The sequence below is a fragment of the Papaver somniferum genome, chromosome 1 (assembly GCF_003573695.1).
Source record: "Papaver somniferum cultivar HN1 chromosome 1, ASM357369v1, whole genome shotgun sequence".
Classification (NCBI taxonomy): Eukaryota; Viridiplantae; Streptophyta; class Magnoliopsida; order Ranunculales; family Papaveraceae; genus Papaver; species Papaver somniferum.
In genome coordinates, this window is record NC_039358.1 from 71,230,416 (window position 1) to 71,291,363 (window position 60,948).

Consider the following 60,948-nt stretch of genomic DNA (forward strand, 5'->3'; position numbering starts at 1 on the left):
GTCCACATCAATAATGGTTTTCGCCGTTTTCATGAAGGGACGCCCAAGTAGCAATGGAAGAGACGAGTCCGGTGACCCTTCATTCATCCTAACACGCAAAAGTCAGCTGAAAATACAAGTTGATTAACCTGCACAAGAACATCCTCAACAATCCCATTGGGTAAACATTAGAGCGATCGGCTAATTGCAATACAATTCCAGCCTTTTTAAGAGGACCTAACTCAAGTGAATTATACATAGATGCAGGCATAACATTAACGGATGCACCTAAATCCAACATAGCTTTGTTAAATGTGGTGTTACCAATTGTGACTGGAATTTCAAAGCTACCGGGATCCTTACATTTCAGTGGGAGTTTGTGTTGTCAGATTGCCGAAGCATTCTCCCCAACACTTAGCACTTCATTACCTTTGAGCCTTTGCTTATTGGCACACAAGTCCTTCAATACCTTCGCATACTTGGAAACTTGCTTGATAGCATCAATGAGTGGTATGTTCACATGGATCTTCTTTAGAACGTCTAAAATATCCTTTTCTAGTTCCGCTTTCTTGGAGTTTGCAAATCTGCGAGGAAAAGGTAAAGGAGGAACATAAGTAAAAACTGGAGTTTTAGAGTTAAGAATAGATACCTCAGAAGTTTGGGGAGAATCATCACTTTTCTCCTCCAAAACAGGTTCCTTTGGTGTTTCCACCTTGCCCGAATCAGTAACCTCGGGTTGCACAAGTTGTGTACCACTTCTCAACGTAATAGCATTGACACCCTCTTTTGGGTTAATGGGTTGAGAATGGAGTTTCCCACTATTTTGTGCCTTTAATTTGTTTATGTCCATCGCCATGGATCCCATTTGTGTCTGCAACTCCTTGATAGCACTCTTAGTTTCTTGCTGACTTTCTTTAAACATGGTAGAAATGCCTTGCATAAACGTTTGAAGCTTTGCATCGATATCAGAACCTTGATTTTGAGTTGTTTGTTGTGTTTGTGGTTGCTGAAATTGTTGTTGTTGCGGCTGGAATTGTTGTTGTGGTGGTTGAAATCTACCCGAACGGTTGAAAGTAGGTTGTTGAACTGCACCTTGCTTGTTGGCATAGCTAAAATTTGGATGATCTCTCCATCCCGGATTGTAAGTGTTGGAGTAGGGATCATACCGTCTTTGCTGATTTGGAAAGACCGCGCTAGCTTGCTCCAACTCTTCACCATATGAAGGTAAAATAACTGCAGCCATCTTTTTCATCATTTGTTCCATGTTATCCATCCTTTGATCACGGTGTGATGATGAATGCGTAACTTCATGCACTCGCCTAACCATTGGTTCACCTCTTGTGTAGAATTGTTGCGAGTTTGCAGCCATGCTTTCAATCAACTCGGTAGCTTGGGCCACCGTCTTGTTCATTAGAGCTCCACCACCCGCAGCATCAAGAAGATATCGGTCACTTGGTTGGAGACCTTCGTATAAGTATTGTATTATCATCACGTCACTAAATTGGTGGTGAGGGAAGCTTGCCACCAATCTCTTATACCGTTCCCAACATTCATACAATGACTCCCGTCTTTTTGTTGTATTCCACAAATCTCCTTACGAATTTGAGTAGCTTTGGATGCAGGAAAATATCTCTCTAGGAAAAGTTTCTTCAACCCGTTCCATATAGTGACACTCCCGGACGGTAGATAATATAACCATTCCTTAGCATTGTCCGCCAAAGAGAATGGAAATGCTTTCAACATTGCACCATCGACATTAGTCTCCGGTGGTAGCATGGCCGTGACTATGGTATGGAAATCCATGAGATGCTTGTTTGGATCTTCATTCACCATGTCATGAAACTTCGACAACTCTCTTATCAACCCCGGTTTGATCTCGAAGGTTGAATTTGTCTCAATACACCACCGTTGTGCATCAAGCCTATGAGAAGCCAAGTCCTTGAGTGTATGATTTGCATCACCCACTGCTTCTTCTTCTTCTTCAACTAGGGTTTCTTCTACGAATGGAACCTCTTGTTCTTATTCTAGTCGTAACTCTTATTCTGCTTCTAATTCTTGTTATTCTATCGTGTCTTGACTTGGTTAGAGTATTGTGCCTATTCGAGTACCTATCCCGCACCTTGGATAGTTCCAATCTTTAGAAGTCATGGATTAGGTACCTGAAAACAATTCTCGCAAACAAGTGAGAAACAAGACAAGAAACAAAAAGCAAATATGAAAGCAGACATGATGATAAGAAACTAAAAACTTAATAACCAGCCGTATGCCTCCCCAGCAGCGGCGCCAAAATTTGATCGCTGTCGTATGCGTCAAAAATAATTTCACTTTCTTACTCAACTAAATTTAAATGAATCATGTGGTAAGAAGGAGTTTGTTCCCACAGAGAGGCTTTTGTTGTTATAAAATTTCAGTTTCTTAGTAACCAAGGGGGGATTTTTGATTTATCTAAGCAATAAAATAAATCAAAGCAAATAAAATAATTTGAATAATCAATAAAGAGAAGATACTGGTCACGGGATAATATCATTCACAAACATGTATTTTCATCAATGACTAGAATTGGAATTTTAATCTCTCATTTACTAAAAGTCCTAGGATATCTTGATCGCAAGTCTATCCCGTTAATTCCCTGATTTCATCACAACCACATTAAAAGATGCATATGTGAATTCTTCCTAGAAAGCAACCTAAAGTGTAAAAGCACAATTAAGTTTAACTCCCTAAAAGCTTTAAGTTTTATGGAATAAGACTAATCAAGGCAATCAAACGTGTAAAAGCACTAATTCGATTTAACCAAGGTTATGATTCATTTGCGACTAGTAGGATATATCACTACAAGCACTACCCACAATTATGCTACTTAGAATCAGGGATAAACAACTTTTTCGTATTGAAAACCCTAATATAGCTTTATAAATGAATGCAAATCGGATTGATTCCGGACTCAACCAAACAAACAATCAAATCATATAACAATATAAACCATGAATCATAAACAATAAAGTTGAGACAAAACTAATCCATTGATTTAAATATCATGCTTGAGAAATAAACTTTTATCCCATAACCAATAACTGTGTTTAGTTACTCATAGTAATGGAGTTCATCATAATCATTTTCATAAAATAAAGAAATGAAAAATATACGAAAGCAAACCCTAGTAGAATCGCCGCTCTCCTCCAAAACTCCAAGTAAAAAAATACGTGATCCAAGAAGTAAAAACTTTCTCTTTTTGTAGCTTTTCCTATTTCCAAAACTAGGTCAATCCTCCAAAAGTCCATTACCAAAAAGTCCACCAAGCCCATAAAACAATGTGTAGAAATAACCCAATAAAATTCTTGCCAAAAAGTATTCGTCGGAAAACTGTATTCACCGCCGGAAGTTTGCCGGAAACAAGCCGGGAAAATATCTCAGGTGACCGGCAAAGTCCACCCGGTTACCGGTCATAATTAGTCAACTCGGTCAAGGCTCAGCCGAGTCAGGATGAGTCATCGAGTTAACTCAGTGATGTCATCTAGGTTTAGTCAGAAGCTAATTCAGCTGATTGGACTGAGTGGTCTTGACACAAGCCAGCGCACAATCTAACTCAATGTAGCGCCAAGATGGCCTATTACAGCTTCCATTCCACTTACACCATTGCAACGCACAGCTAGCCAACTCTCCACCCTGCAATACCCCCAGATGCAACACCATCCAGATTCCACACCAGCTTGCACCTGCCATACTCAGCTCAGATATACTTCAAAAACTCCATTGAAACCACCCAGGCTAAACCAACAACACAGCATCACCAATTTCCTGTCACAATCAAGACCACCACCTGAAGTTCATATACAACATCACCACAACCTGCAAATCAAGTTCAATACCAAGCCCAACTGCATCCATCCATAGCTTGTACAACTGCAATGCTCAATCATACAACACCGCGTTAATCTCAGCTGCAATAATCTAATCTTTCCTGCAATTACACTGCATCCTCTTGGCCTTGGCACAGAAACTGCATCATTACATCTCTTCAAGTTCAGTTCAATCTTCTGCATCAACACAAGCATTATCTTCAGCTGTAAAACATCCAAAAAATTGTCACAACCATCGCCAATTCTTCGCTCATCTCAGCTTCATTATCTCAGCACCATTATCCTGTTATATGCCTTCAACTCAGCTGCAACCAAACAATTACATTGCAGCTTCAGACTCCCTCTTTGTAACTCATGTACCATCAACCTCCAATACCTGCAATATTTCAGACCACTCACTGCATTCATTTCAGTTTCCATAAGCTAATTCATTTCATCTCAGGCAATCATCTCAGCAACATCAACCCATTCTCTGGCTCAGTCTTGTATTCAAACTGCAAGCAACACCAACAGCACAACTTCCTCCATTCTGCAAATTCATATCATAACAAGCCATTGCTTCAACTCCATCCATCTCCATCATCCTCCAAAACAAGAAATGCTTCAGCACAACCACCATCACCTTGTAACTCTATATCAAGTTCATGACTGCCTCATAACCTTCAGCAATAGAACTTCACTTCCTTCACAGCACAACCAACTCTGGCTCAAGACCATTACAACTACCTCCAACTGCACTTCACCTGCAATTTCTCAGTCACAGCAAAAGCAGCTACAACCTCAACTGAAACACTTCACACACAATTTCAGTCCTTAACCTGCAACAGCTGTTTCTAACTCAAGTTAATCAATCCCTGCATCACAGCTCAAGTGCATCAATTCAGTCACCACCAGATAAAATCCAGCAGCACCATTTCAGTTCAGCTCCACATGCTTATCACTTAATTGCAGCCAACTTCAATGTCATTCCCTGTAATTTCATCCCACTAATCTTCATAACAACACATAAATTCAGCCATTCCTACATAACCTAAGCATACATCTAAAACTGAAGTTTAACTCCTCCATTCTTGCTTAACCCTTTAGCTCATAGCAACAGACAACACTGGAACTCCCATGTAGAACTCAATACCCCATTTTTTTCTTCTCTGCACTTCAAATCTGCTCTAACTGACCACCAGAACCAGTAACCCATCACCTGCATCTTCGTCTCAATTGGATCCGATTAAATGGCAGTTCCTCATCTGGTACTCGATTCATAACACAATCATCAAAACCCAAATCCGATACTAACCCTTAGCAGATAAACCCACTTCTCATTCATTTGAGAAGTCGAACTTCTTCTTTCATGTTCTTCAAACCCTAACTGAATTCAACCTCAATTTTGATTCCTCTTCTTCCATTTCTCAATTCATCTGGCAGCAAATTCTTCCTCCAACATCAATCGAATACCTGGCCTAACAGTTATTCTCGATTCAACCCATTTCTTGACTGAATTCTCGCATTACTCTCCTCTATTTTCTCTCACACAGCCGCAACTCTTTTCTGGGTTTCAGAAACAAATGATTTGAGAGGAATAACTTCCCTCAATTTTAGGGTTCTGTGTAGGAATGGGACTGGCTATACCCACTCAGGTGAAGTAGATATGGGGTTCTCATCATGATTTTAGTTACCCATACATAGGATAGGGGCCAACCAAATGACAGCCCTTGTGTTAACATGGCCGACTCCCACGCCATTCGCCTGCCGAATGATGATTCTATCTTTTATGCTCAAATCGGATGATTTCTCCTTCTTTTGCTCCCAATGACTCCATTGCACCTAATAAACTCAAACTCACACATAAGATACATAATTCACAAGAAAAATAACAAAGCAAGCATAAATTATAGATATAAATGAAGGTATTTATGACACCTATCAAAGAGCTAGTGGAGATGTGTGGTGCTTTAACAGCATTACAAGAAGCTAAAACGGGTAATATCTCTTATATTTCTTTACCCGTAACTAATGAGGTTTATTTACCTTCTATTGTGCAGGCACCTAAACTAGAATTGAAGCCTCTTCCCGATCACTTAAAGTATGCTTACTTGGGTGATAAAGAGGAGCTTCCAATGATTATTGCAAAGAACCTCACTGCCATACAAGAAAAACGTCTACTTCGGGTTCTGAAAGAGCACAAAACGACCATTGGTTGGACTATTGCTGACATCAAAGGCATTAGTCCATCAATGTGCATGCATAGAATCCTTATGGAAGATGATAGCAAGCCGGCATGTGATGCTCAGCATAGGCTTAACCCCCCAATGATGGAGGTCGTGAAGAAAGAGATCTTCAAATTACTAAGTGTGGGGGTAATTTACCCAATTTCTGACAGCAAATGGGTTAGTCCAGTACAAGTGGTGCCTAAGAAATCGGGTGTCACTATTGTTAGAAATCAAGATGACGAACTTGTTCCTACAAGAGTTCAAACAGGATGGAGAGTATGCATAGATTACAGAAATCTTAATGCCGCAACTAGAAAGGATCACTTTCCTTTGCCTTTCATTGATCAAATGCTAGAGAGGTTAGCGGGACATTCACATTATTGCTTTCTGGATGGTTATTCGGGTACAATCAGATTTTTATTGCACCGGAGGATCAAGAGAAGACTACTTTTACTTGTCCTTTTGGTACGTTTGCCTATAGAAGGATGTCGTTTGGTCTTTGCAATGCGCCTGCCACTTTTCAGGATGTATGGTCAGTATATTTTCTGACTACATGGAACGCATCATTGAGGTATTTATGGATGATTTTAGTGTTTATGACAATTCATTTGATATTTTTTTTACAGAATCTTGAACTTGTGCTAAAAAGATGCATAGACACTAATCTTGTTTTGAATTGGGAGAAATGCCATTTTATGGTAAACCATGGTATAGTGCTAGGTCACATCGTGTCGTCTAGAGGGCTTGAAGTCGACAAAGCAAAGATAGACTGAATAAGGAACTTACAATACCCCACTTCGGTGAGGGAGATTCGCTCGTTTCTTGGTCATGCAGGTTTTTACAGGCGGTTTATCAAAGATTTCTCCAAAATATCAATGCCGATGTGCAAATTATTGCAAAAGGAGGTTGCCTTTAACTTCAACCAGGAGTGTAAGGATGCCTTTAACAAATTGAAAGAATTGTTGACAACTGCGCCGATTATCAAGTCACCAGATTGGAGTTTGCCATTTGAATTGATGTGTGATGCAAGTGACTACGCGGTTTGAGCTGTTTTGGGTCAAAGAGTGGACAAGCTGTCCCATGTGATTTATTATGCATCTAGAACCCTAAACGATGCTCAAATTAACTATTCTACCACCGAGAAAGAGTTGTTGGCTATAGTGTTTGCACTAGAAAAATTTAGATCATATTTGGTGGGTGCAAAAGTGGTTGTATATTTCGATCATGCATCACTTAGGTATCTACTTAAGAAGAAAGAAGCTAAACCGAGACTTATACGGTGGATTTTTTTATTGCAAGAATTTGATTATGAAATTAAGGATAAGAGAGGTATTGAGAATACTGTTTCGGATCATCTCAGTAGACTTGTTGTTTCCGAAGAAGAACTTCCTTTACAAGATCGTTTTCCAAACGAACAACTTTTCTCAATTGAAGATTCAACACCTTGGTACGCGGATATAATGAACTACTTGGTTACAAGGCAAGTACCTAATACAATGTATAATTTTCAAAAGCTTAAGCTTAAGAAGATAGACAAGCAGTATGTGTGGGATGAGCCCTACTTGTGGAAATATGGTTCCGATCAAATTATCCGCAGGTGCGTACCTAACTCTGAATTTTAATCCATCCTTACTTTTTGCCATACTTATGCATGTGGTTCTCATTTTGGTTATAAACGTACCGCTCTCAAAGTCCTTGAGAGTGGATTTTATTGGCCCACCTTATTTGAGGATGCATATATCTTTTATAAATCTTGTGATAGATGTCAACGAACGAGCAATCTAGGTGCTCGAAATCAAATGCCAGTCACACCAATTCTTGCTGTAGAGATTTTCGATGTGTGGGGAATTGATTTTATGGGCCCTTTTGTCAATTCGAATGGAAAATTGTATATACTTCTTGTTGTGGATTATGTTTCAAAATGGGTGGAAGCTAAAGCCACCCCTACTAATGATTCTCAAGTTTTTTGTGAGTTTGTGAAGGAATATATTTTCTCTAGACATGATATACCAAGAGTGGTTATCAGTGATGGAGGCTCGCACTTCAAGAAATCCTTTCATGTTCTTCTCAAGAAGTACAACATAACTCACAAGGTCGGTACGCCGTATCACCCACAAACTAGTAGACACGCTGAAATTTCCAATCGTAAGATCAAATCCATCTTGGAGAAAACCGTTAACACTACACGGAAAGATTGGAGCTATAGGCTTAATGATGCATTACAGGCGTATAGAACGGCGTACAAACACCGATTGGTATGTCTCCATATCGGTTGGTTTATGGAAAAGCTTGTCATCTTCCGGTTGAACTTGAGCATAAGGCTTATTGGGCGATAAAGGTGTGCAACATGGATTATGACAATGCGAGGAAGCAAAGGAAGTTACAACTAAATGAGCTAGAGGAAATACGTAATGATGCTTACGAGAGTTCCCGGATTTACAAGGAGAAAACTAAGCTATTTCATGACAAAATGATTTCTCGAAAGAATTTTGTTGTGGGGCACAAAGTTCTTTTATTTTATTCTCGTCTTAAACTATTTCCTGGTAAGGTAAGGTCCAGATGGATTGGACCATATGTTGTTACTAATGTTTATCCTCATGGTGCAGTTGATATAACTAGTCTCCGAGATGGGACAACTTCAAAGGTCAATGGCCATAGATTGAAACCATACTACGAAAGCATTGCATATGTGGATATGGATGTGCTAGAATTTCGTGATTTACTCCCTCTTGAGGAGTAGTTTGGATAATGCTAAGTCGGGCTGAGGACATTAAACTAAGCGCTAAGTGGGAGGAAACCCATTGATTTTGTATTTCTATCTTTATCTTATTTTTTATTTATTTGTTTTTCGTTTTTCATATCATACTTTAATTTCCCACCTTGATTTTATTTAGGATGAGTCAATTACATAGAGGACAATGTAAAGTTTAAGTGTGGGGGAGTATTTTGCATATAGAGTTTTTTCAAAAGTGTTGTAAAAATTTGCATAAAAACCTCCAACTTGTAGAGATTTTAGAATCACTAGCATACTTCTAGGTATGTTTACATAGAGATTCTGACCGACATAACTGAACTTGGAAGTGATAGGGAACTATGTTGGGTTTCTTGTTTGTTCGAGTGTTAAATAATGGATTTAATCATGCCGGTGATGCAAATGAGGAGCAGGGAGAAATGCATTATTAGAGTTGTTGATCAATCATTAATGGAGACTACCTATTTTCAAATCAACAGAGGCACCAGACCAAATTTCTTTGTAGTTGACTAAAGAGCTTTCTTTTGAGTGTGTGTCACCGTACGTTAATTCCGGGTAGAACGGTGAGCTACCCAACCTACCACCAATAGAAGCATCACTCTTTGATCTCTTGAGTGCTAATTTTGTCAATCATGAGGTTGACGTCTATAGATGAAAACCACCTTCTTGTAGTTTGATTTGCAGTTAGCACCATTCTCTCTCTCGCCAACAACAGATCCATACAAACACCATCATCATCAACAAGTGGAGTGACATCAAAATCTACAAGGAAAGTTGAAGACGTTTGAGGTTTACAAGCAACAATACGAGTAAGAGCGAAATTTCATATCCAAGTAAAGCAACATACAATGAGCAGATTTTTAAATACATGTTGAAGACTAACAATACAAGGAGCGGAATTCTATATCAAATTGGAAGACTAAGTACAAGAGCGAATAAAATCAAAAGATGAGAGTTATTGAAGTTTATGATAAAAAGACAATACAAGTTGTGAAGATCAAAGTGGTAAAGTACTTCTTTCATGGTCATGTTAATTTTATTTCATATTTATTGTTTTAGTTGCAATCTTTTAATAAAAAACAAAAAAACAAAAAACAAAAAACAAAAAAAAGAATAATACAAAAAAAAAGAATTTAGAGCTGTGCTTTGCTATCGTTTGAGTATTCCTCTGTTTGTTGAGAATAGTTTGTGTCCAAGTTGTAACAAGTCTATGGATATTTTTGGAGATCACGCGCTTCATTGTGCTAAAGATATTGGATATAAATTTCTCCATGATGTTGTTCGTGATGTTGTCGTGGACATTTGTTACAAGGCTAATGTGCCTGCACGCAAGGAGGTTTCTCTAGGTCTTCAGTCGGATGATGACAAAGATCTAAAACCTACTGATATCCTTGTCCCCAACTGGGAAAATGGGCAAGATGTTTGTATGGATGTTACAGGTGTCTCTCCTTTAACTGGTGATGGTGTCCGCTCCTTCGCTCCTGGTAAGGCTATTTCTGGTGCGGTTTCACGAAAACGTGCCAAATACTTGGACAAGTGCGTTGCACATGGCTATGGTTTGGGTGTGCTAGCCTTCTCTACCTTAGGGGAGATCTGTGAGGACACTCTGATTTTTTTTAAGCGTCTAAGGAACTGTTTGGTTAGTAATGACGCTAGTAGTGGCTTTGGTAGTTTCATTTTTTATCGTTTAGGCGTTACGATTCAAAAAGGAGTTGGGGCCCAGCTTGTTGCTAGGTTTCCAACCAAAAGCTCTGTGTAAAACAATTGTAATTTTATTATTTAAATATTATAAGAAATTATGTATTTAAATATTACCTAAACCCAATACAAAAAAAATACAAAAAAACAAACAAAAAAAAAGAAGAAGAGAAAATACAAAAAGATTTGCATTTAGGTTGTTATTTGTTCAATAAGGCCATAGGGAAGAAAAATCTATAAAGAAGTTTCAAGAAACAAGGATATTGAGGAAAAGAGTTACAAATTGTTGAAGTTCTACGAAGTTCAAGAGTTTATCATCAACAGTTGAAGCCGAAGACGAAGACCGAGAAGATGAAGAAGACGATCTGAAGACTACGTTTCTATTGGATGCTGTGAGAGTGGTGTTATCATCATTGCAATCAGATGTGAAGGTGGTAAGTACTCTCATCCTCTATTTTTAATAATAATGGTTGATTTGCTTTCTTAGAGATCATCATAAAATATCTTTATTTCCCATGATCTTGTGGGGTCTCCAGAAAAAAATTCGGAAGGTTTCCTTCCCACCATTCAATGTCTGTAGGATTTATCTCTTCATTCCTACCTGCACACATGTGAGACCCATAAAAAAGCCGTTTTATTGAGTGCAATTATCATAAAATTCTTTTAAGTAAGGAAGAAGTCGAGGCGAAATGCTTATTGATCGCTCTCAAACACGCGTTCTCTCATTATGGTGTGGTTATTTCTCACTCAACATTTAAGAATGAGAATATGTTCTTTGGTATTTCTAACTTCTTATTACTAGCATACAGAAACTCTATGTCCTCATAGATCTTTGGATGCTTAGGAAGCTGAAACGCTTTGAAGTTGGAGTAGGTTTTGTGGGTATACCTCTCGTAAGCCCTCACGAGACTATAACTCGTCCACTAGGGACACCTAGGGGTTTAAAGGCTTGTTGCACATGCTGAGTGCAACTGTATCCTCAGCGAAATGGAGTTGTTGTATTTTGCTTTAAGTTAGGTAGTTTGCTCGAGGACTAGCAAAAGCCAAGTGTGGGGGAATTTGATAAGTGCATATTTTACATTTATTTAGTGTCAATTCCATGCTAGTAATTGCTTATATTCTTGCAAATTATTGTATATTACGCTTGTTTTCTTTTAGGTGAATCATCCAAAAGAAGTGAATTGACACTTAATTGTGCGATAAAAGAAGCTAGCTACAAATGGAGAAGGTACAAAGACCAAATGAAACTTTTCAAGTACAAGATTTATACTTTTCATCTTGAAGAGGACGAAAATATGAAGCCAGCGGCGAAAGGATGAAGTAATTCCGAGTTCGCATGAAGAACATATGAGCAAAACAAGAACTCAGAAGACAAAAGGGCAAAATGGTCAATTTCCGGGAAACTACTATTGACACCTCATCAAGTGTTAAGGGGTATCCGATCTGTTAAGGGGAAGTCAGCTCTCAAAGGAACTGCTTAACACAGTCACGTATTTTACAAGGGGTAATCTTATTCAAAACAAAAAATCTCGCGTACAGTTTTCTGCATGGACACGAGCTGCTCATTTGCAGTGATGAGAAGGAGATTGATTGAACATGATAAAGTAAGAATAACGAGAAGGATGTGATGCTGCTGCCTGTTGTTAATCTAAAAGATGTTGACGATCATGACAGTCGAGCTGTGCATTGACAGCGATGGATAGAAGAGTTTGAGCAAAACAGGGATGAAAAAGGTTGGCATGGGTCGTTGCTGTTATGATTAATGGTGATGAACTCAGCTAAAGGTTAAACACGAGGGTTGCTGCTGTTAAATGCAGTATGTTGATGTTCTCGGTGATGGCAGTGAATGTTGCTGCCATTGTTGATGGAGAAGTACGATGATGTTTGTAACAACGAGTTCGAGTTTAGGTTGAGCCGGTGTTGGGCTCGATATCCAGTGAAGCAAGATGGTTTCTGCAATCGGTTTGGTGGTTAGTTAATGGATAGAATTGCAAGCCTTTAGAGTCATAGTTTGATTAGAATAGTGAGTTACAATCGGATAGAGTTTTGAAACAATAAAACAGGGAGTTTGTGGAGGTGCAGATGCTCGAAACTTGAGAAAGAAATCAGCTTCGAAACTAATGTTACTGCCATTGATGGAATGGATTGGATGGAGATGATTAAGCGGTGTGTTGGAGTTCGGATAAACAAGGAATCATTTTTACGCGGTTGTGGAGGTTGGGTTGGTGTCGAAATGGATAACTTGAGCGACAATTCAGTTAGAGAATGGTTTTGGATTGATACTGCAGCTGTAAAACAACCACCGAGTGATGCTTTTACCGCTGAATTTCAAGATGAAGGGTGAGGATTCAAGACAATTTTAGAGTTTGTGTCGGTCTGGAATTGCTAGAGAGTTATCAGATTCGAAATTGGAGCAAGAATACTCTATAAATAGATGGTCGAATAACCCTCATAACTCATCTCCTCACCCTCACTTTCACGTCCAGAAACTGTTCGACAGAAGTACCCCAAAGATAACAGAAGCATAAAGAGTTCATATATGCATTAGTACCTAAAGTTTTCTTGCAACAAGGCGACAGTGGATGATCTCCTGCAACAGAAGCAGCAGTAGCTAGAGTTCTTCTACAACTACAGTTTGCTTTCTGTAAACTCCATTATGTCTAGCTGATTTACTTATTTGATTGAGGATGAATTTTGAGTTCTAGACAAGATTTGAGTTATTATATTAATCTATTTTGAAGTTCTTATCATATGATTATCGTTTGTTCATACCAAAAAGAATGTTTATGATTGATTGATTGATCGCTTAGGTGGCCAACTTAATTGATTAGTTGATTTAATCTAATGATAGTATTGAGTTAGGAGATAAGTAATCGTCGAATAATTACTACACAAGTAGAAAACACGAGACCTTGCAGAGGGATTTTGTGGAGCAATTTTGTGTATAAACAACACTAAAAAGTGGACCTTGATCTAAGAGTCTAACTAGTAGGATCAACATATAAATTCATAGAGCTTTAATCATTTGATTGGGTTACACCTTGAGTGATATACTACTTGGTGGCTCAGTTGAATAGAATCTGGTAGTCGAGAACTTCCGTATCCAGTGACTTAAGGGATTTAGGGGATAACACTGATCTAGCTGCTTTTCTACGGTTGGTGATAATCTGTGCTAAGGATAAATTAATTGATATAATAACTTGATGAAGGTTTAGTAACGAAGAAGTATTCCTCGATCAACTCTCTCTCTATTGCTTACAACTTAATCTTTCAATTGCTTTGTTTATTTACTTTGAAATCTAAAAACCAAACCCCCCCATTTGTGACCTTTTTGACAACTAAACTCCCTGCTTTTCATGGAAACGATCCTTGCTTCCATTAGCTATGTGTACTTAGAATAATGGTTATCCCAGACCCTAGTTATCCTTATATTATCGTTGGAAATAGCTATGTGTACTCGTTAGAAATAGCTATGTGTACTCAAAATCTTCGTCACTTCCTAAACCGGACTCTGACTTGATGATCACTTGATTTGATAGTTTTTTTTGGTCCAATATGTTTCAACAATGATTGGTATATGTCAACCATGGGAACACTATAAATAAATTTAATTATGCGGACATACACAAAATTTATATAGCAGAAGGCCAACCAAGTTTTTGTCCTCCTAGACAAATTTTGAACTGACATCTCTAGGTCTCAAATTGAAAATGTGCCTCGGTGTAGTCAGTGTTGACTTGACATATTCTAAACTAAATATGTCAAACCAAATACTTTATGTTTTTTAACAAAGAGAGAAAAGTATAGTTATGTTTTATTTTTCTTTCATAGTTCAAAACCATACTTATATTAAGACTCCATACCAACACTCATCTAATCATCTCCAGGAAATTAATCGAAACTTTAGTTTGGCTATTTGGTCTCCATAACCAAAATTACCAATACCCTAGAATTTCGATAATTTCTTATCACCGTGAATACCTTTAATGGGTTATTTCAATCATCCCCCGATGGACACAAATTATAACTAGAATCAGTACTAGAATATAAATAAGTTTGCAGTCCATGGAGGAATCTGGTTTCTCATCATCCATCATTCTTTCGAATGTATCTAACTCGTTTTCATAATTCTGTAAGTTAAGTTTTCTTATTAGATCTAGCAAGCAACAACTTCACTATTTTGAGTATAATGAGAATATTGATGATGAGACACCAAATCATAAATCATAGTATTACAAGGTTCTATTTCACCCCTCAATTTATATGTTTTGATAAGATTATTGGTTCGTTTAATGGTTTGGCTTGTCTTTATGGATGGTGAGGTTATGCTCATTGTATTCGTGACCCCATGACCAGAGAATATGTTATGCTTCCAAATATTAAGAGAGATTGTGCTGATCGTTGTTTTCATACCTCGAGCGGATTTGGTCACCTTCCTCCAACTAATGAGTATAACGTTGTTTAATTGTATAAGTTGAAGCGAGAACCTAATTTTATAGCAGTCATTGTGTACACTCTTGGCAGTGGCAAAGGGTGGAGAATGTCGGCAGGTTGGATTTTAAATTACATCGTGCAAATAGTGTGTTTCTGAATGGAGCCCTGCATTGGATGGATGAAGAAATAGAAAGGCCAGGTGTTTTCCTTCGATTTGACTGAGGAGAATTTTGTCACCCTATTACACTACCTCTTTTCCCACCAGACGATAAGTGGTATAGTATACTTTAGGGGAGTTGGGTAGGGTTTTGTATTACTTTTGAGAGACTGAAGAGTTATATTCTGACACATGGTTATTGAAATAGGAGAATAATAATCTTGACAAGATAGAGCAGGTGGAACACGATCCATTTGGTTGGAGGAAAGGGTTTAGTTTTCCCGAAAAAATACCATTAGCCTTTACCAAGAGTGGTGGTGTTTTATGTTCTGATTGTTTCTCTATATATATTCGTAACCCAACAACTTCAACCTCGAAAAAACTAATAAATTCAGTTGCATTTGATCAGATAATCCCTTCGAATGTTAATATCTTTTCGGGATTAATAAACCATTAACCTTAACGACGTGTTTGGTTGACGGGAAGGGAATGTGATACCTGGAAATATGATTCCAGGAATATAGTTCCCTTGGAATATGATTCCTTTAATCTTGTTTGATTAAGTCAGGACTAGGATCAAAAAGTAAGGGAATAGTTACCAAAATAAAAAAATATTAAAAGAAAATCGATTCCCAACCGACGGGAATCCTAAAACCACCTTCTAGGTGAGTTTTCTATTCCCACATATTTGGGAAACCTAAAAGTAAAGGAATTGAATTTCTGCGGCTATTACACATCCCAAACAAGGTTATGGATTCATATTCCCGGGAATACGATTCTATACCCATGAAATAAACACGCTATAATAGTTGATTTGTCATGGTGGCTGAAAATTACTAACTACAGCAACCAACTAATGGGCCGGTATAAGTGTATACCAACGTGATTGACTTGGTGGCTACGTATAGTGGCTTGAAGTATTTACCTTCTACCTTACTCTGCCGTTGTCAAACTCTCGTGGCTAAAATCTATTAACAACGACATGGTTTAGGTGTCTAACAACAAACTGTGTTTGTGGGCTCGATGAATGACAATAAATGTATACATGCTGGGGTACATTTTGGTTACTAAATCATGGTGCTTGGAGACTAATAACAACAAATATGATACTGTGGTTGTTAAATCGTTGTTGTTAAAGAGCTCCACCTATTGTCGTTGTTGGAAAACTAGTGGTTAGAGGTTTCTGCCAATCGAAGATGTTTTTAGTTAGAAAAAATTGTTGTTGAAGAGTTCCACTAACTGTAGTTGGTAAGAAAATAGTTGTTAAAGCCAAGTTTTCTTGTAGTGATCCTTTCATCAACAAGTCTGCAAAGGACTTTGTTGAATGCTCATTCGAGCATTTGGATTCTACATGTTCGGTCCATCACCTCATATAGTCGGGTCCTTCTCTCATCCATTGGTTCATTTTCAGTTAATCATCCATTGATCATCCATCGATAAAAAATTAGGGTTTTGAACCTAGTGCTCTGCAAAGCATAATTATGAACAGGTTCAAACACCAATAATTTTTATGTTGATCCAGCAATCAACATTTTGATTAGTTATATAATATTCGGTCCAACTACCAGTATTTTTAATTAATATTTTATCTAATCTTGCTGCCAATAATTCATTCATTGATCAAGTGGTATTAATATTTTGTTTGTCTAGCAGTATTTGCTTTCTCCATTTATTAATACCCTAATTGCTTCAACTAGCAGTGGGTTGGAACGACCAACAAGGCTCAAAGCTATTTCTGCCACTTTTGGCAATATTGATTCAACTATAAACATTTAATTTCCCCAGAGAGCAATATTCCTCATATTGATTCAACTATCAATATTAGAGTAGCAATATTTCTCATGTTGATTCAGCTATCAACATTCATATTGATACAACCATCAGTTTTTTATTGGTCCAGCAACCAATATTTGGTTCGTATGTCGACTATTATTTTAATATCATTCGAATGACTCATAACATATGGATCGAGATGAACCTTCTATGATCATTCAACAATGATTATTTTCAAATGCTCAACGCATCAACGTAACGGATTATGATAGATCCAACAATCTCATTGAACCTTTGTCAATCAATCGTTCGACTATCATTGATGCTTCAACTAGCATAATGATATTCAACCATGACCTAATTCAACTTCCATGTTCCGCAAAGCATGTTGGTACTCCAGCAAGCACTTCATGCTTCCTCCGTCACAATTATGAACTTCGACTGTTCAGTTTATCAGTTAAGACTCATCGTCTAACTAGGTCAAAGATTGACCATTCACACGTCTGCAAGGGAGACTTTCACATGAGACATCAATTTATGTCACATGGAGGGGATATCACTAGGTTTTTGGTCTGGCGGCCTACAACACGTACGATGTGCAATAGTATGATGAATATAGTCTTAGTTAATTTCATCTTGTTGAAACCATACTAAAGAAATTTAATCACGATGAGGCTAAACCTGATTCTACTCCTTGTGAACCCACTTGTAACTTGATAAAGAACAAGGGTGGCGGTGATTCTAAACTTTTGAGTATTCTTACGTAATTAGCAGTCTTATGTAATTGATTAATTGTATAAGACTTGGTATTGCTTACCCTATGAGTAGTTTGAGAAGGTAAACTCGCAACCCTGGGAAGGATCACTGGAATCTCTCAACAAAGTTTTGCGCTACTTGAGAGGCACTTCAAACTTTTACTTAAGTTATAGAAGATTCCTGTTGTGATAGAAGGGTAATGTGATGCCAACTGGATACAGGACTCAAAGGAGTCAAAAATCCACAAATGGGTACATCTTGATTCCTGAAAATGGGTCTGCGTCATGGAAGTTTTCTAAACAGACAAGTATAACTCGATCCACTATGGAGTCAAGAGTTTGTAGCCTTGGAAAAAGCTAGAGAAAATGAAGTTGAATGGCTAAGAGCTTCTTTGGAAGGTATTCCTCTCTGGCCCAAGCTCGTGCCACTGATCGCGATCCACTGTAACAGTCAAGCTGCTATTGGCTGCGAAAAAAATAGTGCATAGAACGAAAAGTCTATACATTTACGAAGAAGGCACGAGACGGTGAAACAATTTCTCTCTACCGGTATTATCTTGACTTTGTAAGGTCTAAAAGTAATATTGCAGATCCTTTGACGAAAGGTTTATCTAGAGAGGTAGTTAGATCCACATCGAGGGGGATGGGACTTAAGCTCTTAAAATAAATCACCATGAAGGATACTCAACCTTGTGAATGGACCTCCAAGATCAAGGTTCAATGACACAACTAATTTATAGTGATATCGAGACAACACTACCTTTGTCTCTCCCTATGGTGTAACTGTGTGATAGTGGCACCTGCATGAGATATGATGATATGTTGAGATCTTAATGGGTTTCATGGCTTTATTTAAAGTGGGGTGAGGAAGGACACTCTTGATGGACTCACCTATGTGGATGTTGGAAGTGGGGCAGCTTCCTATGAGAATTTGAGCTAATTCTCTACAGAAATTTGTTAAAGCACTGCTCGGTCGAACTCGCATGTGTTGCTATCTCAAGCATTTTTTTCAATGTTAGTGATCAAAACTATAAGTCTTGATTTCTAGCCTATTTATAGATGTCTCGGACTAGGACATAGATTGTGAAGTTGAGCTTAGTTTTCACGACGTTCATCATTTGAAGACGAAGAACTACTAAGGGGAGCTTGTGGAACTTCGACAAAAGGTATGTGGAGACTTAAATTCATCTATCACTTGGAAAGTGTATTTCTACTCTATCTCCTATATTGAGACATAAGTCGTATTACAATATAGTTTTCTATATACACATTTGAGATTTCGAGCTGAGTTTAACTCGCTTACATATTTATCGAAATATGTGTTGGAAAGCTTTCGCTTCGACCAAGTTCATCTTATATCATGTGAAAATTGTCGAGTAAAAACTTACATGGTTTGTGTGATACAATCATTTGGTGTTGTCTTGGAATGTTTCGTAATGATTATTTCAATAACTTGAAAATTACTTTGATACTAATAGTGTGTGAGAACGACTATTGTCATCCTCTAAGAAAGTTTCAATGATTGAAATAAGAGTTTAGAACACTTAACCGGTATTGGATATGTCATGTTGTGCACTCTTGCACATATGTAATCCATGTCCGGGAACCATAGTATGCGCACCCGTTTGCGTACCTGTTCGTTTGAGAAATCCGGGAACCTAAGTATGCGTACCCATTTGCTTACTGGCGTATAGGTTCATGTCCGAGAATTTCTGCTGGGATTTGAAGTTTGCGTACCCGTTTGCGTACTGGCATAACTCAATATTAGTTTGGGTATTTCAAGTATGCGTACCCATAATAAGGAATGCAATCTTTGCAAACCGTAGCTATAATGTTCATGATTGATTCAAGTGAATCAAACCGATTTTGCTTCAATTGTGTTCTTGTATAATTCTATGAGAATATAACAATTGAGTAACTCTTTAACTAGTTCCATTTAAGTCATTTGAACTAGTTATGGTTAAGATGAATAAGGTTGATATTAGAGTAATCATATAGATAACCTCGATAACTATTTGTGAACCAACATGGTGTACACGTTTAGATACGGTTACATAAACCTAAATAATGGTACATTTCATTTGTGCGTAACAAGCTAAGTTCGATCTAACGGTGAAACATATTAGCTTGGTTGAATCAGGTTTTTCATCTAACAGTGAATATTGAATGATTTGTTACCAAGGTAACTTGGATTGCAAACCCTAATTTGAAAACTATATAAAGGAGAACTCGAGTAACTGGGATACCTAATCCCCACACATCCTGTGTGTTACTACTTGCATAAACTAGAGTCGATTCTCCTTTAACCTTAGGTTTCTATCGAGACGTTGTAGGTTAACGACTTCAAAGACTTCATTGGGATTGTGAATCCAGACCCAACTATAATCTTTATAGTTGCGCGTTCTGATGTTGCCCGATTCTGTCGTATTGAGTACAATTGAAATAATTGACTCAAGATTAATTTCTCCGATAAACAAGATAAAAGTAATCACAAACATCTTCGTCTCATCGTTTGTGATTCCACAATATCTTGTTTCGCTAGTCGATTAAGATTATTGTGAGTTGATTGATAATACTAGGTTGTTCTTCGGGAATATAAGTCCGGTTTATCAATTGGTTCTTGTTCACCTTGATTTATCAAAGACGGAACAAAAACTCTTGGGTATTTCTGTGGGAGACAAATTTATTCAATCTATAGACTTTTCTGTGTGAGACAGATTTGTTTATCAAGTCTTCGACTTTGGGTCGTACCAACTCTTAGTTGTGGGTGAGATCATCTAAGGGAATCAAGTGCGTAGTATCATGCTGGGATCAGAGACGTAAGGAACGCAACTGTACCTTGAATTAGTATGAGATTGATTAGGGTTCAACTACAGTCCAGTTCGAAGTTAATTGGTAGTAGGCTAGAGTCTGTAGCGGCTTAATACAGTGTGGTGTTCAACCCGGACTAGGTCCCGGGTTTTTTCTGCATTTGCGGTTTCCCCGTTACCAAAATTCTGGTGTCTGTGTTATTTGTTTTCCGCATTATATTTTGTTATATAACTGAAATATCACAGGTTGTGCGTTAAGATCAATCAATTATAATATCCAACCTTTGGTTGTTGATTTACATTGATTGACACTTGAATATTGGTCTTTGGTACCGTTGAAGTAACTCCTCTTATATCCAATTGAACTCGCAGATTTCTATTTTCTGATTGCGGATTGAATTAAAAGTTAGACATATTAAACTATTTGATATACTTTACTCTTGATTGGGTCTGATTGTCTAGTTGATTCTCTAGAAAGTGTATTGGAGTAAGTCCTCTTAGATTTCCAAATAAATTGTTGGGTGTGGTTCTTAGACCCCCACATTTTCAATTAGTATCAGAGCAGGCAAACACATTAAAGACCTCATAAGTCTGTGTTTGTAGCGATCTGAGGATGGACGATACTGTCTATGATAAACACATCGACAGAAATAAAATCTTTGTTTCTATAAAGTCTATTAAAGATAAAGATTTGTCAATATCAAATATAGAAGAACCTTGTATTCCAAGGAAACAAATGTGCATTTACAAGTGTTTGTTTGACTACCTTACTGACGAGTCTGATTCTGAAATTGAAAGAAATGCAGCCAAAGAGAGTGCAGTAATTTTTAAAACTTGCTAGAATCCAGGCTGATGGTGTCAATCGGTTGAAGCACAAAGTCAATGTTCTTATTGGTATGGTAAATGAATGTGAATCTCTTCTAAAATTCCTTCGTGAGGAAAACGCCTCTGCATGTCTTTCACAGACCTTGCATGAGGGAAAACTCAAAAAGGAACTTTGGAAACTGAACTTATTTTGAGTAAACTCTCTATTCAAGAATGTTCCAAAGAGTCCACTATACCAACCGCTTCTGTCTTAACTGAAAAAATTTCCGTTTCAGAAGCAAAATCGAAATCCCTTCCTGTTGAAAAAGATGTGCCCGTGTCTTCCTCTAACTAAGGAATATCCAAATCAGATGGAAGGAAGTCTCCCTACGATGGTATTAAGACTGTTCTGTCTAATCACTCATGTGATCAGAAAGTGTGTCTCTTTTGTAACTCAAAAGGGCTTGGGTGAACAAAAGAGGAATTAGAGGTTGAATGACAATTCTATTATTCGTCTCCAACACACATTAGATTTAATTCTATAAGGAGTAACTGACATTTGTATGTCTAAACCTATCGGTTTTAGTACTCACCCTGTGTACCCCACCAGGAAAGTCAGTTCGATGTGTTCCTCAAATGTTCAAGTGAGAACAGTCTTTCTAAACCATTCTGTTCAAGAAGAACTCATGGTTTTTCTTCTATTAAAAAGGGAGATTATGTTGTCAATGATGTGAAAAAAGTACCAGAAGAAGGATGCAATGGAGAAATGGAAATCAACCTAAAAAGGATAACTGAAGGATGTAAAGAAATTATCTCCAGGCTGTCAATTTCCTCTGGCCAAAATTCTTCAGGTAAGAATCAACACTATGCGTCATATTTTGATGATAGTAAATTTTATGATAACTTTTCACATCATAATGGTTTTCCTCCAAAGATCAGGAAAAAGAGGGTTAACCGGAAACAACGTTCATTTAATGAGCTCAAGGCTCATGGTTGTGCCAATTAATCACAAGGTTGAAACCTCACTCTCAACAAAAATCCTGACAGAGTGAGACGTATTCAGGTATACTTATGTCAAAATGTTTTCTGATTCTCTATGCTAATTTCTTATCGTTCTTAGCTGGATTATCGTTCATAAACAGTCATGAATAAGTATTTGTTTGTTCTAATAGGAATCAGGTTTATATTAATTTCTTCTTGAAACCTTGTTGTGTCCAAAATCGCTACTTTTATTTTCTCTGTATTGTTCTCTTGTGAGAATATAATTTTTAGTGAGCCTGTGAATTTATTAACGTAGCAAAAAATCTTGATAAAGAAACAAAGTTCTTGGTTGTCTGATCCCTCCTTGGGTCTTTTACGTTTTTATGGGTCAAGGTTGTGTTCTTACGGGTATCCAGTTTATTGGTCACGGACCAACTTAGGAAACCCTAAATTATGTTTCTTGTGAAACCTTATAAATTCCAAAGTTTCTTTTGAGTACGTAAACTCTCTCTTACTGGTTTTAAAGAATGGGGTCTCCTTCAAACCCTTGGAAGTTACCAACTGATTCAATTGATGATTCAATTTACTTGGAATTTGTTTTAAAGAAGAAAAGAACCACGGTTAAAGTTGACGAACTCGAATCATGTGCCTCATGCTATTATGCGTTTTCTCATCAAGATCGAGAAAATGCTGAGATGGTCTCTGCTGAAGTAATTCATGGTTTTCTCACTGACCTTGGGAAGACCCAACTGAAGCTTGAGAACTCAGTAAAAGATCTTAACATGCTACGAACTGAGTTGAAAAAGGTTAACTCTGACCTTGTTCTCATGAAGTCACATGTTAAGGATCTTCTCAATGAGGATATCTTCTCTGAAGATGCAGTTGATACAGTCTGTCACAAGCTTGAAGATTTTGGAACCAGTAAAGCTTTCGTACCTGAACTCTGATTAGTGCTTGTGATCATGATTGGTCTTTAGAGTTCGTTTTGTCTTGATTTATTTTGTCTAGTGATTCTTCTTATGAGAATTTATTTCTTGTGTTTTTAGAAGAATAACTAGGGTTTGGAATAGCCATTATTGTGAGTAGACATAGCTATGTCCAACGTTTTCATCTTCATGTTTTTAGATTTATTTATTTAAATTCTAAGTTTTTGGAAGATGATTTTTGCAATTTTAATCTTCATGATTTTTTATATTGCAAATTGTTATGGGATATGTTGTTTACGTCCGTGAACCTGTGACTGTCCCATACTTGTTCAAAAATTATCTCTATTATGTCGGTATGAAAGTATTGATAAAAGATAGAATGAACTTTTGACTTACAAAAGTTAAACCATTTTATGTCATTATTTGATGGAAGAAAGGATAAAACTTTTGTTTACAAGGATTAAGTCTATTATATGTAGTTGTGCAAATAGTGATGAAAAATATAATGTATCCTTGTTTATTCCGCAGTGTTGGTCTTCTACGATCCACATTATTGTGTATATACTGTGTTGCTCCTTAAGTTCTCTTACGTTGAGCATGGCCAATTGAATTGATCACTTTCTTGTGGTTAATTTAGTTGTATATTCCAAATTGAACTAACCATGGGTTCTCTTGTGGTTATTTCAATTGAACTTTTTGGATACAAATTCATGTTTTCATGTGATTTGGTTATATCCAAAGAAATCCTTCTTTTCTTGTAAAAGCAAGGTCGCCTTTGTTGTTCTTTCGGGAATGACATTTTATGGGGGAGAGTTCTTTTTGAACTTGTGCTTAATTGCCAAATCTTTGTGGGGAGTGCGGCTGTCAAATATTATAGGGGTTATCTTGTATCTTTATAAACTCCTTGATGAATGCATTTAGCTTCGGCTTTATGATGACATCTAAATAAGTTGATATGGTATTCTCTTTTGGTCATGAAGTATCTCTATGAAAATTTCACGAGGATCCCACTAGTTTTCGTAACTTTGCCAATTTATATTGACAAAGGGGGATAATTAATGTGTAGTTTCATACTACAAATACATATGGTTTACGGATCATTATGTAAGGGGGAGTGGTTTTCATGTTGAGATGAAGTATTGACTAAGTGGGAGTGATACATATCACCATAGTATTGTTGTCAAAGTTGTGATACAATTGAACTTTGATGTTGTGTAATAATACTATGACACTGTATAACAATGATTGAGAGCATTTGTTTTCTCATTGTTATCGCTAGGGATCTTCAACAACTATGATGCTGAGTTGAACACGTTTAGAATCATGGAGTACTTGGAAGTGGCGAAGTTTTCGAGTCGTGTTGAAGATGCCAAGGAGATCAAGCATTTGGATGAGAAGCTACAAATTTTTATTTATTTTGTAATCAATATGTATTGAGAGTTTTGTCACTAAAATTGACAAAGGGGAAGATTGTTAGAGCGCTGCTCGGTCGAACTCGCATGTGTTGCTATCTCAAGCATGTTTGTCAATGTTAGTGATCAAAACTATAAGTCTTGATTTCTAGCATATTTGTAGATGTCTCGGACTAGGACATAGATTGTGTAGTTGAGCTTAGTTTTCACGGCGTTCATCATTTGAAGATGAAGAACTACTAAGGGGAGCTTGTGGGACTTCATCGGCAAAAGGTATGGGGAGACTTAAACTCATCTATCACTTGGAAAGTGTATTTTTACTCTATCTCCTATATTGAGACATGAGTCGTATTACGATATAGTTTTCTATATACGCATTTGAGATTTCGAGCTGAGTTTAACTCGCCTACATATTTCTCGAAATATGTGTTGGCAAGCTTTCGCTTCGACCAAGTTCATCTTATATCATGTGAAAATTGTCGAGTAACAACTTACATGGTTTGTGTGATACAATCATTTGGTGTTGTCTTGGAATGTTTCGTAATGATTATTTGAATAACTTGATAATTGCTTTGATGCTAATAGTGTGTGAAAATGGCTATTGTCATCCTCTAAGAAAGTTTCAATGATTGAAATAAGAGTTTAGAACACTTAACCATTATTGGATATGTCATGTTGTGTACTCTTGCACATATGTAATCCATGTCCGGGAACCATACTATGCGCTCCCGTTTGCGTACCTGTTGGTTTTAGAAATCCAGGAACCTAAGTATGCGTACTGGCGTACAGGTTCATGTCCGAGTATTTGTGCTGGGATTTGAAGTTTGCGTACTGGCGTAACTCAATCTTAGTCATATTGTGCAAGTTAAGAAGATGATTTATTTTTATTTTGTTTAGCAGGATTATTTCTCACATGAAATTCCAGATTTTCATTTTACCAATACTTTTATAATCCCCACCTATCAGGACAAACAGGAAAGTTGTAGCACTACCTACTGTTATCGTATCTAAAATTTAGGAAGCCGCAAAACAAGCAACAAAGAACTGGGCTTATTGAAAGTCATCTGTTATCTTTCATTTACTAATTTCAGGAGATTGTTTTTAGGCGAAGAAGAAATAGGTTTAGAGAGCTATACAATGAGGCGAAGTCTCTTTTTGTGCGATGCGTCACTATACCTGTATGTTGGGACTACTAAATTTCCATTCCATGCATTTTATCATTGGGGCGGATGAAAGAGTTTTTGGTATTCCAGAAAGGTAAAAGTATAATTGTTGTCATCTAATAATTCGGAATTGATAAGTATAATTATTTCAATGAAGCTACCAACCAACCAAAGTCTGTATAAGTATCTTACACTTTTGGAGAAGTCGATTTAAGAAATATTTAAATGTGCATTGTGCAAGCAAAGATGTACTCTTAGGTCAAGGTTAAATATCAAATCCATTGGAAAGGTTTCATACCATTGGTATTTATAGTGGGTCTCTTATTAAAGTCTCAACACATATGCTGACAAAGAGCAACTCTCTTGTGTATCATTTATCATTTCATAATCTCATTCACAGACTAATGCACCAACATAAAGACGAAGAAAAATGTTACTCATAGGGTTTTCTTACTTACACCTCGATTTTGGTTGATTTAGATTAGGGTTTTCTTTGTATGCTGAATTTCTAAGTGATTTTGTTTGATTCGTTTTAATGTCCTCTCCTAAAATATTGATTTGATTGAGCATGCCTTCGTTTAACTCCTCATGTCCTTGCCCTTCCGCTTCTTGAGTGAAGCTATACACGAAGATCTTGAAATACTATCTGTGGATAACTTGATAAGGCTGCACAAGAGCCGGTTGGGCCCGGTTTTCTGTTGGAACTGGTCCTTGTACCTGGTGTTGACCGATACCTCATTTTGAGAATCGGTACCTATACATGTACCTGGATTTGTACCTGTACCGGTGTACCAGTCCGGTTCTAGACCGGTACCGTTCTTTTACCGATAACCTATCTTTCCTTCACTACTGACTCAAGATTGCAGCAGTAGAACTAGAAATTACATCTTGTTGTTATTGTTGTTTCCTGCATAAATTGATCTCAACATTTCATCTTTATGCCACGAAAAAACCCATGACAATAAATCAAACGTTGGCATCAAATTCACATCCATTACAGTTTAACATTCACCATCCAACCAATTTAACATCCAAAAAACCCAACTCCACAAAAAAACATACATAAAACACTATGAACAAGCAGTATACACATACAAAGATTTGATTCTTATGAGAAAAAAACTTAAAATCAACAGAATATAGAAGAAACGTTTATTTGATTATTTCATAACCCTAAATAAGACAATCATAAATCAACCGAGCCAGTAACTCCTTCAATTGTAGCAAGAAATAAACCCAATCTTTTATTCTTGCTCCAACAACACCAGATTCAAAACCATAACTTCAATTCCATTTCTCTGATTTCTCAAATCATCTATAATACAGCTTCATCTTCGATTCGCCACCAACCCATTAATCAATTGACATAAACAATCAACTCTTCTTCCTTTGCAAACCCTAAATCTTTATTACCCGCACGAATTCCAGATCCTTAAATTATTTTTCTTCATCAGCATATTCATCTTCATTTAATCTCCATCTTCTACAGAAAACAAACACCACCTCAAAAATAACAATTTATTCTCTTCAATCTTCAGTGCCACTATCTCCTCTACTCTGCAGCTTTGAAGAAGAAGATAAATGAAGAAGAAAAGATGAATCGATAGGTAATATGTCTCAAATACCTAGGATGGACGATCAAGATTTAAAACTAATTAAAAAAATCTAACTGCTGATATTAACCGGTTCTTTTGGTATGGCTCCTGCCGGTTCTTCCCCCAGAACCAGTGTCTGTACCAGTCTACTCCTGTTCTTAGGTTCCAATCCCGGTCCCTGTATCGTTTACTCCGATTCCGGTTCGACACTGGTTCGGTTCTTTCGGTTCCAGACCGGTACATGAACTCTTGACCGGTTCTTGTGCAGCCAGGATGGAGATATCCGAGCCCAATTTAGGGTAGTGCCCAAATCTGGGTTCCTGTATATAATCTGCGGTGGTCAATTGTCTGAATCTCTACATTGACAAATTTTTTCCCCAAATGTTTAATCTTTACTGAAAGAGGGAGAAAATAATGAGTAGTTGTGGAGCCTTACGAGGTTGATATTACTTTTCTCAATTGAACAATGGATTGAATACGATTTTTGTGTTAATTGAATTAATTTGGTATGATACAGTTCTGCAAAAAGGTGGTTCTTTACCATAGAAGAAGAACCCGAAGTAATAACAGGAGAGAAAGCATAAAAGCTTAGAAGATTCCTCCGAGCTCGTAATTTTTTTTCTTCTTTTTATTGCTTGTTTTCTACTCACGAAATATAACACTAGTACTCCATGATTCCACAATCAAACATTTCTGGAGGAGGAGCTCTAAGAATGAGCGATGGCTCAACTTTGGATTCCTTTTGGGATTTGTATATAGTACCCATCTGCAATAGTTTTATCTTGTATTTTGTCGAACCATATCGTAAGCAGGAATTCATTGTGTAATTTTGGTGCTTTCCAATTCACGAGTCTTGATTTGAACATAGGTAATGATAGGATAATCAGAGAGGCAGCAACAATGGGCCAACTTTTAACTGAACAACAAACTCCTACAGACGAAATTGTTCATAGAATTGGATTCCCGGCTAGTAAGCTTTTATACTCCTACACCTTAATTTGTTTATATTTAGTCAATTGCATATTTTGGTGCTCATGGAATTATATTTTCATCACGGAAGTAGTTATTTGGTTAAAAATCATGTTAGGATTGCAAACTAGTTAACTATACTAGTTGCTTAGTTAGGCTACTTGTGGCTCGGATTGTTCATCTCTCGACTATAATTTTACCAAATGCGTGGTTGACACAAGTTAACAGCCAGTACCAGTTACTGACTAAATGATCGAGGATGCTTTTCTAAAACGTTAGTTTTAGAGTCATCGAGGATGCTTTTCTAAAACGGAGTTTCTGGAAAATCTTTAAGAAACTTTGATGTACGTAACAGGTTAATAACAGAAACCTACCAAAGATATTCCCTATAAAATATGCTTTTAAGGATCAATACAAGCACAAGCTTATTAGGTCTTAAGTGTTTGCCTGCTCTGACACCAATTTGAAAACGTATGAGATACAAATTACACCCAACTTTTTCATTCGGCAACCTGTATAGTCAAAAATCAATACAATATCAAATTGACCAACTTAGTGATCCTTGACAATATGTATATAGAGTTTTTATCTCTCAACCTCTACTCAATCAGTACCTGTACATACACAAGGTCCATTAACCTGATTGTTAAGCATAATACTTAGACGATCTCAAATAAATATCCAAGATCAATCTAGTCGTATCCAAATAATCCAATCGAAATCCTTCCAAGTGGTCAAAATTGTTATCTATCTTTCAAGATACATATTCTACAAGAAACTAGTCTCTTAAACAATTACAATTCTACTTAGATTGAATACGTACAAACCTGTGTAAATCCAATTATAAAGATAAACAATATAATGTGGAAAAGGAAACCCACAAGACACCAGAAATTTTGTTAACGAGGAAACCGCAATAGCAGAAAAACCTCGGGACCTCGTCCAGATTAAACACCACATTGTATTAAGCCGCTACAGACACTATCCTACTATCATACTTCAGACTGGAATGTAGTTGAGACCGAATCCAAACTCCAAACAATTCAGCTGCAATCGCGTTATTTACGTCTCTTGAACCTCGCAAGGTTCTACGCACTTGATTCCCTTACCTGACGTCCTTTACAGCCTAAGAGTTGCTTCAGCCTAAGTGGAGACTTTTTATACCAGTCCACCTCTAACAGATTATCATATTTGATTTCCGTTTAGATCAATAAATCAAGGTGTGTGGAAATCTGTTTGCAATAGACAAAACTAGCAAACCTCATAATCCGAAACATTTACACTACTTAGATGAGAATCCTAGATCTTTTACCACCTCTCAATAAATATCGTCGAAAGATCAATTATGTTCAATCTTTAGATGTCTATCTTGAGGAATCACAAAGTCTGAGACGAAGAAAACTTGTCGATTACTATTTATCTTGCCTGAAAGAAATTGACGGAAACCTAGATAACAAAAAAGCAAGATCATGATACACGAACTATCAAGGTAAAGATAGTCGGACCTGGCTTCATGAATCCCCAAAACGAAGTCTTTTAGTCGTAGACCTAAACAGTAGATAGAGGACGACTCTAGAATCAACTATATAAAGTGTCAGGGATTGAATTTCCTAGTTGACAAAGATTCTCTATTTATGGTTTTCATAGACTAGGATTAGCTTGGAGTTCAAGCAAAGTAAACTTGAGAATCAAGTAACCTCATTTCGGTCTTCAAAATATAATATAAGGGTATACACGTTAGGTTCGATAATCATGTCATCCATAATATATAATTGTTCGGTTTGGCAAGGTAGCCAAAGAACTAAAATCTATTTAATGTTTATTCAAACACTAAATACTTTTATCATGATTCACACACATAAGTGTTTAAGTGATCAATGAAGTCTTAGAAGTATTTAAGAGATTTTAAGCAATGCTAAAAATAAGTCTTTGTGTATCTTCTAAACATTGTCGGGACAGTTGGTACAACAGTTCATGAACCGGGTTCGCCAACCCTATTAGACTTCAGAACTCAGATGGAAACAGTTCGTGAACTGGGTTCGCCAAATGCTATCCAATTTATCTAACATACAATACAGTTCACCACGGTTTTCCAACCGGGTTCCTGAACCATCCACGACTGAACTTAAGGTTTGCAAACTGAGTTTGCGAACCTTTCCTGTGTTTCTGAAACTCAGATACCTACAGTTTGCGAACATATACACTAACCTACCCTGGGCAGAAATATCAGTAAATTCATATTTCTCTTTTATGATGTATTGAAACATTCCCATGTGTCAAATCATTTGCATGGGAAATTCTCAATTGATCCACAAATTAATTCATAAAACTAATATTGTTTAAGGACCATTGAACATCTAATTGTTAAGTCATATTTCGAGATTTTCACAAGAAAAGCTTGACCAGAAACCTAATTCTTTATAACTCTGCATAAGTCATATGACATAGTCTCAGTAGATAGAATGATGGTATAGTGAGTAAAATAGAATCGCTCAGTCTTCACATACTTTGGTACAAGTTCTCTTAATGTCTTCGTTGATATTTGGTCTTCAAGGGTGATCTTTGATACTCAACTACAATTCTAATCTAGTCTGAAACTTGACTTATTAGACTATAAATCAAGATATAATCATCTAAATTTGACAACAATCTTGAGATAGCAAAACTTGTGGGTCCAACTGAGCAATTCTCAAACACTTTTTCTTCGATAAGAATCAAGATATATGCTTTTCTGCTATAACGCTATTTTTATTGATGCACCTGCTTCGAGGAGAGAAACGAAAGCGCTTCATGAGGAGTACCGAGGTCTATCCTATAACACTGAAGAGGGTATATTCTTTTCATATATATAGTTCACCGGATATTATTATTCTTTCTCTCTCTTTGTTCATATTTTCATTTGCATCAGAAACTCATTTATTTCAAACAATGAAGTTAAGAAAATTCATATTGGAAGGACGCTCTAACATTTTCACTTCATGACATCTATCAAAATCATATGCACATTATTGTACGTTGTAATTGTTCTTGGTGATTGTTAATCTGCACTTAATTGTACACATGTTGATTATTAATCTTATCGAAGATGAACTTGTACACATGGATATACATGTTTTGGATCCACACGAGTAGATATTTGTACACATATTGATTGTTAATGTGCAAATAATTGTGCAGATGTTGATTCTTTTTATTGTTTATCTTTAGCGACTAATAAGATCAAAATAGTAGAGTGCCCAAGCCCGCAAAGTTTGCGTAGGTTGATGGTTCAAATCTATATAGGTATCCAAGTTATTTTTATGATATGGGTAGGTGTGTCCAAACTGGTTCACCAATGTAATTCCATGAAATAGATTCGTTTATAGCTAATATTGTTTATTTGTTCCGCGTTTTATAGGGATATACATATTGGTAAACCAATGTATTTTCCATGAAAAAATTGTGTGTGGGTATGAATGACTGATGCAATGCATGTTTTGTAGTACATATTGGTGTATCGTGTAAGTCTCATTAAAAAGTAAGTTTGTGTGTGGTTAAAAAGTAAGTTTGTGTGTGGTTATGATCGGTTTTATGCATGTTTTGCAAAGGTTTATATATTGTTGCACCTGTGTAGTTTTTCATGAAATATTTGGTTTGTGTAGGGTATGAAATATCAATTTCTTGTAGGTGTATACAAAGTGATGCACATGTGAAAATGACTTATAGGAATTTTGTGTATGTGTACAGATAATGATGAAGCGAAAATTAAAATTGATAGTTATATGAGTACTCTTTTTGTAAATCTAGGAAGTAAATGTCCGAATATATAAAATTTGTGAATTTTAGACGAGCGGTTTGAAAGACAAATTGTTTCTAAATTATTTATATATCTATTTTTTAAAATTGCTGATATTTTAAGTCACTTTGGACTAACCTGCAAAAAGTCACGACTAGGAGCATCTCCAATGAGACAATACCAAACTCCTAAATTTTAGCCATATAAGATTTTTACACTTTTTGTCAAAAATAATTCTCCAACGGAGATGTGAAGCATAATATGAGGATGTTGTGGTGAGTTAGTTATTAGAGCTTCTTTAATGGTAAATGTGGATGTTTCCTATGTGGCACCACTTTTAAGACATCTTCTAGGTATAAAATCCTAAATATTAGGAGAAAATAAATATTATCTCCAACCCATAAAGTGTTGTATCTTTCTTTTACTTATTTGTAGGTATATAATTGGTTAAAATTATTTCCAATTTTTGTTTATAATGATTTTTATGTGTCCAAATCTGTTCACACTCCTCTAACGAGTGTGTATTTCACATATTCTTCTGATTGGTCGATTATTTAACTGATGATCCCGTTACCCTCCATGTTTAGAATCACGGCCCTCGTTACATAACTCCCTAAATTAAATCAAGGGTAGAGATTGAAATGTGAAATATACACTCGTTAAGGAGTGTGAACGAATTCACACTTGATTTTTATTAACAAAAGTATGACTAGGACGAGAACACATCCTCTAAGTGAATGTCTAAAACTAGAAGTTCACTTAGAGGATGTCCAACTTTTTTTCTAACTTTTTTTTTTCCACATCATCCTCACATCAATGGGTTGGAGATGATCTTTATAAAAATGGTTGTGTATCCTACGTGGATGAAGACTTTTTCTTCACAAACATTCCATTGGAGAAGCTCTTAACACATCATATAATCCATTTTGTAGTTAGAGGTTCTCGTGGAGGATGTGATAAATCGAGCTATAAATTCTAACCAATGAAATCAAAGTTAAAAAAGAAAAAAAAATCTTTAAATAATAAGATAAAATACAAATGGAACCGGTTGGAGATAATCTTTCTAGTAGTCTTAAAATATGGGAAATTTTGGAGTTTATAATTTGAAAGGATGTATTCTTACATGAAGGACGTAGAAAGCGCACCATAATTAAATAGTACATTCTAGTTCGTACTTTTATCAAACCCCAATCTAATAGTCTCCCTTGCTTTAATTTTGAATCCGAATGGTAGTTTAGTTTTTTCCATTGGCGTTAAGTTGCCCCTTATCATACTACACCAAATGTAAGTATCTTAGTCTAATGATGAAGCAAAAACTAAAATTTGATAGTCACATGAGCACTCTTTTTGTAGATCTCGGAAGGATATTTTCGAATATATAAATTTTTTGAATCTTGGGTGCTTGGTTTGAAAGACAAATTGTTTCTAAATTACTTTTGTTTAAAAGTTAAAATTGTTGACCAAAAGAAACGTTAGATCAATTGGACATGATTTAAATAAATTTTTGGTGGAAGGGTTAAAAGACAGGGTGGTTACATAAAAGCTTGGACTGGTATCTGCAAACCCATATCTCAAGGGGCGTTAGGAATTAAAAACCCACACCAGTAGACTAATCTCTGAACCAGATCAATTATGGGTCAGACTTTCAAAAGAAAAATATTGTCCAAACTCTAATCCTCTAGAATTTTCTAGATCATCTAACCCTTCTTGGATTTTGACTAGTATCCAAAAAGGCATGGACCTTATAAAAGGTAACTTTATGTGGCAAATTAAAAATGGGGAGTCAGCCAAAATATGGGAAGACAGATGGACTCCCAATGAAGACATAATTAAAAAACCATCGGATAGAGTGGATCAAATTCCAAACGGTAAAAGAGCTAATTACACCAGAAAATGCTTGGGATCTTGAAAAATTAGACGATTATTTCACTCCGGCAATTAAAGGAAAAAATCCTTCCAATCTCGACTCAAAGAGGAGATAAAGACAAGGTCAAGGTGGAGGCTTCACTCTTCAGGAGCATTTCCAGTGAAAAATATTTATAATTTTCTTATCAATTAGGGACAAGAAAATGACATTATGGATAATTTTCTGTGGAAGAAATTATGGAAAATTAAAACAATTTCAAGAATTAAATTATTCATTTGGAAATTAGTTTAGAAAGCTTTACCAACTTCAAGTAGACTACAACATATGACCAACATCTCTGCAGACTGTCAGATGTATAACTCTCAAGTGTAAGAAAACTAACAACATCTTTTCAGATTGTGTCCCTTTGCAAGAGACATTTGGTTTGGTTTGGTTTATCTTTGAGCCATATTAACAACCCACCTTTCATAGACGCAATAAGTAGCTGGGTCAAAAGCTGGATAGAGGATCCGAATACTGCTCAAATATCCGACAAGATTGCTACCATACTATGGTTTATTTGGAAGCACATATACTCACTCGTTTTCGAAATAAATTATCTGAACCCGGCAATGTTGATAGAGCAGATAAATAATTTTTTATACTCAACATGTTCAATTACTATCCCGAGAAATCCTTTATCTAGAAATGGAGTTTTGTCAACTCCAAATTAGGCGTCTTTAACAACGGATTGGATAATATTTATAGATGTTGCTTTCAAGAAAGAATACCTATCAATGAGATTTGTGTTTATCTTATTTTCAGTATATCAATGAGAATGCACGCATATCGAAGTGGGCACAGATAAAGCAATGACAGCAGTTCATGCAGAAGCAAAAGAAATGTTAAAATCTACTTCTTGATTAAGAGATAATATTCTATCTACTGTTTCAATTATCACAGATTGCAAATGTATTGCCGACTTCATTAACAAGAAGTGTAAAGAAATATCGTGCGAAGTTAAAAACACAATTAAAGAAGTTGAGGCGGTTCTGGGTGCGCTTCCACAAGATAAGGTAAGATACATTAGCAGAAAATACAATTCAGCGTCGGATAGTATAGCTAAGGAAGCAAGAATCAAGAGTCTTAAACATTTATCTTTGCACATTAGGGAAAAAATTTAGTAAATCAGGTATATTGTCTAATGCTTTTGATAAAGATGACGTTGTAAATATTTTGTACTATATTATTTGATTTACGAAATATAAGCTTTTCATCGAAAAAAAAATTGCTGACATTTTAAATCACTCTGGACTAATCTGAATATCTCCAATTAGCCAGATAGGATTTTTACACTTTTTGTCAAAAATAATTCTCGAGATGTAAAGCACAATGTGAGGATGCTATAATGAGTTAATTATTAAGACATCCTATTATCTAGACAGTGACAAATTCAAAATTTAAAATGAGGGATGCTAAAATATTTTTAATATAAATATAAGGGTTTTATTGGACTAAGTTTAAAATAGAAGGTGAAATAATTATAAAACTTAAGATAAATATAAGGGCGTTCTAGTAGTTTTAGTGGGGGCTAGAGCCAAGGATAGTTAACCCTTGGCTTCTCTCCTTATCCATTCTCGAGTTAGAGGTTCTCGTTGTGATAAAAAATGAAAAAATGTCCAACTAATAAAATAAATACAGGTGGAGTGGATTACAATGGTAATCTAAACTTGAACTGGTTGGAGATAATCTTTCTAGTAATCTTAGAATATAGGGAACTTGGGAGTTTACAATTTGAGAGGGTGTATTCTTACACCAACCCGTTTTGACTAAACCGTATTTTTCTCGGTCTAATTTTGAATCTGAAAGGTAGTTTAATTTTTTTACCATTAGCGTCAGGTTGACCTTATCATACGCGTCAGGTTGCCCTTATCATACTACACTAGATGGAAGTATCCGAATCTAATTTAGGACATTACCCAAACTAGGGTTCTATATATATATACTAGGGTTTAACCCGTGCCGTAACGGCACGGACATGTTCACTTGTTAATAAGGCATAAGATACCGGAATTTTGATTTATTTGTTGTATGAGTCGTTGTTTCTGATGTTGTTACATAAATTATTTTAGTCACGGTAACATGAAAATTAAAAGTTAGAGCATTTTATTTTATTCATTAATATAGAAAAGGAAACAGAAATACAAATACAAAAACACTATAGTTACTAGTTAGCTACGTAATGCGTAAAACAATCATTTAACTGGGCAAAGTTTTATTGCATCCACAAATATTCATAAGAAGTTCCAATAAAAGTCGTGCTTAAGTTGCTGATCTAAATTCCGACGTTAAATTGAAGTGTAAGTAGGAACACCAAATCATGACCTTAAATGAAAATAATAAGTGCGCGGAACAAATGTCCATTAGAAAAAATTAATACAAAAAATACAGAAATGTGTACATCTGAGCTGATATCAAGCAGTTAATAACCGTATAATAGAGTAGTAACTTTAAAAATTACTACCATGTGGCACTCCCACGCCATAACTAAGTAATACTATATATATCCATCTCCTAATAAAAGGAACAAAAATAATCCTATTATAATTAAAGGAAATCCATATAAGGGAAAACAATATTCTGCATCAGAAGAAAAGTCATCATATATAATGTCCACATCGCTACCTCTTTTGGCGATAGAAACAGAACATACCACCAGAGATCCTGCAGAAGTTGCAAGAATGTACTTAAAAGATCATATTTTACCACATTATGGTAAAACTAGAGAGTTTTATGAAACAATACTCCTAGAAACATGATCCATCCTTCTAACACATAATACATCAAATGGTACTGGTAATGGTCCTCCTCAATTCTCCAAGCTTGTTATTCTTAAGGTATTATCATACCGAGATTGGGGAATGAACCCTCATGGATCGAGATAATTCAATGATCACCCCCATACTAAACCTCGATCATATAATTATACTGATTATATTAAAGCATGGACACATATATTTTGCTATCAAAATCAGAGATTCTTTCATTCCTGGTATATTGGTTTTAAACTAAGTACAATCAAGGAGCTGCCAAATTGGTTCAGAGCATGGATGTATCTGGGGGTCGTGCCCGGAGATTTTACCTGCATATATTGCAGATATGTTAAATAAATTTATCAAGGCTAATAGCCAATCATATGATATAAGACGATTAATGCGGTGGTTCTTTATTCTGTATGAAATCCCATGGATTCTAAGATGGAATTATTCAATTCCGCAAGATAATGATCCTGAATGGGATTATATCCCTTACTTAGAAAGGCAATTATATATCAAATGGTGGGACAGATATAATGCATCACATCTACAACCATCTACATTTAACATGCAGTTTGTTGCAGCCCAACTTATGGTATCGTCATCGACCTCCTCAATGCCGATGGAATTCTCAACCCACATTCTCGCACTAAAGCATAGGCATGGGGACTTGTCTAAAGAGGAATTCAAGAAACAAATTTTAGAGGCACTTGATAGCGAAGATTTGGGTTCCCAACCGTCTTCTTCAAAAACCTTGGAGGAAGAAGAAATAAAATCGGAAAGTACAAAAGACCTACATGCAAATGGTGATGATTGCTTTGGAATAATCTAGGGTTCTAATAATTCGAAGAAATTAGGAAAATCCTAAAAAGAAAAAATTATTGGTCAACATTTATCAACAAGAAGCAGGATCGACTCCAGGATCAACATTGGTCAACATTTATCAACAAGAAGCAGGATCAACATTTATCAACATTTATCAAGGACACGTATTTGCTTCAAAAAAGTAAAAGTGAAAAGTTAATTATTATTCAAAAAAAGGGAAAAAGATAAATCTTGTCCAAGATTGCCACCTTGGATTATGTCTCCCACTTGTCTACCACTTATAGGTTGTTTAAATTATAGATAGGATTCTCAAAAAAGAAAATCCTATCTCTTTTGTTTTTTGCAAACTTCCCCCTATATAAATATCCATTAAGTGAAAGGGAAAAGGGCAAGTTTTTAGTTTTCAAGAGTCATTGTCTATGAGTTTGAGAGTGAAAGTTTCTGAGTGTTTCCTGCTTTGAGAGTGATAGTTTGTGAGTATTTTCATGTTCTAAGTGTGAGTTTGAAGTTGTTTGGTGTGCTATCTCTATTAAGGAATAAAAGACTACTTTGTAAGTATCTCTATTCGTTATCTATGTTTTAAGTTTCTTTTAATTATGAAGATTCCTTTCAATTTTTTATTAGTTGTTTCTTAAATTTATTTCAATCACTATTTCTACGTATGGTATCAAAAAATAATAACTAAAAACTTGGTTTGGTATCCAAAGTGAAAGGGTAAAATGGTACTCATGTAGAAGATTGAATCCTCCAGCATATATTTGCGGACACTTCCTTCATCACCTATAAGGTGTAAACCAATTTTTAGATTCAATTGTTCTCATTCATACGGTTTGCATCCAAAACATGAACCTAAAAATGGGTCATCTATCAAGCACTACAAATACCGATCTATAAAAAACACAATAAGTATAAATCTAAAATCATTGTAAATTGAATGTGGTAAAAGAAAAGTTTAAAGTTGAACTATACCACTTTATTGAAGAGACTCAATGATATCCAAACTCATGTCGAATCAAATATAAGTACAATATAATTAGAGGAAGAATTTAACAACACCCTAACTATTGCAGTCGAATATTCTAACTTATAACGATTACTCAAAAATTAATTCAAATATTACCAAAATTTCTAAATACGTAATGAAAATTAACAAAATCCAAAGAATCGAAAACTTTGGAAAATATCCATAGTAAAGAAAAATATTTCTTTTACATGTAGCATAGAAACGATTTTGACGAACCTTGAAACTTAATTTCATGAGAGATAAATTTATTATAGCAAATAAAAACTGAATTTACCCAAATATTGCACAATCACTTCAGTTTATTGAACAGATATATCATGCATGAATTTATCTATTGCAAATACAAATCTGGACCGCCACTTATATAATCTAATTAGCCAAAACATTCACGGGCTCGATAAAAATATGTAACAGTCATATGTTGTGACCACATAAAGTTACATATGTTCTTAATACTTATAAATCACCACTTTTTTTAGTAATGTAACTGAATTTATATTAAGTAACATGATTAAAATTGTCCACGATGCAACACCCACCGGCATCATAAGAACCACACTACTATTATTTCTTCCACCCCCATCCTCCACCACCATTCACAAACACCAGACAACCACTAATACTATTGTTATTATTATTATTTATTTATTAGTTAAGATAATAACATATCAATTTATTATAGGAGATTAATACAACATTTATGATCGGAAATTAATGAGACCTTAATGATATGCTAAGAAAGATCAGAAATTAATGAGACCTTAATGATATGCTAAGAAAATTAGGACCATTGGATGTAATTCTAATTTTCAATTTCGGGCGTTATTTTTGTGAAGAGCCACAACCTTAAATTTAGCTTTCCCAAGAATGAATACAGAGCATCCTTTGCCTTGCCTAAATTTTCCAAAATTAGGTCATTGATTAATTTATTGCATTATATATTTTTCATTATTATATACTATGTTGTATTGCAATCAATTTTATATTAACGGTTAGAACCATGATTTATAGAACTGGGTACTAAAGGTAGCAGGGGTACCATTTACGTAATCCAGCAGTTATGATTATTTTTTTCTAAATGGTATGGTATCATCCTCAAAATATGATATCTATTTTTATCAATCGTGATGACTACATCTTTCATGATAAAATGTTGCTTATGTTGTAAATATACAGAACTAATAATGTCCACGACTATTCCCCAACATCACCACTATAAAACCACCCATCGACATTATATTTTCCACCACCATTGAGATTATCCCCTCCACCACCACCGCTTCTATCAACCACTTCTTCTTCCACTACTAACCACGAATTTTTATTGATATAATTTTTATTAAAATTATATATAATTTAAAAATACATATTTATTAGATTAATTAAGAGGACATTTAATGATGAAGATATAATACATTATTCATTATGAGAGATTAATGTGAAACTAATTAATAAAATACTCATAATTATTAATTTTAATTAGAGCAAACCACAACCATTGATTTATCTTTCCCTAGAATGCATCCTGACCGCTCTTTATCTAGGCTAAGTTGTCGATTAGTTCTAATATTAATTCACAAATCCCATGTATGAATTTTAAATTGAACAAAATTAGGTCATCAATTCATTTATTTCAATATATGACACATGTCTTTATCGATCGTGCTAAAAACCGCCAACCACTTCTTTCACGATACAACGTTATCCATATTATAATGACACAGAACTATATTTTCCACCACTACTCATTAGCTTCCAACGCCACTACTTCTTCCACCACCTGGGGCGGAGCCAGGATTTTTAGAAATGGGGCAAGTTGCAGGTGCAAAATGGACTTTGTATCCCATTTTATGATAAAAATACGAAGAATAATTACAATTGAGCTTAGCTCCGCCCTTGACCACCACTAATGTTTCCGCCTCACCACTTTCTAAGGACTTCTACTGCTTGCACCACCTACTACCCCCATTAATGTCTAATAATATTATTTTTATCAAAATTATTTATATTAATTTTTTTTTTATATATCATCAATTTTTTTATTAGAAAAAATATCAATTACACAAAGGAGTTTTTGGTCGGCAACCGAGCAACAAGCTGGGCACCAACTCCATTTTGAATAGCAACACCCAATTTATGAAAAATAAAAAAACCTAAGCCACTACCAACATCATTACTAATTAAGCAATTCTTAAGACGCTTGAAAAAACAAATAAAATCCTCACTAAGATCCCCTAGAGTAGTGAAAGCCAAAACACCTAAGCCGTAACCATGCGATTCACATTCACCCAAGTATTTATTACGCTTGCGTGAAACAGCCCTCGAAATAGCCTGGCCTGGGACGAAAGCACGAACACCATCGCCAGCGAAAGGTGAAACACATGTGACATCCATACACACATCCTTGCCGTTTTCCCAATTGAGCACCAAGATATCAGCTGGGCGAAGATCTTTGTTATTCTATGACACCAACCCCAAGGCAGCCTCTTTGCGCGCATGAACACCAGCTTTGTAAAAAATGTCAGCTATTATATCACGGACTAAGTCATGACGAAACTTAAGACCAACATCTTTGGCACAGTGGAGCGCATGATCGCCAAAAATGTCCATAGGCTGGGATTCGCTTCTTAACTGCATCAAAATAAGTGACTTCCAGGGAGTGCATGGAAGGGGGGGCAGTGTCATCGACGCAATAAGTTGAAGGCAAACCACAAACCTGAACGAAGTTCTGAAGAGCCAACTGATAAGCAACACCAGTGTCCGTTGAGAACAAGCTACCAAGAATCACTCTACGTACGGACATAGTATGACTCTGAGAAGCAAGGTAACAGTAAGTGAGAGTACCTGACATAGTGTATATACCGAGGCCTCCGTCCTTAATAGGAAGGGTAGCTAATCTCTGCTGCAAAGTCCCAAACCCAGCTCCATCCCCCGTGATTAACAACCTCAAGTACTTAAGTAAGTGATCGTCAAAAAAGTCGGAAGCCTGTTGAAGGGCCGCAGGATTGGTGGTACGCATGGCAAAATATAACCTGGAAACACCAACACAGTTACGAAGGAGCAACATCTCACTCTTAGGGTCTTTGAGTTTTTTGATAGCGGACATAAGCTGAATAGTCTTGTTCACCCTACTTAGCATCATATCACTCATGAAATCCAAATCCAGACTCACAGGACCACCCAAAAGCTTAACTCCCTTGCAGGGCCTGCAAATGTTCTTGGGGAAAACACCTTCAGCAATGCTACGAGGATCAAAAGTAGGCTAAAAGACTTCAGTCTTTTTGATGTTAAGATGTAGGCCCCTACTCGGTCCTTCGGAAGCAATAATACTCAAAGCCTTGGAAACCTCCAGGGTATCACCAATGATCGTACCATCGTCAAGGTACCAAGCGTGCAAATCGAGCTTACATCGAGAAGCAATGGACTTCACGAGGGGATGAAGAGTCAAAGCAAACAAGAGGGGCCCGAGAGGATCCCCTTGCTGAACCCCAAGTGCTGAAGAAAGGATGTACTGGTCGTAGTAAAGTTTGGTTGGCCTAGCATAACAAAATTCAACCCAACGAGAAATACCTGGACAATGAAGCCGGACCTCTCTGATAAGGTGAGATCTGCAAACCAAGTTAAAGGCATTCGAAAAGTCAATAAGCATCATTGACATCTTATCGGAGTGTCCTCTCAACTCTAGCAACCCGTTCACTGCGTGAAGAATACTTTCCCCTCCAACCGGCACCCCAACTCCAAATTGATGGTCGCCTAAGTAAGATGACATGGCTTTACCGACGGAGGAGGCAGCCATCTTAGAGACCAAACGGCGCCAGATAGTACCGACAGCTATAGGCCTAAGCCAGCCCCCAGGTTTGAGAAGAGGCGTAAGAGGTGCACTAGCAATAAGCTCACCTAAAACCTCAGGGCACTTGCCTGCCAACCAAAGGTTCACCACCCCAGTAATCGAAGCCAACAAATCTTCTGCAACTGCTGCAGCGGCACCACTCATCGCGTCGACTAAGTATTGTGCATGCAAACCATTGCACCCGCAAGAAGTATCACGAGGGAAACTCTTGATTGACCCCCAAACAACCCTTGAATCGACCATGACAGGGTCGCAAACGAAGTCATCTTCTGGAATAGAAGGTGGTGGCGCTGCTGGATGCTTAGATTGAAGTTCAGCCAGCGTATCCTCACTGCGAGGAGAAATCCCGTTCGAAGACAAGACGTGAATCGCTGCAGCATAGTGTCCAAAACCAATCTTCTTCCGGAAAGCATCCAAGTTTGCAAACTCTGGTTTCTTCTTGTTGTCCCGTTGAGAGCGCTGATGGCAAGGCTGTTGAAGTAGCTTAGAGATCAGCGTGTAACATCCCCCAGGCTCCTTCCAAACCAAGAGAGCCTGCTGAATGACAGCAATTTGAAGGCGCTTCCTATTGCTCGATCGTTCTTCAGCTGAACTTTTGGCACGAAAACGCGAAAGTGTGCAGATTGGTAGAAGCAATAAACGTATCCAACCAGTCAAGTCAGATGGCTTACGAAGCACACAGTCAAGACACTCCTTCGAGGTACGGGAAAAGGCTAACCCGCACTTGAAAGGGATGTTGTTCACGGTGGAAAACTGCCTTTGGAAGACAGCATTGAGCAAGTCAGGAGACAAGGAGAAAGCCTCATCCATCACAGTGTCATTCTCAAGCCTGATTGAATTGGCCTCTACTGATGCTTCAGCTGAAACCGAAATAGGCGAGTCTGCCATAGCTGGCCTGTCAACACCGTGAATGAGGAAGTCCGTGGAAGTACCATTGAAGGGGCCAGCGATAACATTACCATGAACACCTTCAGAGCCTTTACAGGATGACCTCCAAGCATGCAGAGTCATGCATTTGGAGCAAAGCCACATTCACAACTGCAGGAGCAGTTCTTCCCAAGCACAAAAAGTCTGCAAATCTCTAGAGATGAGGTCTTTGTGTGTGTCCTTGTTGAACTCCGAGAAGAAGTGTATATCCTGTAAATGACGGATAATAGATCCCCTGGCATACCCTCTTCCGTTAACTCCATCTCGGCATTTATCAGAATTTTTCAAAGGGCAATGGCAAAACCCGTTCTGAGCAGCATCAACCACAGGTGAATCCTGACATTGCTGAGAAGAAGAAGGAGGCAAACCGGGTGATGGCGAGGGTTTCTGGGAGGAACGGGTAGCAGGACGAGAAAATGCAGACATGATAAGCAAACAAGCTACAAAAATCCTAAGCAGCAAACCCTAAGTCGAGGGAAGAAGAAAAAGCCGATAAAAAAACAAAAATAACGTGGTAAAAAGCAAAGAAAAGAGAAAATGGAAAAGATGGGAGAAATCAAAAACCGGAAAAGCCATGGATGAGACCAATCCCTTGCAAAACTCTAGCTTCCAATCGCCAGAGCTTTATATTAATGAAAAAAAAGTATTTATTAAATTAATCAATGGAACATTTATAATGAAAAAAAGAAATATATCATTTATTAGGAGAAATTAGAGCAACAATAATTAATAAAACACTGTTTAATATCTAAGTTGAACAAACCACCCCATAGATTTATCTCCCTCCCAGATAAATCTGGACTGCTCTTTAACTTGCCTAAGTTATCCGAACTTTGCTTTATAATCTAGATATAATCTGTGATGGTCAATTGCCTGAATCTCTACAAAGACAAAATCAGGGTTTAATCTTGACGGAGAGAATGAGCAGTCACGGAGCCTTGCCAGGTTGGTGTCAGTTTTCTCTCTACTCCATGGATTTGTATATTTTTTGTGCTGGTAGAAATAAAATTATACTTTCTTCGTTAATTAAGTTAATTTGGTGCGATGCAGATTTGCAAGGTTGCTCTTTTGCCACAGAAGAAGAAACAGAAGTAATAACGAAAGAAGAAGCAGAACTGATCCATAGATTCCTCCGAACTCGTAATTTTCTTTTTATTGCATATTATTTAAATTGCACATACCAAACACTACATGATTCCACAATCAAACATTTCAGTGTGAAATAAATCCTCGGTTTTCTTTTAGAGATTATTAAAAATCTTGCTGCAACAAAATTAATTCGTTTGCTTAGGTTTTTCCTTTCCTTTTAGGATAAATCCGTTTGCGTTAGCCCAACCTTTTGGGATTCTACATACCCATTTAACGATATTGTAAGCAGGAATTGATTTTGTAATTTTGGTGCTAGTAAATTCATGAGTCTTCATTTGAAACGCAGGTAATGATAGGATAAACAGAGAAGCAGCAAGAATGGGCCAACTTTTAACTGATGAACAAACTTCTAAAAGTGAACTTGTTCAAAGAATTGGATTCCCAGCTGGTAAATTTCTCTACTCCTAAACCACCTTAATTTTCTTTGTATTTAATCAATTTTATATTTTCATCATGCTAGGATTGCAAACTGTGGTTAATTGTACTAGATGCTTAGTTAGGCTACTACTTATGATACAGTTAAACACAAAGTGGATTGTTCGTCTCTCAACTACAATTATACCAAAGGCGTGACTGAGACAACAGCCAGTACCAGTTAGTGATTAAATAATTTGGCAGTCGATGTCTGGTTCTGTAATGTTTATTCTCTGGCTCTGTATTTCTTAGGTCAGTGGTTAAAGTTCACATGCTTGTGTGTCAAACAGGGCCGGCCCTGAGATTTTGCTGCCCCGAGGAAAAAATAAAATTGTTGCCCCATGGACAGTTCGTCGCTGTTAACCGATACGTTAATTTCTAACCCATCTGGCGATGATGATCAAGTTTCAGTTCCTTATGAGATGATTTAAATGATACGAACAAGACTTTATACACCATGGGGATTATCTGCAGGTATAAGAGTTACGGATTGTTTTTCCCTGTTTATCCAGGATAAGATATCAAGGGTTGGAATTAGTAAACCACGATCAAAGTTGTTGATCAGTAAACGTGGTTGAGTAAGAATAGGATCAAGAGGTAGTGGTCCGTTGGATCTCAGCTATAAATACTTACTCTTATACCTGGCTAATTTGATCCATGCTTTGTAAAAGAACCGACTTATCCAAAATCCTCTCTACAACTTTAAGAATGATGCAAAAATTAACTCATCCCTTTTGGTTTACTTTGACGTAGATCGCTTCAAGAAACGCATCAAAATCTTACTTGCACATGGTGGACAACTCCTACATTGGCAATTACGATGGGGTATGTTTGCTTAGAGTACTCTGGTGATGTTTGTCTTACGTACTATTCTCCAATGTGCGAACTAATTGACTTTTATAGGTTTCTCGGCTTATGGAGAGAGTGGAAGCGACCTTCATCAAGCACTTTACGAACGCGAATCGTAGGAAAGGCATAAGAATTGTGAGACCAGCAGTAAAGAGAGAAAGGCATAGAACTACGTTTTCTTTGGGTATGATTATTCATTTTCAAGTACTGAACTTAGATTTTCTTTTCGTTTTCAAGTACTGAAGTTAGATTTTCTTTTCATTTTCAAGTACTGAAGTTAGAATCTGGTACAGTTAGCCAGCTCTACAATAGCCAGTCTCTGTTAATGTACTACTTTGGATTGAATGCGTCTGTAGACACTAAGTGCATGCAACTGTTTGAATGTGGTTTTAGGTTTCTTTGCTGGATGTGCATTAGCGCTCTTGGCATCTCTTATATCAGTTGTACGTGCTCGCAACATATTAGGATCACCAGGAAGTACTCTATATATGGAATCGCTATTTCCCCTTTATAGGTAAAATCAATCCAAGAATGTAGTTCTCGTGCTTTTAGTAAAATCTGCATCTATTCAATTCTTGTCAAATATTCTTAACAGCATTTACATTTTCCTATTTTGCAGCTTCTTTGGGTTTGTTGTCCTTCATATGCTCATGTATGCAATTGATGTTTACGCTTGGAGACGTTACCGAGTAAATTATCCATTTATATTTGGATTGAAGCAAAGAACTGAATGGACTACGGGGAAGTCTTCCTCATAAGCACAGTTCTAGCAACACTAGCGTTGTCAATCGTACTCATGAACTTAGACATGGAAATGGACAAGCATACCAAAGATTTTCAGATCCTAACTGAGTTGCTCCCTCTTATGTTGCTTACTGTAAGATACCATCTCTTTCTTTCCGAGTTAATGCAATCCAACAGTAATCAAATGATGAACTAACATGTAAATATCTCTCCGTGGCTCTGTGCAGTTTGTGGTTCTCATTATAGTTTGCCCCTTCAACATTGCATACCGCTCAAATCGATATTTCTTACTTGTGTGTTTGTTCCATTGTGTTTGTGCTCCTTTTTACAAGGTAAGCAATCCTAATGAATTCCTTTGATATAGCGATATCGATAGCAGCGAACAATCTATTGATTGTTTTCTATGTGCATGTCTCTCCTAAACCCAGGTTCTCCTAGCAGATTTTTTCTTGGCAGACCAGTTAACTAGCCAGGTAAGATCATTTTTCTTGATTCTAATTATATTTCACAATGCTTAGTCATCAACACTGGTTCACGAGTAAACCTTCGTGTTTTTTTGCAGGTCGAAGCATTAAGAAGTATTAAACACTACAGCTGCTACTATGGTGGAGGAGGTTTTATATCCAGGGATAGCACTTGCAAAAATTCAGATCTTCTTAAAATTTTCAATTTCATCATACCCTCAATACCATATGCATTCCGTGTATTTCAGGTTGGTTCCTGTTTCATTCTACTAAAAATATACGTATCTAAATACCATGAAATATCTTTGACCAAATGTTGTATGTTGCAGTGTCTTCGACGTTTAATTGAGGAGAAAAACTCAGTGGAAGGATATAACGCATTAAAGTACTTCTCAACCATAGTTGGTGAAGCCATTAGAACAGCTTATAGACTGAATAACTCAATGACATGGTTCATACTCGCATTGGTCAGTTCAGTAATTTCGGCTGTTGTCAGCACTTACTGGGATATAGTTATGGACTGGGGACTCTTCCAGAAGGACCCTAAGAACCGTTTTTTGCGAGAAACTTCTTGTCCCACAACAAAGTGTATACTTTGGAGCCATTGTAAGTTCTAGACTGACACTAATTCTCAAATGCTAGCTAGAGGTTTTAATGTTTAACAATATCAAGGAATTTGAATGCAGGTATTGAACATATTGCTTCGATTTGCCTGGTTGCAAACTATATTCAACTTTAAACTTCCTTTTCTACATATGCAAGCTATGATCACCATCTTTGCTTGTTTAGAGATCATTCGTCGTGGGATATGGAATTTCTTCAGGTTCGTACGATAAATCACATTGTTTTTATTTCATAGACTGTTTTAGTTCTGTTTGAATGACAATGAGAATCGTACCAAATATACGTGGATTAATGTATCAGGTTGGAGAATGAGCATTTAAACAATGTGGGTAAGTATAGGGCATTCAAATCAGTACCACTGCCTTTCAACCATGATGAAGATGATGAAGATAAAGATGAGTAAAATTGTACTATCAAACAATGGCCGGAAAACATGATTGACCATGGGTTTGACCGGTGAGCAAAGCAGAATTTCTGTGACATTAAAAGTTTCGGGAGCTAGAATAGTACCTATCTCAGAGTGCTTTTGCACGACTTGTGTATTTACACCAATTAAGAAAAAAACATTTTGAAACATTTTTTTTTTCTGTAAATAACTGTAATATTTTTTTTTTTAAATGCCAGGTTATTAATAGCCATTCAATTGATCCATAATCTCTGATTCCTTAAATTTCTTCGATTTGTAATTTCAAGACTAGATGACCACCCTGCACAGTGGGCGGCCGACAGACACTTTAGACCTGTTTACATCACTCATCGTCGTCATCGAAAATTCTAGAGCAAGACAGCCATAAGAAATGAGTCCTTTGGACCAGACCAGTTGTTACAATAAGTTGAAATAGCTTGAATTAGCTGTGATATACCAGGCCCGACCTTGAGGCAGTAAACGGGAAAAGATAAATGCGTGTGTAGAAAACTTAAATTTTTCACTCGCTATGATTCATAATTTGGATAGGTTCTGGGGACAGAAACAAAATAAGTAGTAATGGCACTGTAGCAGTGCATACGATAGAGACGTACGTGAGTAGAGTTTCAAGAGTCTCTCAACTAACTATTGGAGAAAAATCTGATAGAAAAAGTGAGATAACCCTAACCCTAGTCCTATAAATAAGAACGTGCATTCTCATTCCCACCACCACTTATAAGTGTCATCTTTTTGTTATCTCTTCTTTTTCAGAGTTGTTCAAATGATTTTTTTTTCTTCAGAGTTTGAACAGAAACAGTAGCTTCGTTTAATGGCGATGTTGTTCCATGACTCTGATGCTTTGCCTTTAGTTTGTTCGGTTTTTCTAATGTTGCTATTTTTACAATTGTCATTTCGAAATTTACAGTATATTTTATGTATAGTTCATTTACGCCCACTCTGAAGTCTAAGGAAATGCTGTTTGATATTGTTTTTCTGGGATTCGGATTTTATATATAAGGTTTTCCGGTTTGATATTGCTACTAGTCTACATTCCAGAAGCATGCCATCATTTTGAATTACAATGGACCGCCTCCGCCGTGGCAGTGATCCGTTTTGGGGTCTCCCAGAACTTGTTATTCAGCGGATGTACGAATGGATATCTCGTCTCTAGATCGTTACTAAAATCATCATCAGACTAGAAGTAGTTACTTATACTTGGAACTTACGGTGACGGCCTATAGACGAGGTTTAAAGTGGTACCAGCCACCAAGAGAAACGGAAACGGACTAGTCACATCCGACCCTTCCTGAATAACGAGTTCTAGGAAAAACCACCAACAGTATTTGGATCACTACCACGGCTGAAAAGGCCGAGGAGGATCCAGATATATCCAGTCATCTACCGGTAGGCATTTCAGTTTTATTGCAAACTGTACTTTGATTTAAATTTCCTTAATGTGTACAACTTTACACTGCTTTGAATATCATATACCATACTAAGTGAAGGTTCAAATCGTCATTTATGCCTCGATGATGTCCATCTCATTCCAATTAAACTAAAGTTGGCTTGATCTCTTAGATACTTACTCGATATGCAGCCAAACTTGTAAATTTTATTTTTTGTTTTGTTTTGAAAATAAGAAGAGAATTTTGGATTTGAAATAGTTTAGAACATAAATTAATTCTTGGTGTAATTAAAAAAACAGGTCCACTATGGATGACGGACGGCCTAAGTTGAATAATGGGGGAAAATGACAAAGTTGCGTTTTGGGACTCTGTCAAAAGTAGTTGACCAGGTCAATGAACAAGAAGCAACAGCCCAAGCTGAAAAAGTGTGATTGTGAGGCACGCCGCTGTCTAAAGTCGATGGTGATCAATGGATGTCTTTCAACTTCAAGTATATAGGATTGAATATGTCAATCACGAATAAAAATATAATCGAAAACTAAGCATCAACAGATTTTCATTTCTAATGTGTTCTTGATCGAATCAATGTTATATAAAACTTGAAATCGATACTGTTATTATAAGATTTCTTTCTTTTTGTTGAATCCTGAATTTTTGTATACTCGCAACTTGTATCAACAAGGATCTAATCATTTTCTAACAAGAATCTTGCATAGAAGCCTTGAACCTCTGCTTGAACGTTTCATCCTGTCCAACTTTCTAACACTTCTGTGTAGGATCTTTAGTTTGCCCCGCAAAAACAAGGTTGTCAGTTGTTACAAGGTGTAATCAAGTTAAGAGGACTAGAATTCAAACATCTTTCTCTTGTGAATCAACAATACCTAGAGTTATGGCTTCTTCTTCAAATTCTCAAGTTTTAAACATCACTACCCAAATGAAAGAGACTAGAATTTGCGATACTCGACATCTGAGACGTGCAGTTGGTACTTCAAGGGATATTTCAGCTGGTTCAGAAGAATGGAAGAATACATTAATTGGAAAACTTCACTCAAAAGATACAGTTGAGACTGATACTGTAAGGAAAGAAGTCAATGTTCTGTGGAAACCTTGCAGAATCATGAATATGCGTGGTCTGGAGAAGAATATTTTTCTATTCAAGTTTACAACAAATGAAATAATTGAAGCAGTTCTTAAAAAGGGTCCATGGAATGTGAATAAATTCCATCTGAATCTTACTAAGTATGACCCTTCTATTGCAGTGAAAGATCATGATTTCTCACATCAGGAAAGGAATGTACAATTCAAAAATATTTTTCTAGAGCATCATGCAGTTCCTGTCATTGATGAAGCTTTGGTTGAATTGGGTCCTAAAATATGGACTAATCCAGAGAACTGCAGACCTGATTTTGGTTCCATGATTACAGCAAGAGTGAAGATTGATCTCAAAAAGCCTATGCACAGAGGTGGTTGGTGGAACACTGCAGCTGGTGGTGTTACTTGGATACGTTATCATTGGGAGAGACAACCACATCAACTTTGTAAGTCTTGTTTTACTATTGATCATAATGATGAGGAATGTGATAATACTGCGCTGGACCTAAAAATCAGAAGGTATACAAATGCAGAATACATAACATATTGTCATAATCTGGCAAGAAGTTATGGGGTGGAAATCATTGATGATTTAGATCAGCTGCTGCTACAAGTGTGTGAAGCAAGTAGAAAACAACAGGAAGAAAAGGAGAAAGCTGAGAAACAAGAAGAAGCTAGAAAAGCCAAGAGATCAAGAAGTGATGAACCAGATGATGAAACTATTGGTCACAATAATGGATCTACTGATACAATGGAAAAATATGATGGTATGGAGCATGACTTGCCTGAGGAGGGAGAGCAACTTGCAAAAGAGTACTCTCATGACATGAATGAGGCCACTGTCAATCTGGTAATGTTTTTATCCAATCCCAAATTATCTTCTATATTTTAGTTGTTTTAAAACAAGATTTTTGCACTTTTTCAAATATGAAAATATTAGCTTGGAATGTCCAAGGCTTGGCCAAAAATTTCACTAGGGATCAATTGTTTGTCTTAGTTAAAAAACAATCACCTGATTTCTTGTTTCTTACTGAAACCAAGCTTGATAGTGATAGAATGATATCCTTAGCAAATTCTTTGAATTACTGCAATCATGTTCAAATTGATAGAGTGGGCCTAGATGGAGGTACCATTCTTATGTGGAAGGACGGTATTCATTGTGAAGTCCAAGATATCTCTAATGACATTATTCATGTAGTAACTAGATTCAATCCTAGTCAGCCATATGTTCTTATTTCTTTTATGTATGGGTCTATATATTTTGATAAAAAGAAAATCCAATGGGAATTCATGTTGAGAATTAGTGAGAATATAGAGCAACCTTGGTTAGTGATAGGTGATCTGAATTTTCACATTCATGAGTTTTCTGAAGCTTCAAATTTCTCCATAGAAAATAGATATGTTCAAAACAAAATGAATGTTTGTGTTCTTTTGGATCTTGGCTATGTTGGCAAGAATTATACTTGGACCAGTAATAGTTTTGGAACAGGAAGTAGAAAATCTAGAATTGATATGGCTATAGGCAACACTTATTGGTGTAATTATTATCCTCAATCCAAGCTTTGCCATTTAGTTCAAGTTGGATCAGACCATTGTCCAATATTATTAGTTCTTGAGAATATCATTAGAAATAGTTGGAGACTTTTTAAATTCTTTGCTATGTGGATGAAGCATTATGCTTTTAAAAATCAACTTCAAATTGCTTGGAACTCAAATACCAATGGGTCTCCAGGATTTAAATTGATTGATAAACAACAAAGAACCAGAAGAAGATTATCTCAATGGAACAAAGTTGAGTTTGGGGACATTGATAGAAATATTAGTAACCTACAAACTCAACTTGAAGCTGTCCAAAATGATGTTTTAAATGATTCTCAACATGACAATATTGTGTCTCTCACTAAGAAACTTGATGTTTGGTTCAATATAAAGGAAGATTTCTACAAGCAAAAATATGGTGATACTTTTATTACCGAAATGGATCATAATACAAAGTATTTTCACATCTTAGCCAATAGAAGAATGTTTAGGAAAAACATTGACTGTCTTTGTGATGCTAATGGTATTTGGTTTAATGAAAGTGAAGATATTGCTAATATGCTTGTTACTCATTTTGAACAGGTTAGTAAAACTGTTAATCCAGTTTTTACTGATATAACTTTTGATATAATACCTACAACCATTACTGCCCAGGATAACTCTCTCTTAACCAGAATGCCTTCTATAGAAGAAATTCATCAAACAATAAAGAATATGAGTAATTGGAGTTCTCCCGGGCCTGATAGTTTTCAGGCTGGTTTTTATAAATATAACTGGGATATTGTAGGTAAAGATATTACTACTGTTGTTCAATTTTTTTTTGAAACAGGATACATGCCAAAAGAGTTTAACAAGACTTATCTTAGTCTGATCCCTAAATCTGAAAATGCTAAGAGCCATGTAGATTTCAATCCCATTGGTTTGTGTAATACAGTTTACAAGGTGATTTCTAAGATAATTGCTGATAGAATTAAACCTCATCTTAAATATCTTATATCCCCTTACCAAGCAGCTTTTGTACCTGGTAGAGATATACATGACAATACTATTATTGCTCATGAGATGATACATACTATGAAACACAAAGAGAGTTACAATGGCACAATGGCTTTAAAACTTGACCTTTCTAAGGCTTTTGATAGAATAGAGTGGTCTTTTCTTCTAGGCATACTTAGACAAATGGGTTTTGATGATAAATTCTGTGGTTTTGTTAACCAATGCATTTCTACTACTAGTATCTCTGTTTTGCTGAATGGTTCTCCTACTCAAAGTTTCTCTCCTTCTAGAGGTCTTAGACAAGGTGATCCTTTATCACCCTATCTTTCCGTTGTGTGTATGGAATTCTTATCTATATTGCTTTTAAATGCTGAAGCTAACCATTGCATTTCAGGTGTTAAAGCTTCCAGGAAATCACCAGGTATCACTCACCTTTTATTTGCTGATGATATCCTAATTTTCACAAAAGCTGATATGCATAATATAGCTGGTATAAAGAGTGTTCTTGATTATTTTGGTAGTGTTTCTGGTCAGATGTTGAACTTAGAGAAGTCTAGTGTCTATTTTAGTCATAATATTAAACCTAGTGCTAGAGATATTCTTTCTAAGGAACATAGTATGATTGAAATGAAGGATACTGATAAATATCTGGGTGTAACATTATTAATAGGCAGGGATAAAACCAAAGCTTTCAATCCTCTTATTCAATCTTTTGGAACCAGGTTAAAAACTTGGAAAGGTAAGACTATGAACCATTCTGCAAGAACAACCATGGTAAAACATGTGTCTTTACCAACTTATCAAATGAGTTGTTTTAGAATTCCAAAAAACATGCTAGAAAAAATGGATTCTATTCAAAAACATTTTGGTGGGGGCATACTGATAATAGAGGTCTTTGTTTGATTGGTTGGAACAAACTAGATACACCAAAAGCTTTGGGTGGTCTTGGTTTTAGAAATCTTGAGCATCTAAATACTGCTTTGTTAACAAAATTAGCTTGGAAGGCATGTAATGAGGAAAATTATCTTTGTATGCAGATTGTTAGAGCCAAGTATGGCAAAGAAGGTAGTTTACTTCATGTAGATAAACTAAAAGATGATTGTTCTTGGCTTTGGAGAAGCATCTTTTCTGGTATTGAGATTGTGCAAAACCATTCTATGTGGATTTTCCAATGTGGTACCAAAATTAAAATTTGGCTAGATAATTGGATTATAGGTTTCAATATCCACCTATCCCAACAGTGGGAATATCTAGCATGGTTTCTATTACTTTTGTTTGTGATTTGTTTCTCCCGGGAACTAGAGTTTGGAATGAACAATTGGTTAGTGTTATTTTTGATGAAGAAACTTCTAATGCTATTCTTAATATGAATGTTCCTAACACATGTGAATATTACTTAGTTTGGAAACCAGATAGACAAGGTAAGTTTTCTGTGAAGAGTGCTTATAATACACTCTGCTCCAATCATGTCAATAATTCCATTATTAATGATCATATACCTATAATGGTCTGGAAAAAACTTTGGCAGACAAAGGTTCCTCATAGAGTGCAACTTTTTATCTGGAAATGTTTGACAGACATTGTGCCTGTTAGGGGTAAGCTTGCTATGTATAAACCTGAAATAGAATCCCACTGTAGTTTTTGCAACTATAGTACTGAAACTACTAGCCATTTACTAATGGAGTGTACTTTTGCTACTTCTCTGTGGAATGCCTTGAACGTTAACATTGTGGATGTTTGTTACAACTTTGGTTATATTCAGGATTGGATTATATCCTGGTTTTATACAGATGATAGTAGCAGTACTAGTCATACGACAGATTCCTATGTTATTAAACTTATGTGTATAGTTTGGTACATATGGAAAGACAGGTGCAACATGATTTTTCAGGGAGTATTCTTGCATAGCACTATTACTAGAATTAATAATCTGATATCTCAATGTAACTTTGTTAATGCTCCTACTAGCAATGCTAATAAAAATAATATTCTTCCTAAGGTTTGGTTTCCTCCAGAAGCAGGTTTTATTAAAGTTAATATTGATGCTTCTTACATTTATGAAACTAGAAGAGGTAGCATTGGACTGATAGTTCGTAACTGTGCAGGAAAAACATTAGCAGTACAAGGTTTCAACTTGGAGGAAGAACTGGAAGCTGAAGTTGGCGCGGAACATTTTGGATGTAAAGCTCTAATGAAGGCAGTTGAATGGATAGAAGAGAATGGTTTCAATAAAGTCATCATTGAGACAGATTGTGAGAACCTGGTGAACTCAATTCATAGCAATGAACCACAAGTGCATTGGTTTAATCACCATTTAATCTTATCAGTCAATAAAAAGCTTTTAGTTTGGTTTTGCAAATTAGTTAATAGATTAAGTAACGGTGTAGCTCATGAGTTGGCAAAAAAGGCTAGACTTGATACTAATAGTTTCTTTTATGACTCAATCTATCCTCCGGATATTGTTAAATGGATTGGGGATGATTATGTACTTCTTAAAAGAATCTAATCAATAAAATTCTTTCTTACTCCCTCCGTTCCATTTTACTTAATGTTATAGAGTTTTTCATGCAGATTAAGGAACATCACAGAGATTTAATTTTTTTTCCAATTCTACCCATATTAATACCTTTTAAAAAAAATTAATGACCTAGTTTTTAGTTTCTAGATTCTAGTGAAAGTTACGAATCCCATTGTAATTACTTGGAATGTACCAAATTTTTACAGATTAAAGTATATATCCTCCATGGGAAATATTTAAAAATTATTTATGTGTTGATTACGATGAGAATTTATGCTCTGGTGTGATTCCAAAACAAGAGTAAATCAAAAAGAAATTGGGGAAAATATTAAAACTTTCATCTATTTTTAAACAAAAAATAAACCCTAAAACATCAAGTAAAGTGGAACAGTGAGAGTAGTATAAAAAAAAAATCAAGTTAAGAGACCCTTGTAATTAGAAATCATAAAGGTCACGGGCTGGGCCAGTTCATTTTTGGTTGGAACACCGAACACGTGTATATTCTTTTCAGCTTCAATTGAACGCCACTTCGCAGTAATTATAGCCACGTCTTTCTCTGTCAAGAAAGCGCAGACACCATTAGACCAATTTTCTTGAAATTTGAGAGAGAGAGAGAGACAGATATCATTGTTTGTGTTCTGTTGGAAGAAAAGTTTGAGAGAGAAAGAACGGGATGTCGACGCTAGTACCTCCTCCTCCGATGTTATTCAACCCTCGTGATGATGCAATGCAACTCTACCGTGCTTTCAAAGGTACAATCTTGAGACCAATTCGCTATTACAAATACTATTTATTAGCCATTTCATTATGGGACTGATTAATCTCTTCGAATTTTAGAGTCTAGGTTTTCAGATTTTTTTTTTGCATTTTGGTGTGTGTTTCCGTGACCGGTTATGGGTGCTGCGGTGCACGGATAGCTTCCGCTGAACGATTGAGATACTAAATGTGCTGGGCTGCTCGCGTCTCATATAGGATATCAGTTCCTATTTGGCATGTTTTCTGGAATTGTTTCCGAAATGGGGCTGTACGAGTAGATGTTTGTTGCATTTAATAATATATACAGATGACACTAATGAATCGGAAAATACAATTAATTTCAAATGCACACGATATTTGATAATTTATGCTTCATAAATAAAATTGGTTTGTTCATTACAATCTTTTACTTATGAGATATGTTTTGGTTCTCTAGGATTTGGTTGTGACACTCCAACAGTTACTAATATCCTTTCTCATCGTGACGCTACCCAGCGTGCTTTAATCCAGCAAGAGTACAGGAATTTGAAAGGTGAAGAGCTCACAAAGCGTTTGTCTTCCGAACTCAAAGGTGACACCAAGGTACGTATTGGAACTACTGGAACAGTCAATAATTGATAAAGATGTGAGGGTCTTGGTTTTAAAATACAAAATTGTTTTACTGATTGAAACCGTTGTCTTGCATATTCATTTGTTCGATTTAGAATGCTGTTCTGCTCTGGTTATATGATCCAGCAGGGCGAGATGCAACAATAGTAAAGCAGGCATTTCTTGGAAACACTGTCGATCTTCAATGTTTAACTGAAGTAATATGTTCTCGTACCCCATCCCAGATACAAACATTTAAGCATATATACTACTCAAGATATTATGTTCAGCTCGAGCAGGATATCCAAAGGAACACAACAGGGGATCATAAAAAGGTTAAGTCTCCCTCTCTTTATCTGACATTCTGAACAATATTTTGATGCATATGTCTTATTTATACACTTCATACATTTACATATCTTATTGTAATGAGTGTGTTAATGTATACTCATGTGCATAACTGGTTTCTGCAGCTTTAGCAATTAGATTTTCTCTTGCAGAAAATTTCAATAAATTCATCTAATACGGTAATACCGAACACTGTGATGCAGTTGCTGCTTGCGTATGTAAGTGTACCAAGATATGAAGGACCAGAAGTTGATCGATTGTCAGCAGAACAGGATGCCCAAGCTTTATACAAAGCTGGAGAGAAGAAAATAGGGACTGACGAGAAGACTTTCATCCAAATTCTTAGCGGACGCAGTCGGGCACATTTGGCTGCTGTTAGTCATGCTTATCGCAGTATGTATGGAAAGTCACTCGTAAAGGTATTGCTATACCTTTTTAATTTATCCCTTACTCTCTTCCTGCTTGAGAAATTTGATCATTCTGATGGTATTATCTGATCTCAGGCAATAAAGAGTGAAACATCTGGAAAATTCTTGTTTGGTCTTTTGACAATTGTAAGATGTGCAGAAAACCCCGGCAAGTTCTTTGCTAAGGTATTCTGCTCTTTATTACATTAGTTCTTGTGTTTGCAATCCTATTGCATCAAAGGAAGCTTTTTAACCTCATAAAAACATGCAGGAGTTGTATAAATCAATGAAAGGCTTGGGAACAAATGAGGCAACACTGACAAGGATAGTTGTGACAAGAACTGAAATTGATATGTATTACATAAAGGCCGAATACCATAAGAAATACAAGAAGTCTTTGGCGGATGCTATTCATTCAGAGACATCAGGTAACTACAGGACCTTCCTTCTTAGTCTTGTGGGATCCTAGTAATTAGATTCCCCCCTTTGTGGAGTTTGAGCCAATTCCTCTGATTCTTCTTGGCCAAAGTCTCCCTCACCTTGCTTGTATATGGCTAACGTAGAGTCATGTGTGTGTGTGTCTCGCTAAAAAATCAACTAATGTTAAAGTGTTATTTTAAGAATTGTACCTCTGAGTTTGTGTCATTTTGATTCCCTTGATACGCTAATGGTAATGTAAAACAGAAAGTAGATTGGGTGCATTCCCTATACAGGAATTCTAATGTGAAATTTGTAATCTTGAACGAATTGAGAGACGTGTTATTTAGCTCGATGTATCCTTGTGGGTAAGAAAACTAGTGTAAACAAGTTTTTGATTTCAGAATAGAGAATAAATTTTTGTTACAGCAGGGGATGACACTTTATAAAGCAAGAAATTAAATAACCTATGCTTACAGGTAAACAAGAGTGGCGACCTGCTAGTTTTGGTACAAAAAAAATCAAATAGATTCTTTCTCACATATGCTATAACACAAATGGCATAAATGTAATAGAATACACTTAGTGATTGTTGGCTACAATTCCTTGTACTCCCCCACAAACTATACATGAGGACTATGGAGAAGTTTGCTCTGATGAAACAAGAAATCTGGAGATGGGAGGCCTTCAGTAAAGATATCTGCTACTTGCTCTTCAGATGGGACAAATTGAACCTCAATTATACTAGCATCCTACATTTTACTCTAATTCGATGTGTGTTTACTCTAACTTAATGTGCTTCCCCCTGGAATGATAGATGGATTCAGTGCTAAGCTTCTGGCACTCAAATTATCACAAAACAGAAGAAAAGATTTGGATAAAGTTACATCAAGTCTTCAAGTAACATAGAGATTCACATTACTTATGTTGCAAGGTTAGATAACCGTTTGTACTCTGCCTCAGCTTAGGATTTTGTTTCTACTCCCGGCGACTTTCGGCCCATTAGTTTTAGTAACACAACTTATAAAATTATTTCAAAAATCTTAACTAATAGACTAAAACCTTTACTTCATAAACTAATTTCACAGAATCAATCTGCTTTTATCCCTGGTCGATTAATAACTGATAACATTATAGTTGCTCATGAAATTCTCCACTCAATGAAAATATCGAAAAACAAAAATGGAAATACGGCGCTTAAAATTGATTTATCCAAAGCATTCGACAGAATGGAGTGGGACTTCATTAAGGAAGATTTATCCAAAACATTCGACAGAATGGAGTGGGACTTCATTAAGGAAGTCCTAATTTCCTTTGGATTTTGCAATGATTGGTGTCAGCTTATTATGCAATGCATAACTATTACTTCTTTCTTTGTGCTTTTAAATGGTGTTCGTAGTAAAAAATACTATGTCACTAGGGGTCACTTTCTTTGTGCTTTTAAATGGTGTTCGTAGTAAAAAATACTATGTCACTAGGGGTCTGACAAGGAGACCCCCTCTCGCCCTATTTGTTCATTATATGCATGGAAGTTCTATAAAAAATCATATTAAAAGCTGAAAAAGAAAAGCAAATTCAAGTGATCAAAGTCTCTAAAACTGCTCCCTCTATCACGCACCTCTTCTTCGCTGACGATTGCTTTCTATTCTCTAAAGCTAATCTCTCTGAAACTAAAAATCTTCCTAACATCCTGAACTTTTTTGCAGAAATGACTGGGCAGGTCATTAACTTCCAAAAATATGGAGTTTACTTTACTCCTAAAACCCACAACAGACATTGTAAAATCATCTCAAAGATCCTGGAAATTAAAAAAATCTCTAAAAATGATAAGTATCTAGGGACACCTTTGTTTTTCAACAAAAATAAAATTAATAGTTTTGAACCGCTCCTAAATAAGTATTACGCCTCTCTACAAGGCTGGATTGGAAAAATGTTTAATCATGCTGGTCGAACTGTGTTAATCAAAACAGTTCTTAGTGCTTACCCTAATCATCAGATGCAGTGTCTTGCCTTCCCCAAGAAAACTCTTGATGATCTTGATAAAGTTCAGAGAGACTTTTGGTGGCAAAAGAAAAATAAAAAGAAATCGTATTATCCTATAGCTTGGCCAAGTATTACAAAAGATATTAGACAGGGTGGTCTAGGTATCCGAATACCTTATAAACGTAACCTAGCCTTGATCACTAAGCTGGCTTGGAGATTAATTCATAATCATGATCAACTCTGGGCAAAAATCTTAAAGCATAAATACTTTCGTAATCATAACCCTTTGGTTAAAATCAGGAAACATAAGATTTCGTGGATCTGGTCTAGTATTAGAAAAGGCCTGGAAATCATTAAGTCTAATTATATCTGGCAAGTAAATAACGGAAGAGAAATTAATATTTGGTCTGATATTTGGATGCCTAATCAGACCCTCTTAGGCCAATTAACATTGATGTTAATCTTTCATCCAAGGTTTGTAACCTTATGGACAATAATGGCAATTGGGACATGAGAATAATATCAAAATATATTGACAGCTCTGTTCATAATGTTATAAATTCTATTACTACTAATATAGGAAAACAAGATAGAATTAGATGGCTTTAAACGAGATCAGGAGAGCTCACGACTAAATCAGCTTATAACTTCCTTACTAACCTAAAAATCGATACTGATGAGGCTGCATTCTGGAAAAAAATATAGAATTTAAACTTGATGGCTAAAGTAAATATGCTCTGCTGGAAAATTGTTGCTGGTGCTCTTTCGCTTGGTCGAAAAATGTCCAGATATGTTAAAGATTCTAATCCTTTTTGTTTACTCTGTGACTGTCATGCGATTGAAGATGAAATGCATTTGTTTGCTCACTGTGCTTTTACAAAAAAAAATAAAAATAAAAAAACTGGGATTC

At 36.2% G+C, this 60,948-nt stretch overlaps 2 protein-coding genes and 1 long non-coding RNA gene across 10 annotated transcripts; all 3 read left to right on the forward strand.

Annotated features, from left to right (window-relative positions):
- The first annotated feature begins 43,813 nt into the window (after positions 1-43,813).
- LOC113290308 (phosphate transporter PHO1 homolog 8-like) lies at positions 43,814-48,220 on the forward strand. 6 transcript variants are annotated; one of them, XR_003331590.1, is made up of 15 exons: positions 43,814-44,283; positions 44,389-44,478; positions 44,774-44,875; positions 45,007-45,081; positions 45,192-45,375; positions 45,655-45,726; positions 45,805-45,934; positions 46,144-46,264; positions 46,370-46,627; positions 46,722-46,826; positions 46,923-46,967; positions 47,057-47,206; positions 47,288-47,564; positions 47,645-47,781; positions 47,883-48,220. XR_003331590.1 is itself a non-coding variant. In XM_026539924.1 (14 exons), exons 8-13 carry the CDS (start codon positions 46,481-46,483, stop codon positions 47,695-47,697), a joined length of 777 nt encoding a protein of 258 aa, XP_026395709.1. In that variant the 5' UTR covers positions 43,846-44,283; positions 44,389-44,478; positions 44,774-44,875; positions 45,154-45,375; positions 45,655-45,726; positions 45,805-45,934; positions 46,144-46,264; positions 46,370-46,480; the 3' UTR covers positions 47,698-47,781; positions 47,883-48,220. The 6 variants fall into 6 exon arrangements, 5 of the variants coding, with proteins under 5 accessions (XP_026395709.1, XP_026395713.1, XP_026395708.1 ...); XM_026539924.1 differs by lacking the exon at positions 45,007-45,081 and having other exon boundaries at positions 43,846-44,283; positions 45,154-45,375; XM_026539928.1 differs by lacking the exon at positions 45,007-45,081 and having other exon boundaries at positions 43,846-44,283; positions 45,159-45,375.
- A 515-nt stretch (positions 48,221-48,735) lies between these two features.
- LOC113330251 lies at positions 48,736-50,038 on the forward strand. Its single transcript, XR_003350129.1, has 2 exons — positions 48,736-49,392; positions 49,694-50,038. It is a non-coding gene; the product is annotated as an uncharacterized LOC113330251 (long non-coding RNA).
- A 6,063-nt stretch (positions 50,039-56,101) lies between these two features.
- On the forward strand, positions 56,102-58,458 carry LOC113290335 (annexin D5-like). 3 transcript variants are annotated; one of them, XM_026539948.1, is made up of 6 exons: positions 56,102-56,291; positions 56,732-56,877; positions 57,000-57,218; positions 57,435-57,650; positions 57,735-57,824; positions 57,910-58,458. In XM_026539948.1, the coding sequence occupies exons 1-6, from the start codon at positions 56,213-56,215 to the stop codon at positions 58,105-58,107; spliced, it is 948 nt and encodes a 315-aa protein (XP_026395733.1). In that variant the 5' UTR covers positions 56,102-56,212; the 3' UTR covers positions 58,108-58,458. The 3 variants fall into 3 exon arrangements, with proteins under 3 accessions (XP_026395733.1, XP_026395745.1, XP_026395738.1); XM_026539960.1 differs by having other exon boundaries at positions 57,129-57,218; XM_026539953.1 differs by having other exon boundaries at positions 56,112-56,291; positions 56,791-56,877.
- Positions 58,459-60,948: the final 2,490 nt, after the last annotated feature.

Coding starts and splice junctions, on each gene's coding strand:
- LOC113290308 (XM_026539924.1), top strand. CDS start 46,481: ATGGACTACGGGGAAGTCTTCCTCATAAGCACAGTTCTAGCAACACTA. Junction 46,827..46,922: donor TTTGTGCTCCTTTTTACAAG/GTAAGCAATCCT, acceptor TCCTAAACCCAG/GTTCTCCTAGCAGATTTTTT. Junction 46,968..47,056: donor CAGACCAGTTAACTAGCCAG/GTAAGATCATTT, acceptor GTTTTTTTGCAG/GTCGAAGCATTAAGAAGTAT.
- LOC113290335 (XM_026539948.1), top strand. CDS start 56,213: ATGTCGACGCTAGTACCTCCTCCTCCGATGTTATTCAACCCTCGTGAT. Junction 56,878..56,999: donor AACTCAAAGGTGACACCAAG/GTACGTATTGGA, acceptor TGTTCGATTTAG/AATGCTGTTCTGCTCTGGTT. Junction 57,219..57,434: donor CAACAGGGGATCATAAAAAG/GTTAAGTCTCCC, acceptor ACTGTGATGCAG/TTGCTGCTTGCGTATGTAAG.